General features: G+C 28.9%; 1 protein-coding gene across 1 annotated transcript; it reads right to left on the bottom strand.

The window, feature by feature from the left end:
• Positions 1–15080: 15080 nt before the first annotated feature.
• On the bottom strand, positions 15081–54286 carry scrt (scratch). Its single transcript, XM_088187687.1, has 2 exons — positions 54027–54286; positions 15081–17360 (listed from the first exon to the last, which is right to left on the bottom strand). Exons 1-2 carry the CDS (start codon positions 54214–54216, stop codon positions 16231–16233), a joined length of 1320 nt encoding a protein of 439 aa, XP_088043813.1. The 5' UTR covers positions 54217–54286; the 3' UTR covers positions 15081–16230.
• Between the last annotated feature and the right edge of the window lie 17803 nt (positions 54287–72089).

Consider the following 72089-nt stretch of genomic DNA (forward strand, 5'->3'; position numbering starts at 1 on the left):
CATTTTATTTTACTTGTTTCATCAAGATATAATGTAGGTTTAAAAATAGTTTTAATCCCATTATTAATTTAATTTTCACAATATTGAAACGCGTGCAGCGGATTGAAAATCTCTGGTCTATTGTGATCAGATATTAGCCACATTATACCAATGGTATTTCTAGCTTGTTCATATAATATTACATTAATTCACTTGTGAGTAGCAAATATTATGTAATGTGTTACAAATATTATTTTGTATCAGAAATATATAAACCTCATAGTATGTACGTTATCAGCTAGAACCGTGGGGCGTTAGAATATAGACCAAGCAGTAAGACTCGTAAATGGAATAGTCATAAAAACTGGGGGCGAGCTGCTTTTATGACAGGATTGATTTTTCGCTCTGCACAAGTGTATAAGCCCTGGCATCCAGCCACCAAAGCCATAAATATCAATGGATTTTATGTCCGATTCCCCCCCCCCCACCACGGACGCCAGCGGATTTTGTCCTCGTCTCTGTTTTAATTGTCTCGCTGTTGTAGCTCCACGACAATTTATCTTTTAGTCATTGAATTTCAAAAACGCTCTACAACACTTACTATGTTTAAGAGTTACTATGTTGTTTACCAGACGAATTCTGGAGGACTCCAATACATGGCATGACTAAAATAATATACATTTATTATTAATCTATTAATTTTTAGGAAATACCGTTTATTTTAACAGTGGGGCAAGTTGATAATTAATGGTTTGCATTTGAACTAATTTAAAAATTTTAGTAAGCAATAATAAACTTATTTATATTGTTTACGGTCTTTTTTCATAAAAATTTCATATGCAATAATTCGCGTTATTTAAACAAAATACATGTTTTTAATATATTTTATAAAAATATTGATTGATTGTTTTCAATAGTTTAATTGTTGTACGAAAAAATAGAATAATTTATTTCTATACTTTACTATTCTAAAATTTTGCTTCTTCGTAACTATGGAAACTAACTAACATAGCACGCTATTCAATTTTTATTAAAATTATTTCATTATGCTTGGACTTTCAAAATTAACAAAAAAATAATATCATTGACCAAAATAAATTATTAGTAAAAAAATTACACTGTTATTAATAGATTGATTAAAAACATAAATTCTAAGATAATTTTTAATAAAAAATTAGCTCTAGCTCTTTAGCTTAACAAAATGGACTTGCCCCACTTTCAAAATCAACGGCTCATATGTAAATCATATCACTAAAATATATACAATACATTAGTTATTATTCAATTAATATTATTTTAATATATTTAATTGTCTCACCTAATAATAAACATGAATCCAGTGCACCCACACACAACACAAAATTTTCAAACACCTCTTTTACTTTGAAAGCGTAAAATATACAGATGTTGTGGATTTACAATAGTTTACGCTACAGTAACCGCTCTAACCTGGCCTGTAAATGCCAATTGTTTCATAAAGATGAAAGGCATCTCTCCTGCTTGTCTCCAACTTTCAATGAGAATTTGCCCTCGAACACTGCGTTACTACGTCTAGTCCGCACTCCACTATTGGTGCAAAACTTTGTGGAGTTTGAACAAGCTGGGTGCATTCTAGTTGTGGTGTACAAACTGTTATGAAAGGTAAAGTAGCAAACGATGGCTCAGTGGGAAGAAGCTTTAGTGGCTATGAAACATCTCTGGAATCAAGACAAAGAGCTATTCACGAGGTTAATAATATAATTAAATTAATTATTACATTAGTTTCAATATGTAATATAATTGGTCTAATTTTTTAAACATTTTTATTATTTAATAGTTTCAACCATTTTCCAGCTAACATAAAAAACTTCATTTTAAATTTCATGTATCGCTTCATTTTAAATTTCATTGAAATTGGAACAATATTTACTATTTACATAAAATAAAAAAATTGTAAATTTAAATTGAAATAAAAAGTAATATATATCAGTAGCTAATTATATTTCTAACATTAAAACACTGATGTAACATGTATCTACTTATCCCTGTTTCATACCATTTGTCCATCTGAAACAAGGTGCTACACATTTTTAGGTTTATATTTTGATACATTTAATATATTGTCCAAATATTGGTGAAATACTAAAATTATAGGCACGCATTATTATTTTTAAATAATTATTGAAAGATTTGTAATCAATACCGCGTGTATCTATCAGTTATTTGTTAATTTGTCGAATCACACTAGACTTTTTATGCGTTTGTGAGTAGGTATATTTTTTGTTAATGTCTAGATTAAAAGCATAAGAGCAATATAAGTACACTTCCAAATTTTTCGTTTGCCTTAATCGTTCGCATGCGAAAATGTTAGGGTAACTATAAAGAGGGTAAGGGAGCAACAGTTTTTATTACGTTCTATACCTCAACAAGCACCTATATTTGTGTTTTTTATATATAAAAAAGATAGCTAAACATTGTAGCGTAGCTACCCACTCTAACACACAACGATGCAATAGCAATTTATTTATTGTGATGATACACCAACACATGCAGATGCTGTGGAAAGAGCTTAGTGCGAAACGTCAGTTAACGAAAAACCTAGACTTTTCCTAGAGGGTATTATGGTATAGGAACGCTTATGGTAAATAGGAAAATGTATATAAAGCAATAACTGGTACAATTTATGTATGCGAATATACATTGTAAATACAAATTCAAGTTAACAGAGAAGATTTAAAAAAATACATTCATGAAACACAACGTAATTTTCTTCGAAACATATCTGTATTACGTCGAGCACAGTATTTATTATTTTCTTTGCTAATAATTAATTTTCTTAGAAAACGATAAATCACAAAGAAAAAAGCCCTATAAAAATGCTAAATTCATGCGCTAGATCAGTGGTGTGAAAACTATTTTAATTTCCGACCCATTGTTGTGTTTCAAATTTTGTCGCAAACCATGGATGGACTTTTTTAATTTGTGGTACTTGCGCTGATGATTTTGGCTTGTTAATAATCTGAATAAAACACATTATTGGGTATAAATTGCAAAAAACTCAGTTTGAATCTGTATTGTGAATCGCATATCTGGAACCACTTGTAATTTATATTTTTTTTCAATTGCAACTTGCTTTGAAAAACCGGTTTCACATAAGTAGATTGATCCAAACATCAAAATAATAATTGCCTATATCTGCACATCATTATTCGTTTCTAATCGATAACTATACTTTATAACAAGTCGGATACTTTGCCACTTTAAAGATAAATTAACTGTTTTTTTTCATGAAATATTTTCAAACCTTTGTAACAAAAATCTCATATTTTTATTACTCAGTCTTAAAATGTTTGTACTTATTAAGCTTTTCTTAAATGTTTCCCAAAACAGTTTTCAATAATGAACAAACTTGCTAATATATTATTTTTATTTTTGCAGACGGAGAGGGCCGATTCTGGAAAAAATCATTGCAAGAATATATTTATAAAAAAATGAAAAATCGACCTCAAATAATGATCTGAAGCTACAGCTGTTTGAAATGTATGTACTGATGTATTTCTAGTATAAGTTCCTTTATTTCTTGTATATATATATATAAGTTACTTCCTTTTTATGCATAAAATAAATAAAAGGAACAGAACATTGCCTTCAAAAGCACCCGCTTTCTAGGTAATACTTTTACAATAAACAATATTATTTAAAGGAACAGATTGTAGTTTTTTGACGCGGCTCCGTTTGTGTTAAAATTTTTTTGCAAATTATTATTGACTTTATTGCTTTTTGAACGTTAAAAAAATATTAAACATGAGAGGAAATGATTGTAAAATAGTAGCAGTAAATTCAGATATTCGATCTGAATTTTCAGATTGAATACCTAAGAAAGAAGCAGAGATAACAAAAAATCAACAACAGCACCAGCTGCTTAATATAAATTCATTGTTTTTATAAATTGAATTATCTAATCAATTTCTCAACTAGATTTAATGCAGAAAAATAAATAAATAATTCAACAAAACTAATTATATATTATGTGATATTATGGTAATTCGACAAGAAACATAATCTCTTGATAATATAATTATTTATAAATTATCACTGTATTTTTTTCAATGTTTAATTTATGGCATCTATATTACTTAATGAAGAATTAGCGATTATATGTAATTTCATATTTTTTCCTTAATAAATATTAAAATTTCTATGGCTACACGTTAAGCCTTCTTAGAAATATTTGTATATTTTATAAAAAATACATTTAGATTATGATTCTTTAAAGGGGAAAATAATCAGATTAATTTACGTTTACATGGAATATTTGTATGTATACTTTTCAAGTGTTGCTTTAATTTAATAGGTTTCATTTGCTAATTTATCCAAACAAATAACACACAAAGGTGTTCTTCACAATAATAACGCAAAATGTAATTTATTTCGATATTTTCTCATTTTTTTAATAATTAATTTCCCTGAGCATTATTTGAGGTAAAAACAATGCCAATTAATTCATTATTGTTTTTACTTCATTATTTTTGTATTTTGTATTTTGTGACCCTGTGCATAAGCTTTTAACTATTAATCCATGCTAAATGTATTTAAGCTAAAACAAAATTATAAAATTTATATTGTAAATAACAATTTTGATAATTATGAAAAATAATATGAAAATCCATGCAAAATATTTTTTAAGAAAAAATTCTGCTTTTTAATAAATTATTTAATGTCTAAAAAATATTATAATTGACAAATTTATCTGTTAAATTTATTTATTTATTATTGTTAAAAACAATATATCCATCAGGCGCGTACGGTGAGATATATTCCCTTTCGCTCGCTCACGTGCTCAGTGACGAGATTGAGTGAGAAATAAGAGCATGCGTTAAATGCATTCCGCACGCCTACTCTCGTGAATGTATTTAACAAATAAAATGTTCGGTCTTAAAATAAAAAGAAAATGGAATTTTTTTCGGTATTACCAGTATTGCAATCTCTACTTCTATTTCATCTATCTAATTCACTAGACCATGATCCTTCTTATACTTATTTATTTTGATTGATGCAATACACAAGACATCAAAAAAATTTAAATCAAAAGTTGAGTGACATTGGAATGGACAAGATCTCACTTACCTGCAATTATCTTATTTTCTTGCAGTTTTTGATGATCATCGGCAACTTTTTAAAATAATTAATTAAAATTGTCTTAATACTTAGAGTCGCACTGAGGTATAGATGTTCTGAACAGTATTATGTGAATCAGGATTTATGATAGGATTTAATTTATGGATTTAAACGCATAGTTTTATTTATACACTATTTATTACCAAAATAAATTACAGGACTTACCATGCATAATATTTGTATATAATTCTGCTTAATATAATTAATTGAAACAGCATTATATTAAATTTAATTCTTACCGATTTTTGTATTTGTAGTCTTCTTTTGCGTATGATTCTATATATTATTAAACTTTATTAGTAAAACAGTTATTATTCAAAATAATATTACGCTCGCATGATGAGTCAAACATAAATAAATAGCAAATTTACATAAATAAATCTGACTTCATCTTGAATCTAGATAAGCAATAATAGTGAAGCAGAAAATAGGTTAAAGTTAACCGAGGCAGTATGGAATTATCTTTGATTTGTGTTGTATTAATATATTTTTTAGCTCCATAAATTTCACCCCATGTATATAAAAGCCCTATAATTTACAATACCGGAAATAGACCACATAATTTTGGTTCGGGTAATTTTCCAACGCGTTTCTTTGGACTATAGATTTGTCTCTTATAGACTAGGTGATTTTAATAGGTTACCTAATAAAACATTGCCATTTGTAATTTGTACTTCTTAAAGCATTATTAAATTTGTAAAGCAAGGTGTAATATAATATATATTGAAAAAAATTGTCTTATAATAATAAAATAATATATTTATATTAATATTATTTTCATAGTTTATTTATATTTTTCGATTACTGCAATATAACTACATATAAAAATTATTTAACACGACGCAAGTTTTTTTATATGTATATTATTATAATATAACTCCCAAATTTTCTATAATAAAAATCAATTTTAAGACTTTCAGGTATGTGTATGTAATATTTAATGTTAGTATATATTTTTTATTGATCGTATTTATATATATTAAGACTCCAAAGTCAGCCACAATTTGATTTTGTTTATTTTAAAAATAAGATCATAAACCTAACATCTGCGACGGTTTTATGACCCTTTCCAAGTCTTTCAATGTCACGTCTCGTAAAAAAAACATATCAATTCTCAAAAATTGATTCTTTCTGACAATAATTGCATATCTCATATAATATAAAATTTATTAAAGGCTAAGATTATTTTAGCAGTGTGGTTTATTTAACGGTAAATATAAATCAACTTATTGTATGAATCGTATTAAATAAAAAATTGTTATATTTATGATTTTAATTTTTTTATTTTGAATAGTAGAATTTTTGTGATGATCTTAATTGCATATTTAAAATACTTGCATCACACTTAGATCCTGCTGCTTAAGCATATTTTAGAACTGGTTTATGTTTTTTAGAATATAAATCGAATTCAACAATAAAGAACCACAATAAAATAGCTTCAAATAAGAGACTAATCGATTAAAGATCGCAACTTATAATTTAAAAACATGTTAATAAAACAGTATGGATCTTAAAAATGTAAATCTGAAATACAGCATCGAAATAATTTTAAGATTTCAATCAAAATCTGGGATTCTGTCTGTCATGTACATGTATTTTACGCATAGTTTGTGTTTGTGGCGCATTTTTTCACATTTGGTGATATAGTTTTTTTGTTATCGCCAGAACAAATGTACTTAAAAATGGAATATGGAGTAGTGAATTGGTGTTAATGTTGTAATATGCTTTTTTATATGATTATATGTTTAAAAAAAGTGTTTATAAATTATACAGATGTTTCTAGAAGAGCAATGAAAACATAGAATATGACAAGAGAGAAGTGTGTTCTAACACATATATCGTTAACACTTGATGAATGTGTCAAAAATTATTTTGTAATAGACATTTAAATGACAATTATATTTTAGACATGAAACTAGTAGCCGCTATTTTTTCTTCAAAACTGATTTTAACAAATAATCATAAATTATATTAAAAAAAAGTATGTCAAGTTTGATCAAAAAACATTTTTACCCCTACTTTTTACATCTAATATACTGGTTAAATTCACTATAAATTCTCATATAAAGTAATATTGTTTATAATTATAGGTTTTGCATCACAATAACACACCACTTACACGTCAACTAGATATGACTATTTGTGTTTGTTTCTTGTTGCTGCGGATAAAGAGAATATTTAGGTTTCAACGTTTTGCAATTAAAATAAAAGAGATTTCTCGCTGTTTTATTTTAGTAAAAAAATAAATATAAAATTTACAATTAATACTTACCATCAGGTTGTGAGATTAATTTTGCTTATTATGAAACAGTTTTACTGTATTTTTGTGCTAAAATTGAAAAAAATCGAGCTTTCTCTGCTGCTCAGTGTTGCCATATAGTGAATTTAGGGTCCAGGTGAAAAGCAATAAAATCGTGCTACCGCAGTAAAATGGCTTAATTATTAAGCGTTCATATTAAGCTTTTTTATAACAATCGATTTGAACCAGATTCGGACCCCAGAAATTTATTCCGTCTCCTTACTCCCTTTTGGCAGGTCTGGTCCTACCCCTTTTTTCATAGAATTAAAATTATAAGTAAGCAACGCTCGAATTTTACACGATGTTAACGCATGGGCTTTATTACTAATCAGTGATGTTTTGGCCAAAAACGACATCGTTGTGATGCCGCAGTATATAAAAAATACAGAGGACATTTAAAGGGCAATTATTTACTAGATGAGCTAATAATTAAATAGAGTTTTACTGATATAATTATATATTTAACTCTTTCACCGCTACTGGTATTCTAGCAAACTTATTCTAGTCACTTATTAATGCAATATTTATTTTAAAATATTATAATTTATTAAATTAAATTGATTTTCTAAGAATTTTATTTCAATTGATTGGCCAAGTGCGTATAGAAGATCTTTCCTTGGTGAAAAGGTTAACCCTTTAGATGCCAGTAACTTTTTAGTAAGCCACTGTTATTTATCTTAACGCGTCAGTATTTTTTACTAAAAATAAATATAAAATACTTTACTGATAAATGAAGTTAGTACAATAGTCATTAATATTAATTTTTAAAAATGTAAATAATTTGTAATAACTTATTTTAAAAAATAATTTGCTTAAAAAAAATAACGAGTCGCTGGTGTTTTAGTGGTTAATGGTATCCTTATGAAAAATTGGATTGGGAGTGTGGCGTTTTTGATGTAGATAAAAATTGATTTTATTTTACAAACATTGCAAATAAAAAAAAATGTTGATAAATTTTTTATTTTTTATTTATTTAGACAATTCCATATTATTTTTCCAAAATCCGCAGTGAATTAAAATCATGATTCTAAAAGCGATACACATTACTCGCATTTTATCATTTTTATTCATTCTACGCATATTATTTTTTTATTATTCAATCTGCAATCTACATCTACATTACAACCGCACAAACACGGCAGGTGTTTTCAAATATTTTTTGAAACGTGGCTCTTAAACAATCAAACGAAATCATTGCCATTTGAGGACCAGCGCAAGAGCTTTCAATGCATATTAATAATACAATACTATATTTTAAATAAAATTATCTATCTACATATTAAAACCCAGAAAATGCACTCGTATTTAATGTATAAAGCGTTGCGCCCCCAATGGTCAATGTGTTTTTTATTTTAAATTTAATCTATTTTATTTTCTGATAAGCCAGCACTCGTTAATATTTTGCCGACACCTGCTGTGCTTTTTCGCAAACTTTTTAATAAAAATGCCAAATTTTATATGCAAGCTATATTATAATCGCAACAGCAAATATACATGTAAATAATAAATAAATAACATATCAAAAACAATAATAAAAAACAACATACAACGCACATTGTTTTTTTTTATAATTTTTTGAAATTACAATCATTCTTATTATTTTTTTAAATAAATGTGCAGTTTCTGGTCTTAAATCCAATTATCAACAAAAAAAGCTCAGCGCTGGCACTTCACAAAAAAATACATGAAATAAATACATATTTATTAATAATAATAATAATGCTAATAATGAGTAAGATATTGACGACAGCTATTACATTAAATTACATCAATGGTATTTTTTTATTCTTTGGGAAACATTTATTTCTTATTAGGAATCATAACCATTTAAGAAATTGATTACATATTATGAATTACGTAACAGAAATGTGTTTTAATTTAATTTAAAAATAAATAAATAAGGGTAACTCGCGATGTACAAAAAATCACCATAAAAGCGTAAGTATCATTAAATGTAATAATAATTTAACACAAACGTTCTTATAATTAATAATAATATCCACATGTATGTATTTATATAATATTCATATTGTTACTACTTAAATGCTAAGACACATAACATATCATGAAAATCGTCACATTTTGTTATATATTATTAATTAATGTATATATTATATAATATATAATTGTATTATATATGTGTATGTATGTATTTATCCAATAAATTTATTATATACTTGGTTCGAATATACGTTGACGTCTGTAAATATTTTTTAAATATCATATGTATATAATAATTACATTTCTTTTCTAATTACATTTATAAAAATATCGCACAGAAATTAATAAAATTAAAATCAAAATGAAAAACACGTCTTTTACAATTTCCGTCACTATATTAATAATATTATTATATGCACTGTACAATCATCGTTTAATATGTTTGATACAATTATGAAGTAGGAAATGTTAAATTTTCTGTTATTTAATATATTTACAATACAGTAAAATTTTTAAAACAAAATTTAAGTCGTATATGTTTATTGTTACATTGTATACAAATAATTGATCGAAAATTGACTGTTTTTTTTTTATATATTCCTTTTAAAATTAGATTAAAAAATTTAAAAAATTCAAACCTTCTGGGTCTACTTTATCACGCTGCTTTTCCTACAGGCGAATAAATAACATTTCATTCCTTTTCCATCAACTTGGCTACATTATTTATTTTAATATGCCTAATTTTTTTGTTTCTTTATATATCATTTTTATATTCATATATATTTGCCAAAAATTATTGCGCTTCTAAATTGTTTTTTTCTTAAATTTGACTGACAATAATTACAATGCCCAAAAATTATTGCTCATTTTTTAATTTAATCTTCCTAAAAGTTGATATTTATTCCTAAATTTCGAATCAACAATTTTTGCCTACGCATCTATTCATAAATATTTTTTATTCATATTTTTCTAACTCTTTCCGCCAACTTCGACCTAAGCATTTATGTTTTTTTATAATCGTTTCAGTCAACTTCTAATTGCTAAATTTCGAAATTTATACTCTCTAATACTCATGCATGCGTTATTAAATAAATATAATAATAAACAAAAGGATCATTTAATTTATTACATCAGTGAGTCAAATAGATGTTCTTTAAAATAAACATGTGTTCGACGTGTTGCATACAACATGAAGGCTTAGTAGTAGCTTGAAATATTTGCTGCAATGGATAAAACTGAAAGTGAATAATACATACTACTGTATCTAAAATACGAGTGAAATATTATTAAATGTAACAACTTCCTAAAAAAATTTGCTACAAAGATCCTGGTTATCCAATGCGATTGATTAATACGTGTTACGATTTAAGAACTAATAGATATATTTTTAATTTGACTCATCCTAGTAATTCAATTTGGTTATAAATTAAATGTGAAAATAGCAGACTTCTCGTAAATAATCTTTAAATAATAATGTTAAGGAAGAAAGCCTTGAAGATGATGATAGATTAACTATTTAAAATAACTGTTACTATCTTAAAAATCTTGGTTTGGTACAGCGTGAACTGATTGACAAGCAAAAAATCAGTAATTTTTTACGCAACATAAACCATACATTTATTGATAAAAATAAGTATTATTACAACAGTTCTGCAAAATTAAAAATATAGCGAAATCAAAAAATCACAGATGAAATGATTGCAATTAATTTTTTGAAACCACTACAACTGTGATGCAATCAAAAAGGTTAAATTATTTGTCCAAGGGTTATGTATTAAAATATTGCTTCATCCATCATATTCGCAAAACATTTCGCCAACAGTTCTAGTTTAAGTATTCTGATAACTTCAAATGATTATTTCAAATACTAAAGGTGATTATTAACTAAAAAATATGTATTTAAATTTGAAGAAGCCGCAGTTGTATTCCAAGCAATCTATTATTGAAAAAAAAAACTGCTATTTTCAAAAAATGTAAAAATGTATATAAACAAAGCAATTGGTTAAAAGCAACTTGCGTTAATATCTAATATGGTTTGTATGTACATAAATATAAATAATTGGCATTCCAATTTAAATTGTAAACTACTCTAAACTGATTTCAAAACTTTTTTTTATTCAGTTAAATTCAACTCTTACCTATTATATATGTAAATATGTCATTTTTAGGGTTAAATTTAAATACGTGGTTAAATATATTATATCAGTATTATTTTCTAATTACGTGGCCATGACCGCGAGGCTATGGCCAACATGTCCGGCCATGACCAACGTTACCTACAATTATTATTGCTTTCGAATACCCGGCATTCTCCCGCAGTCGCTACTTTCCTAAATAACGCTCTGGATGTTGCACTAAAAGTGCGGTCAAAATTAAGGGAATCATTTTTTTTTAATTTTGGGAACTCATCGGGTAGCATATTCATAATAACATTCACCCATTTTAAATACGATTTTTTGATCAATATGTAACATATACAGATAATTTTGAAAATTTTGGTTCACTACTCCGAATATAATTTTTATAAAAATTTAGACAAATATATATATATTTTATATAATATATATTTAATTGCTTTTCAAAATCACATATTTTCGTTCGCCAAACCAGTCGCGTCGCGTTTGCGCTTTTTTCAATTTAATTGACTGTTTTCAATTTTTTTTTAAATATTTTGAAAAAAATGCGCTTAGCTATGTTTTTCTGCGGAACAATGCACCGAACGATCAAATTCGACTTTTTATCATCACATGTGTAATTAATTTTTTTATGTTTTTAACAATTTAGAAAACATGCTTTTTACCTACCACCACATATTCATGCTTTCAAACATGTACAATATGGTACAATAATAATACGCTAACTCTTATCGAAAATATCCGAATAAGGCTTAATTAAATTTCAAAATATTGCTTATTTTTGACATTTTTTCCGAAAATTCTTAATCATATTCCCGTCGCATTATTTTTTCGCCGTCGTTTATTTAGTTTTTCACGACCCAGTTACTGCCTCATAATGTTATTTACAAATAATAAATTATTGAAATGAAATAAATGTAAAATCTCATCTGTTCGATTATTACATTACACTATTACTATTATATGGTACATTTAATATTCCATTTTTAAAAATATGTCTATGTACATTTTGGATTAAAAAAAAATAAGAAATAAATTCATTAGATTTTAATGATTTTTTGAATTTTAATAATACTTTGAGCTGGTCAAAAAATATTTTGGCATACTTTGATTTTTCCAAATATATCAAAAAAAAATGACATAGAAATATATTTATATTTTTTGACCAACTCATTTTGAAATATTAGACAAGCCGAGATATAAATTATAATGTAAGAATAATTGAATTTTGGTCAGGTGATTCAATTATTATTTTCAAAAATCATAAATGAACCTAATTGTGCATTTTTTGTGACAATCAACAAATTTATTGTACCAATAAAAGAATTTTAAAAATCCATAAATAAAAAAAAATCGTTTCTTTACATTATATAGTGTATGCGTGTGTATATTAAATATATTATAAATACACACATATACATTTACACATAATACTGAGATTAAATTTAGTAATTAGAATTTATATTACGTATATAAAATATGTTTTTCTACGTCTAAACTAATAATACTTTTTTTAATATATGTTTACTAATAATTGAAAACTACGATTTATTTTTTTAATAAAAATTACTAACAACACGTATATATTATATATATTTCTTATGTACGTCGATACACATTTTAAATATGTTTTAAACATGAATATATATCAATATACATATATACGTGTATTTTTAAAAATAATTAAATGGGACGTTTTTCATTTTTTTCAATTTACATTTAACACTAAACAATTCAATTTTTGAATACCAAAAATATCATATACACTAATAAAAAAACTAAAACAATATTCCTACACTTTTGAGATCATCGTGAAAAGCTGTTTAAGTTTTTCAATGTACAATTAATAATTAATTCCTGACTAGGTACCACTCATCTTCGAAATAAAATAAAAATCAAATAAAAATCATAAATTAAAAAAAAAACCATCACACAACACTCAAAAACAAATTTGGGTTATCCAAAAATATCCTATTTACATATCATTTTTTTTTTTTGGAATGTGAAAAAGTATGAAGAATTTACTAAACAGGTAAATTAAATTAGGATTTATAAAAATAATTTGGTACTTGTTAAATGCTGTAAAGTTAGAGGACTCGATCTGAAATTGTAGTTAAATAATTTATACTAACATGCTTTAAAACAATATTACATACAAAAATAAAATTGCATGGGTCTAGTTAATGTCACAGTTAAGCTATGTTAAATTTGAATCTAAAATTAGATATTATAAATCTGATAATTTTTATAAGAATGTACATATATTGGAATCATATAATAATATAAATAAAAAGTTTATCACTAATTATATTAACGCTTTATATGATATATTTAACGAATCATTTTATTTATTGTAACAAAAAAATAGTTTGAAAATATCAGAATTTATTAGGCCGTGTAGCGAAATATTTTGTGAATATTTATGATTTAATGAAATTAATATTTTTTGCGTTCATCGCTAAAATTAATGTTTTTTTTTATATATCTAAAGATAGCTCGGATTTCGATGTTGATGTTTAATTCCAGTTTGAATCCTCTTGGTTAACAAGTACCGGTAGCTTTTTACTTGCAGATGATTTTACAACTACCCTTAACTTAACGGACTCAATACTCGGGTCAGACGGATGAGAATAATAATGAAGGACTTACCTAAAGGATCAGCAGGACCTCATGACCCTGGCGTTCACAAATTGGACGTTGGGATTTGAGCTAAAGCTCTGGGCGTTAATAGGACAACTCGGCAACTATTACAAAAATGTTTGGTCGCCGTATTTTTTTATCTACAAGATCATAAGATACACTCGAATCGCACACATACCAAAAAAACTCATAAAACTCTTCTGTCCATAAAACTCACGCATAGTTCTCTACTTACTGCACTAATCAAAAGATGCACGCTTTCTTAATAAACAAAAATCAATAAATACCCAACAGCTCCAAATTTAAGTCCCTAAGAGCTTATGGAACAGTCACGTTAATATATATATGTATGTGTGTATATATCCTTTTTTGGAACGCGACGATAAATATTTTATATGTTTACTTATATTTTGTAAAATTTGACTACAAAAGATAATGTTCAGACTCATCCATAAATATACAATATTTTTTTTAATTTAAATTTTTTTTCAATAATATGCATATTTACTAAAAAGTCTCCTTACATCTATTCAATAAAATTTGACTAGTTTTCGTCCTGACTAGACAAAATCAGTTTACTACTATTTCTTATATTTTACAAACTGTTTCAATGGGAAACATTTCAAACATGTAATATAGTATATGTAGAGCTACCGCATAGTTAAAAATATTTTATGATATAATAAATATGGGGCGTGATTGTAAAAATATTAGATCTTACAAATAGAACGCCGTCTAGCTTAAAGAGCTCGACGCGCGGTACATCTACAATATTTAGCAACTTCCCAGTAGCATATAAGCTACTGAATAGTTGCTAAATTTTCTAAAAACATTTTTGAGCATACTCAAAAATGTACAGACAACGACTTCTGATTTTTAATTACAGTTTAGAGCTAATCAGTAATCGTAAAATACGAACGCCATGTTAAGGAAAGTTCAACGCGCAATACTTTAAGATCAAACTTTCCGGAATAGATAATTACAGAAAGTTTATCGCGTGAGATTTCTAAAACGTTCCGAGAAAGCAGGTATTGGTAGATAGGGTCAGCCAACAACAACTTGCAATTAATTTTTGCAATCACGCCTTTTTCACATCTTTAAAATTATGTCATGCGGTAAGTCTATTTTATATGTACGTATGGTTATGTTTAAAATATGTATGTATATTTATTATACAATTTTATTTATGAAGAATTCGTTGTGTGTGAACCGTTGCACAAAGTTCGTTGTAGAACTGTTGTTGTAAGAAGAAATTAAATGTCTTTATTTGTAATAGAAAGACAAACCGATAAGTAATATTTAAGACTAGATACAATAGGAAAAAGGGACTAGATGCGAGCGGTTATTAAATTTAAATATATATTATATTATATATTTTTACCGTTTTTTTTCTCTTCTGCCGATCAAGTGCAATCATCCTAAGTTTACTAAAGAACTATAGACAATAGGTGCATATTAAGTATACATAATAATAATGAGTAGAATAGTGAAAATAATCGTAATAGTAATTATAATAGTGAAATTGAAAGTTTTTGTTTGAAACTGACTTGTTTTTATGTTTTACTAAATTTATACCTTATTTGTTATAAGGCGGTAAATTAAAATACATATACAGCGATCGAATGAAAGTGTTAAAGTTGTTATAATTATCAGATTAATATTCCTTCCGCAAAGGACCACTGTATATCGTAACTCGTTCAAAGCACCCTAGAAACAATAATGTCTAGGTTTAAGTCTAGATGCTATTAAAAAATCCGAGTTACTTCGCAAACCAACGCTACACGAAAGTGGATAAGTCAGCGAGGCGCGACCGTCACGTCACTCCTCCTATAATCTCTCAAAGTATATTAACCATTATAACTATGCCTATTCATAACAGGCTTTAATACTAAACCCCTCAACGAGAGTTGGACGTTTTTCAATTTACTTTTTTAGTCTAAAATATCATGTTTTTTTCTTGTTTCAAATCAAATTAAAAATGAACAAAGTCCAGTTTAAGATGGAATAAGTATAGCAAGACTGGAAATTAGACCGCTTTAATCGGTATGGCCGCATTGAATTTTTTTAGAAGAGAATATTTTAGGCAGCGACATAGGGCGTCGGCGGTTGCTGGTCAAGGTCAGGTTCTCCGTCTTTGAGGCACGCGGACTCCAAGTGCTTGTTGAGATAGCTCTTGAGCGCGAAGGACTTGTGGCATCTGGAGCACTCGAAGTTCTTGTCGTGCGAGTGTGTCTGCATGTGTGCCCTGAGATTAGATCTATCCGCGAATGCTTTTCCGCAATGAGCGCATCCATAAGGCTTCTCTCCGGTGTGAGATCTGAGATGCCCTTGGAGCAGCCACGGTCTGGAGAATAATTTCCCGCAAACTCCGCAAACGTGAGACAGTTTATGAGTCAATACGTGCATGGCCAAAGCAGGCATGGACACGTAAGCCTTGCCGCAGGTCATGCACTTCTTCGCAGCCAAAGAATCTAGACTCCTATGTGTCTGCTTATGTCTCGAGAGATTGCTCGAAGTAGCATATCTCTTACCGCATTCGCTACAAGTATACTTGGTCTTACTGTCCACTTCAGGAACAACTTTTTCGACCACGCCAGTAGTAGCGATGACGCTCCCGTTTTTTCTCTTAGATCTACCGTCGCTCACAAAGAACGCTTCATAAGTGTAAGCGACTGTTTTATTGGAGCGGTATTCTTGACTAGGAGACTTAGGATCGTCGTATTTATCCCACTCTTGTGGGCTATGGACTTCCTCTTCGATCACTAGAGGTGTTTCCAATACTGGTGGTGGCGGTGGCGGCGGCGGCGGCGGCGGTGGCGGAAGCGGTAGCGGCAAGAAAGCGGTACTTTGACTCAAGTCTAGTATTGCGTGAGCAGCGTGCAGGTCCTCTTCGGCAGGCGTTCTGTATTCAACTACTCTATTTGGTCTGTCGTCTAGGGAGTAAGGACGGTATATGTCCTTTTTCTTCGGCGGCAGGGACAAGGCTGCTCCCGTGCTGGTGAAGCACATGGCTAATGATTTCCTAGTGGGCGGCGGTGGTGGAGGCGGATTAAAAGGCCGGGTGTCGGTCGTCTCCGATGGTGGTTGTAAAGTGGCATAGGTGGGCTGGCCAACTGGGGACAGATTCGTCACTGATGTCTCGTGGTTGTCGTGATCAGACCTAGGCAGGTAAGCCGTGAAGTGCATGGACGATATCTCCCCACCATATCCTGCGAACAGAAAAAAAAACATAACGTTATTTAATATTTTATTTTCGAAAATGCTTCATTAATCATTACTGCAAATAAAAGTATACAAATATTTAATTTTTAATAGCCGTTAATTTGACATACGTGCGTATCGAATATCTTTACACGTCACTCTAAAAGCAAGGGAACGTAACTGGAGGCGACGGAGGCAGCACCCCGGGGTCTTAATACAATCAGATATCCGAAAGGAGAAGACGAGAGGAGAAGGAGAAGGGCTCGGTTGTCGACGGCAAGTGTTTGCCAACTGGACCCTCGGGGAAAGGGGGAGAGCCACCACTTGGCCACCCAAAGATACCTCACTCCTAAGACATCCCGCGCGTAAACACGCTCCACATAAACAGCGTTTACAAACACGGTGGGTGAAAAACGGGGGGTGAGATAGAATTCCTCGACCTTAGTGGATCCTGTGTACACTCAGGCTTTTGTATGTCTGTGTAGAGCAAGCAGAACCCAAGTGGCGAGGTTGACCCGCGGATATTGTCGAAGCGTTCAAAAATATTTACACGTTGATTAACTACAAGGATCGTAGAGTGTTCTGAGGACTAAAGTTATTTTACTTTCTATATTTATTCGACTTCAAAGGCTTTACGCAGACAGACAACATCTCTCAAAAAGCGCTTTCATTTTATAACACTCTTTTAGTGACAATCCACTGACTTTTTACACTACTATATTATATCACATTAATGTATATTTGCAAAATAAAATAAAAAAGTTGTTTGTATTAACAACTAAATCGTTTGATTGGCAAAGCACTGCTTGTGAACCTAAATCTAATATTTTTATTATATGTTAAAATATTTACCATAAAATTTTGTAGAACATAGCAAAACTGTATGAGTATACTATTATGGATTTGCATTTAAATATTATAATTTTTTGCTAAATAAAATGTAAAGTAATATTTTTATTTTAAGCACATCTTGATTCTTATTTAATAAAATTCTTTAAAATTTGCTAAAATTAATGTTAAATATAGTACCACGGCCTTTGTGCGCCATACAAAGGCGCCGTAACATAAGCGCGCTATCATAATCGCGCAGCGTCATATACGCGCCTAACATTTTCACGCCGACATAATCGCGTACAAATGTTTGGCGTACAAACAATTATTTACGTGTTAAATACTTTAATAATTATTACATTAAAATACAGTTATTACATTAAACTCTTTCACCGCGGATGACTTATATAAAAGTCATCAAGAAAATCGCCAGTATTCTAAGAGTTCCATAAACCTTTGAGCCTAAAAATATGACTATTTAGTATAAATTAAGACTGTAAATCACTTTTATTAAACCATAATATTTTTTTAAATATGACATGAATATGTGCTCCCCACATATTAACAAATTTCGAAATGGCGGTGAAAGAGTTAAATAAAAAAATGAATTTTCTAAAAATAAATTTATATTTAAAAACTTAAATCCGAAATATTCATTAGATTTAAGATGAATATTCCGACGTAATCAGACGTAGATAGTGTTTTTGTTGTTTGTAACGAATAGGTAAAACATGGGAACTAATAAAAAAATTACAATACTCAAAAATGTCTTATTTAAAAAAGTTATATCACCCAATGTTTGATCGTTAATCAAATAAAATTGTATATTACTTCATAAAACGACATTATAGAATTGTCCTTTTTCATAATCTTTTCAAGAAAAACAGACAAATTTATTTTAGAGAAAATAATGATACAAAATGATTCATTTCATCAATTCACATTAATTTTGGTATAATATAAAAACAGTCATATTTGTTTAAAAATCAGACGTAGCGTTTTTTTTGTAACGAATTGGTACAATATGTAAAATAATAAAAAAATTAAAAAATGTTATTATAAAATCGCAAATGTTTCTATAAACTAATTAAAAACGTATAAATTAATATTAAAATAATATTTTTAAACGACAGTATGTATACTCTATTATATATTAATTTTTATACAAATTCTGTTTTAATTTTATTAATTCGCCCAAATGATTCAGCGCGATTATGACGGCGCGCTTATGTCGAAGAGTTTTTGTCCGGCTCGCAAAGACAAGACACCGTTTATTATATATTAAATATTTTTGACAAATATTAAATTTTATATTTACAACATTGATGCAGAGTAATGTCTAAAAATATTTTAAGTTACACTATGTCTATTTTACTATTAAATAAAAATACAAACGTATAAAATTAGTCACAAAATATTTTAAAAATCATTAAATATTTAAGTTTATTTACATGTAAATATATATATGTAGGTATAACATATTGTAGATACACACGCAATTTGATTTAATTTGGTTTAATTGAAAATCGTGACTGGATTTTCACTCACAACCTTTTTGTTTGAAAAACTTTAGTTCTATAGCTACCGTAACACATCCCACTAACCAATAGCTGAATATGCTTTCAATCATATCCCTTATCTCCACTTTTCTTACTTTCGGACGTAACGTTATTGAATTATTATATCTTGTAACATCAGTTGGGCCGAAAAAGAGAGAGGAAGAGAGAGATAGAGAGAGAGTGATTAATCGAGATGCGGATGCTGATCTTGCAGGAAAATATGAAATCGCCTTATTATCTGAATTGCTCATCGAAATGGAACTAATCTGGTTATCGGCTGAGAGAGCGAGAGGAAGAGAGAAAAAGAGAAACGTCAAAACTGTCAAAAGGTCCCCTCTGTCAAAACTATTCAGTTATTAATCATCGGCGTTCGATAAAATTCATCCGCTTCGAATGGATAATTTTTTAGTTAAAAATAATCTAAGATCTCGAAATTATTTTAAAATAATGTATTACACACTCGTGCTGAAAAAATCGTATCTTTTTATAAGCTTTTTATTATAATTATATTTTAGCGTCTGAAAAATAATTATTATGTTAAGTTTTTTTTTATAAATAAACTATATGGGTTAAGTTATTGAATATAATAAATCACGGTTGTTTTGTTGTGTGTTTCTCAATTCGAATGCAAACATTTGCGAAGCGGTGCTAATGATCGAATTAGAGCTGTAGAGATCTAAGGCAAATAATTCGCGTCGCTTAAGCGAAATGTTAGCTCGGCGAGTTTAAATGTGACTACAATTAAGAATCTGATTGCTCAAGGGAGTTGTTAGCGCGGCTTGTAGTGCCGAGTAGAAGAAGAAACAGAAGTAGAAAAGAAACAGAAAATACGCTAAATTCTCCCATGCAAATGCAAATGCAATACAAAAGACTAGATCGCATAGAAGCGAACCTAAAATTGAATTGCTTTCTATGTATATTTGCATCTATTGTTCGTATTGCTTTATCTAATACATTTTAGAGCTGGTTATGTTATATTTAGTTATTTATAAAATTATATTTAATTCCTAATTATATGATTAAGCAATTTGACAAAAAATCTATGGCTTTTATTTAACAAGAAATATTATATAATTATATTAATTTTGATTTATAATAATATATCTGCATATGATTAAATTTTTCTGGCAAACCACAAACTTTTAGTCTCATTGAGTGAAAAAGAAATGATCAAGCACAACTCAACAAAAACCATAAAAAAAGCTTATTTTTTAAAAGCCTTTCAAGTAAACACGTGCATAAGGTTGCACGGGACATCATTCAAATTAGATTGACAGTCGCTATTAGAACATAATTTTTTCAAAGCTGAGCGAAGAAAGCTTTTCTTTGATTTATAAATAAGTAACGAAAAGCAGCAGGAAATTACTTAGTCGGTAGCGCATTCAAAGTCGTTTTTCAAGGCAGCTGTCGTTAAGTTTTAACCGCTTTTAACGCCACTCTTCCTGCTGCTGCACGCGATCGTTAATTGGAAAACATTTGTAGCGAGGCGCAAAATCGGCTCTCACAAAATAGATGGAATTTTCGCAATCGACTATCTATTTCATGGTTCATCTCCCAGCTTAGTGCTTGCTACATTTTCAGCCAGCTAATCTGAATTCTTAAACCTTCAAAAACTTTCTTTCCACACATCTTGCCACCACATTATTTATAAAACACATATACATTTATTATTTTATATATAGTTAAAACGATGACTACGGCATCACAACGATGTAGTTTTTGACCAAAAAATCATGAGATGCTGCGTTATCATTACATGAAATCCAAAAATTGATTGCCTACAAATCTAATTATTTTCTTTGATTTGTCAACTATTAGGTAATACCTATATTTATATTTACTATTTACGTGCTAAGCAGCTTGCCATATTCGCGGTCATTGCGGTTCTTTTAAAAACCTTTGTATCATTCATAAACACCAAAATCCTTATTTAACATTCACTGCACTTGACTTCATTGTTACCGCAAAATTAAATACAAAATATTTTTTAAATAAATAATTTGCTTGGCGTGACAAAATGCGTCATCGATACTTGACTGTCAAACAAACGCTTCCTTTAGACATGAAATAATTGCATTCAAAGTCGTTCAATCCGAATCTAAATCAATACGTCTCAGATGACAAGCTTCAATGAAGTCTAGGCGAAGCGTTTCAATGAAGTCAAGACGAGTGTGCCACGACAGATAGTGGGGCTGTCAACGTTTACAAGATATATGCTTTGTTCGTCTGGGACTTATGGGACTTGTCCGTGTCCCAGCATTATTTCCCCGATCTCTCTCTCTCTCTCTCTCTCCATTGGTGAAATTTCCGCCGCAGTACACCGTCGGATATTTTTCTACTCGATGGAATTACAAATCTAGCAGTGCACTCTTCGTGGGAGGTCAGGGGAGCTCCGTGACCCTCGGGGAGAGGACCGGGCACGTCACCGAAGCCCGAGACACTTTTATCGCTTCTAAATTTAAAATATATAGTATATGCCAATTGATGTAAGCTATGACTTTTCCTTCACTAAGGTAAGCAATCATTTTTAAGCTGAAATAAAATGACAATAACTCTCATATCAATCAAATATTCTATCACCTGATGAGCTATATATATATATATATATATATGAAAATTAATGGATAAAATATATATTTGCAATGATATGATATATTATCAACTTGTTAGTGAATTCTAATGTTAAGATTACTAGGCCCCAATGGGAGTTTGCTTATACTTATTATTATACAGTGACCATAAATATGGCTACTTTAAATGCTTTCATTTCATAGACATGAAAAATTCTAAATCGAAAATAAAATATCATAGCTGAATTTTATAATGGATTTTACAAATTATTTGTTCTGCATTATTATTTTTTTAAAACTAGGAAAAGCATTTTTTATTTTAATAAATAACGAAACAATATATAAAAGTTAATTGGTTGTTAACAGAAAAGATAAGATTGCACAATAAATAATATTTGGAAAAAATGTATATATTTATTATAATATATAAATTATAACTATGAGTTATTTAGAGAATCGCTTTACTAAACATATTTAGATAAAAATCTGACGCATTTGAATTTAATTATTTTTTCTCTAGCTACTTAACCTTGCAAGTTAAAAAAGTATGCCTCATTAACCTAACAGTTAAATTTAAATAAAAACATACAATATTTTTTTATTAATCACCATAAAAGTGCCTAATCTCACGGCATTATCGCTAATGAATAAATCTCACGACTTTATTCGATTGCCTCCCTAGGGCGTGCACCAGTGGCGTACCAATATTTATTATTCATTGACTTTCACCCGAATTATTTTTAATAATTTACCTATTGAATTTCTACCATTATGACTTTACAGGTTACCTCAATGCGTCACTGTAGTTAAAAATAGTACGTAGTATAAAAATTTAAGATATTAAAATAAAATGATACATTAAATAATTATTGCACAATACCGGCGTATTAAGGAGCTGGATGGCGATAGACACAGACAAGTCGAAGCCCAATAGTTTAATTAAGTGACATGCAATATTCTGCAGAGGCTTAGCTAATTGCACCCAACACTCTTAAAAGAGAGGTACTATGATTAAAGAACGGATATTAACCAAATATCCTTATATACAAATACCTCAAAGATCATTTCTGAACTTTTTTTCGATATTTCGTAACTCAAAAATTCCAAATTATAGATTTTAGAATGCTGCAAACTGAAGTGTACTAGGGTCACATATAACGCGTTCCTCATAACAAAATCGAGCAAAAAATTTACGTGTAGAGAGAATCTTCACTTGCTCTTAAAAATAATTTAGAGATCTTTTGGTAATGTTTCATTAGTAATAATCACTAACAGTTTTTAATAATTTATCAGCTAAAGGTAACAATACTGCGATTGGACCATTACAGTTATTAATATACAAGCCAAAAATCGCATTTTTAATACCTTAAGTACATTTCCAACACTTTAAGCAAATGTATTTCAAGTACAGTTTTTGTGGATTCATTATGATTTATTTAAAGAATCTTGTCAATTGAATCCCTTCGATTGATTGAGTATTGCTTGTTTCAAGTAATTACTTTTCTGCGCTACAATATTGTAGCAGAGCTTCATATAAAAATTTAATTTCTTAAGAGTGTTAAAATAGCGAGTTATAATTTTATCAGTGTAAATATTATATTTTTCTGTTAATCGAAAATATCCCAATACTTTATTAGCATTCTATCCCCACGTAGCAAATTAAATGCATAAGTCAAGAGATAAATGTATTCCTATATAACCAGAAATGAAAATATGTGTGGGGGAGAATTTATTTATCAGACAAACCTCTCGGTCATACATATTTATAAAGAATGCTGGCGACGAAAGCTTTCCCGGGAATCACTGAACTGTCGCGATACGTATATGATACTTGTGTTGCAAATAGTAAAAATGGCATTGAAACTTTATTTATAACTCTATTTAAATATGTATTTTTTCCCACATAATAAATTTGATTATAGTGATTAAAATAAATTATTAAAACAGAAAAGTAGGGAATGTCTATTCGAGAAAATGTATGCGACACAATATAATAAAGTACGATTACAGCATCGGAATGAATGTCTGCGTAGACAAAGATCCTCTACGTTTAATTAAAACACATCTCTAGGCTATGGGCTTGGGAAAAAATGTCTAGCTGGCACTTATCTATTATCGCGAATGAAAGTGGCTCAGTTTAACGGAATGACGTACGCCGAAGATTGATGAGGATCCGAACGACGACATTACAACGGATTTATTCGTATCACGTACCCCATCTATCTGAGCGGTAACTACTACACACACACGCGCACACTGAAGAGTAGCTAAAAACGTTTAGGTGACATTAGTCTTTTTATTAAATTAAAATCAGAATTAGATCAATGTGTGTTTATCCCGCTGCTATTACGATTTCGCAGTGCTTCGGCGTCGAATATATTTTTTAATTCAACATAGGCATGAATATTATGAATTTTGCGAAATAATCAGCGTTGCCCCAATGCGTTACAACGTGATAAACATAATTAATACAAGCTAATTTAACAGATATTAAATCAGTGACGTATAATGTATTATTATTAAAACAAATTTAATGCCATATTATATTACCCGAACCGGCCGGCGGTTTTATCTTTGCTTTGGTGATCTAAGAAACCGTTCCAATAATTGAAAATTATGCATAAAAATCGAAAGAATTCAAAATGATTTAGGGCTATTTTTTATCGATAATCCAATTTCTTTTATATTGTTTTTGTAAAATTGCAACAGCTCTTATTAATAATTCTCCCATGATTATTATTTCCAGCCAAAGGGGTTTGTAAATGTTTGTTAAAATAATTGTAAAATAACAATTCTAAGCTAATAAAGTGAAATTATTAAATATTATTAAATATTTTAAAAATCCAGATTTTTCACCAATCTAAAAAATAATGACTTCTTTAGTCATTCTTCAAAAAATTAAATATGTAAAATGGGGGGGAAATATTGGCAGCTGATTTAATGGTTTGACGAATTCTAAGACTTCATTAAATCGTTATAAACCAGTGAAGAAATTTATTATTGGCACAACAATTAAGGGTAAAAAATCCTTTCAACCTTACAGAGAGTAGTATAAGAAAACTTACGTCTTACGGATTAATGGAAAAAGTATTAAAATTGTTGAATCGAAGGGCAAGAGAACAAATAATTTGCAGTGCCTATTTGAAGCCTTGTTGTCGATTGAATCAACATCTACACAAAACGAGAGCAATTTTTAAAGAAATCAGAATGCCTACTCAGGCACAAAATAAATTTAAAAAACAGGTCCTTCAGATTTATATCACTTGAATATATATACAAATTTTATATTTATTGATCCTATTTTTCAGATAACTTTTAAATATATAAATGTTTAAAACACACATATATAATTCGATGCAACTCAAGTTAGGTTTTCACATATACAACTGACACAAATAGTCTAGTTTGAAGATTTTTTAAGAAAACATTATATTGTCTTCAGAAAAGAGAAAAAGTGTCTAGAAAAAACGAATCTCTTATTAAAATAATATACAAATATTGAATTACATCTAGGAAGAGTCAGTTATTTTACACTATATATATATATAGCATAATTAAAACCACAAAAAATCTCTATCGGTATTTATAAAAATATATAATCATATTGACGATATACATACAAATATCTCAAACTGTAATTAATTCATCAATTATAATAATATATTAAAACCGTAATTGATCCATGGTTAAAGAGTATAAATATGAACAATATTTCAGTACAGTAAATAGCTAAGAAAAAAGCTTAAATTACTGCATTTTTATTTTAATGCTTTATTGCCTGTTTTGTTCCAAAAGCAAAAAATCCTATATAAAGTGATTTTATTGTTAATTTTAAATTACTTTGAAAATGCATCATCTTAACATTTAATGCATATTATATCAGATATATTTTTAAGATATTTCATGTCTGTGGCTGATAAAGATTATTCAACAAAAAATATTCAATATTGAATTACTTAAATCATATATCTCTATCGCCAGAAATAATTAATTACCAAAAGATAAATAAATTGCTATTATTACATGCATATGGAAATAAAAAATGATTTTAAATATATTTAAATAACCATGATATTAAGAAATTATTCAGTGAAGAAGATATGCCTAATTGAGTACCAATTACTATGGTTTATAATCTGTAAATTAAAATCAAATCAGTGATTCTTAAGAACAAGATTTATTTACTGCTAGAAGGGTGAGCAAAGTAATTGAATTGGCTAAAACATTAAAAAATACGGTAATAAATCGACTCCAATATTAAAGAAGAAATATTTGTATGCAATATGAATAAATTCATGAAGAAATGATTTTTTATAAATAATAACCAAGAGTGCTCCTTTTTTAATATATCTAGTAATAACGATTAATAAATATTATGTAAGAAAGAATTCCCGCACGTTGCAAAAAAGCTTCTTTAAATTAATTTAAATTAAATAGATGTTTGCTAAAATCAATATTATATATGTAATAATAAAAATATAATTTTTAAAGAACGGTATAGTGTAGTCCGTAACGTTTCAGACTAGTAACTTTGAAGTTGCGGGCTCGAGCCCCGGCAGCGGCACTCGAATTTTAATTTATAAAAATGTGATAATATTAAAAAAACGGCCTACAGCTGTAGTGACATCTATTGATTATAAAAATAATAATTTATAATTATTAATATAGATGTCACTGAATACCAGACTTACAGTCTGGTAGTTAATACTTGTAGGTATTCATTATGTCATTATGACTTACTCGATTGGTACAGATTTGCACGTTGTAACGCATTGGGCTTACACATGTCAGGTTACAACGGAAGATTTATTAATAATAAATAAATAAATCACACCTTAATCACATAAACCTGTTTATAAAAAATAAAATATTTTAAACAAACAGATTTACAATTTTCTACATACTACTTTTACATAAGTGAAAAAAAATAGTGAATATTATAGGAATATATTTTATTAGAATAAATTTTCAATTGGTACTCTAGCCTCTAGTATAAAAATTTAGGAGGCATTTAGAAGCTATCCTATATTTATTTTCAAAAATATTTTTTCAAGCAATGTCATAAAAAAATAAAAGTGAAAAAAAATGGTACAAGAAGAGTCTGTCAGAAAATCGTAACTGACGAAAAATAATGAGTAAAATAGAAATATATTTTGGAGGCATCCAGAAGTGGTTGATCAAAGGCAATGATTTTTTAGACTTGCTTATCAAAGACGATGATTTTTTAGAATGCTCACAAAAAATGTTGGCACTCGTATTTTTTGTACCCAGTCGTCCTATTGATTTGTATTAGTACTCGTGAACAATATAATAAAAGATCATATATTTTTAGAAGTATCTGAATTATTGTTCAAATGCTTCTTATTCTTTAAGACACGACGCGTACGATAAGATGAAGAGAAGTGTAAGTGAGAAGAAGTTGCCGTGCGGAACGCATGCTACGCACGCCCTTATCTCTCACTCACTCTCGTCATTTAACACGCGAGCGAGCGAGCGAAAAGGAATCTAGCTCACCGTACGCGCCTAAAAAATAAATAAGCCGAATTTTGACCAATAGGAGAGCGCAAAAAAGTTTGAAAATACTTTAATCAGTCTTTTTATATTAGCGCCTGATAATTAGTCATAAATATCGGCAATTTAAGTCAAAATTTGATTTGCATGTTTTTTATATTCCAAAACCGAAAATGAAGACGACAATAGTTTTTTTTTATTTTTATTCAAAAATGTTCAGACTCTTGAATCAATCCAAATTTAACAATATATCACAGCATAAACTTAGCAATAAAGCATTAAGTTCTACTTTGAATGTATGGACAATATTTTTTCGATCGTTTTTATTAGCAATTAATAAAAAAAGAATAGCAATACCGATTGACTATTTTTTTAATACCGGTATTATTCCAATCCTTACTCACTCATTAGAAGACAGCAGCGAAATTTCCGAATAAAATTATATATGTATTTCATATAATGTATGTATGTTTATGAATATATTGTATACATATGTATGTATGTATAGGCATTTAATTTAATAATACCCCCACAGTGACTCTATGTTTTTTTATATAGACAGCGAATCCGCATTTGTACGAATGCTTTTAAACACTTTCAGATCATCACATTATAATATATATTCTGAGCTTTCAATTGAAAGGAATAGATCACGAAATAATTGCGCATCATAGCTAAAAGTGAATCTATTACCACATTTATAATATCAATGATGCTATAGTATTGAACGATTTGCTCAATAGTCAGTATCGTAAATTTCGCGCGTTGAACTTCCCTGAACTACAATACTTGAAATAGAAGCAATTTATATATTACATTTTAGCTATATTGCATCCATCTCTCATTTCAACTCTGACTTATTGTTGTACTGTTTTGTATGCTCAGACTTCTAGTAAACTTGAGGTCTTGTAAATGTCATGTTAGACATAAACTAGCTTATTAGCAAACTCTGAATAGTCTTCGACGTGCGAATAGGAAGAAGTTCGGGTTTATTCAGCGAGTTGAAAATTGAAAAGTGATTAATCTGCTTTAAATGAAAAGGCACTAATGCAACGCGTGCAAGCTCATACTGTATACATGTCTGTCTGCCTGTATACAATAAACAAAGTATCGCACCCAAGGGACGTTGCATTCGTTGCTCAGCTGAAAGGACTCCCCCTACAGTAGCTGATGTACGCTCTCCTTGATTCAACCATACATGTAATGAAAGTGAAACGAGTGGTGGTAGCAACAAGTGTGTGTGTGTGTGTTGCGTGTTGCGTGCGTGTATGGCTGTCTGGTGCGCGAAATAAAAATGAAGCGGTTACGAGCGAGGGGTAATGGAAATGGACGCTCGTGTTGGGATTTGAGCATTATGGACACGCTTTTTGATGACGCTCTCGGATTAGTTGCTAATGTCGACGTTCAAGTAACACGTGTTTTATGTGAAACGTACTAAATCCAATATGATGTTATTGATTTTGCAATAAATTTAAAACATATAAACGAAATACGCTGTATCAATATCGCATTAGATTTTCATTCTCGAAAATTTACCTTTAAACTCTGTATACAGAATTAAACCAATTTGCCTCAAAACCACTACTTCATAAGCCTAAAAAGCATTACTTCCGCAAATTTGATTTGGTAATCAAAATTAGCATTGGCGCTTTGTCACACGTTGATACAATAATTATATAGAAAGTTCGGTCAAAGTTAACTTCTAGGCCTCTCTCTTAATAAAGACGCATTATCCTCGCAGGATACATATACACATAGGTGTAATATATATACGTGTATATAAATGTATCTGTATACACACAACTTGGGCTAAATTGAATTAATTGAAAAACAAATTAGAACCGTGGGTCCTCTTCCGTGCAAGTAACTTTGCTGTTAGACTAGTGAATGTATTTTAATGATGGAAGTTATAACTACACTAGTGTATCGTCTCTTAAATAATCAACGCAGTTAACTTAAAAAGATAATAATTAAAATATATTTTAATTAACATTAAATCTATTCTTTTTTTATGAAAAAAAAAATATTTTTAAATCGAAGGATTGACAGGAATAATCAGGAAGTCCTTGATTTATTTCAAATACATATGCTGTTCAAGTATTGAATTTTAAGAAAAATTAATTTGACAGTAATATGCATAGTTAAATATTTTTTAATATATATTATTTTTAAAACCACTGATTTAATTGATTGAAATATTCGACATAAACTTTTGCTTAAAACTATACATTTTAATAAAATTAAATTAGTGTTACAAAAATAAATATAAGCTTTTATTAAATGCCTCAATATGTTTTAAATGAAATGGTTTATTTTTATTAATTTATAAACCAAAAATTAAATTTATAAATATTTTAATACATCAATGATTTAAAGTGTAAAATTTCTAGCTCCATATTAATATGCATTCGATTAAAGGTACATTTTCACTTAAAAGTGCAGTTAAAAATTTACGCTTTAAGCCATCGATATGTTAAATCATACTAATATTTAAATAATAGTAATTAAGTAAAAATTTAATTATATGCTACTTTCAAATGATCCAAAATAAATAAATATGAAAACATACAAATCTAATTTTTAAAGAAACACTGATTAGATTCTCAATATTTTTTAATCAAAAAAAAATGTTACTTAACAAAACAATGTAAATACAAATCTAATGTCTAATTGTTAAGGTTTGAGAAGCACTGTTTTAAAAATATATTAAGCGTGTCATTAAGGTACATTTGATTAAAAATATAATTATTTTAATAATAAAATGTATTTAATAAATAATTCCAGACTACTTTTAAACGCGCAATGATTATGTAACATTTTAAAAAAAAACACTAATTTTTTCATATATCAATGATTTAAATATATTAACTACATTATTTTCTATAAAATGATATTTTTTATTTAACCTAAATAATATATTTTAAGATTTATCAAATAAATTATAGACTACTTTTAAATGCCCTTAAGTGATTTATAAATCAATTATTTTAAATTTGAAGACATAATTTTCCCTGAAAAATAACACTGAATATTTTTTCATATATTATATCAGTGATTTTAATAAATTAACTACACTTTTTTTAATAATATAATTTTTTTATTTAAATTTAATAATCTATATTTGGTTTATTAATAAATGCTATTAAAGATTTATTAACAAATTCTTTTCATTTTTAAAACAATATTTTGTTATTATATAAATTTAACTGAAATTCATATTTTAATGAAACTTAAAATCTTTAGTTGTATTTTAATAAAAATTAAACAGATTTTAATCAACGGTACATAATAGTTTTATTGCGATCGTAGTACCAATTTTTTTTTAAGGAATATGTTTTTACCAATATTTTCTAGTGTCAATTTTAAGGCAAAATTGTATCAAAAATAAACGTTTAATTATTTACGCAACATCAAAGTTTGATTTAGATCGCAATTACGTTATTTTTAAAACACTGTTTTTACCAATATTTGACAGCTTAATACCTCTTTATACTAACTTGAATGGCTTAAAAAAAATAGTTTAATTGTAATCAATAGTTTTTCACGTTGAAAACACGCTTAAATTAACACTTCATTAAAGTTTGATTTAGATCGTAATAAATTTTTTTTAATTATTATGTTGTTATCAATATTTGATTGTCACATTGAAGGCAAATCCAATACCTCTTTATATTATACTAACTTAGAACCTGAAAATAGTCATTTATTTCGAAATAAAAAATTTTCATGGCAAAAAACAGATTTTAATTATCGGTACATTCAAATTTGATTTTGATCAATATTTTCTAGTGTCATATTTAAGGCAAATCCAATACCTATCTATAGTAACTTTAAACCTAGAAATGGTTTTAAAATTTTAATTTAATTCAAATGAAAAGTTTTTCACGTCAAACACAGATTTTAATTTTCGCTACATTAAAGTTTGTTTTAGATCTAATTAACATTTTTTTTATCGCTAGTATTACTTTTATGCAAATCCAATACTTTTCGGTACAAACCTAAAAGAGGTTCAAAATTTTTATTTTTATTTAAATCAAACGCTTTTTAAGTTTAGAACAGATTATAATTAACGCTACATCAAAGTTTGATGAAAATCGTAGTAACATTTATTTTAATAAATATGTTATTACCAATATTTGATAGTGCCACATTTTAGGCAAATATAATACTATTTATTATAAATTAATTACAGACAAAACTCTACTATATTCCAATCACATTTCCAGTTTCAGTATATTTTTTTTGCAATGATGATACGAACCATATAACTAAAAAAAATCTGAGATTTTTCGTTTATTAGAATAATTTAATATAAAAAATTAAATCAAAGTTAGATTTATTTTAAAATATCCATATTATGAATCTGTTGCTTCATAAACGTTGCGTTCGGTCAGATTTGGCATACTTTCGGTCCTCCCCCATAAGTTTTTCGCTAGTTGGCTCTTTTTCGTCCCAAGGGACCATCTATGTGTATAACGCTAAGGGTATATGTGTATGTGTGCTTAGGGGTGACTCATAGTGGAAATGACGACCCGTTGGTTTAATTGAATTCGGGACAAAACAACCAGGGACCGAAACGCCCATTTGGCAAAAACCAGCCGATTTTAATTAAGAATTATGTGGATGTTATCATACAAACTATTTTGAAAGCAAAGTCGGATTTGTCTTGCTTCGTAAATTTCAGATTGTGTTATTAAATATAAACATAGAATCTTTGTTGCAAAAAAATATTAATCAGATTCATTCTATCTGGCAAATAGTGCAAATTTATGGAATCGTTAGTTATCAAAATTGATAATAATAATAATATGAATTTTCGAATATATTTTTAATTGGTGCACTTTATTACTTTACCTTTGCGTGTACATATATGTGATTTTATTATTACGTTTCCGAAATGACTTTCAACTTTTATAATAGCCAATAAAATACTTAATTGAAGTAGTTTTATTTTTATGTTACTTATATGCAAAATTTCAATAATGGTGTATATATTAAGCTATTTACATTCAAGCACGCTTTTTTATATAGAATAATAATAAAAAATGCACGCATATAAACACAAGAAACTTCTTCGTTATACTCCATTCCCTATTATCCTTTATTGTGTAAGTTATAAGCTCATTTCATTCTGCCTTAGATATAGCATTATTTAGATAACTCGTTCGAATTGATCACTATTCCAACCAGCTCGCGATGATCAATATCTTATCGTGGGAATAAGGGTTGGTTGCGGGTTGCACCCTCATACATTTCGATGCTCGAGGCGTGAGACACGTCTCGCAGCCGCAGCGCGAGAGAGAAGAGGAGAGAGATACGCTTGAGATATGTGTAAATAATACCGAGTCCTCATTCATTCCGAGCGCTCGGGTGTGGGACGTCCCGGGACGGGATGCGGGACTCTTCGACCTCTGTGTGCTTATTCATAACGCGCGTGTATGTGAGACAAGAGCGGATTTATATAGACTTTAAAATATATATGTGTGTGTGCACACTACGAGGTAAGCATTTGCCTTTCTGATTATTTGCTCTTTTCTGCTGCTGTGAATTTGTTGTTTAGCTTTTGATTGCTCAAATGCCTCATCAGTTATCGTTGATGTTGTTTTTTGGCGAACGAGCCGCGTAATAAAGGTGGAATGTGCCGAGAATGCGTTAAAACGGCGCGCGTACACATTTATTTTCTAAATAACTCTGACAAATAACACAGTAGATCATTAGCTATTACATATATATAATAAGTAAGTATCACAAAACAATAATTAGCTATTAAAGTTTAATATATAAACTTATTTTTTCATTTTTATGCAAATTATCCATTCAAAAGAAATGTCTCATAAAAATCGAATGCTTATGAAAATTCAAAATATTATTTCAGATTTTTAATTAAATGCTTTACATTAAATTTAATAATAACAATTTTTATGTATTTAATCATTTTTAAATTCATTAAAACCGAAGCTATAAATTATTAAGAATAGTCTTTTCCTAAGAACTTATATTTTAATTGCCGCATGGATATAACCTGCGTACGCTACAGCTTCCACTTTTAAATTAAAAAACACGCACACTAAACCAGATACTTTGATATTATATATTATTTTTTATTTAATTTGTGCAAAATTAGTTAAAATATTTACATTTATAGCAAAATGCATTGATTCAATTATCGTGCAAGTTAACTTTTAAAAAAATATTTGAGATTTTTTTGTTAAAAATATACGAAATACAGTCAAAAAACTATATTTGGTTTTTATTGATAACATTCTCGAAAATGTTATCAATAAAAACCAAAAAAGGTACCTCTTCTAATTACATCATTTACAATTGACGAACTAGATATTAATGATAAAATAAAGTATCTTATGTAGCGTACGCTGCCCTATGCGTGACAATGGGGTAAATATATACAATTAAAACTGTGTAAGTCAATCAGACATGGCACATACCTACAATGCAGTATTAAAATCTGAGATTCTATGAAGTCAATATTATTAATTATAAGCTATGTTGTGCATTACAATTTATAATTAATAAATGACACTTTACAGCTATGACAAACTTTGAATAGTTGCGCATTTTTATAAATAAAAATATAGGTATGCTGCCGTGGCTCGAACCTGCGGCCTCTGGGTTACTAATCAAGACGATTTTGGGATCTAGATTAAATTCAATCTAAATTCTTTCATCACTTTCCAATGGTCAAGTTTTTGTGCAATATAAAAAAGCTGGATTTCAATCCAAGATTGTAATTTTAGTAGACTTCGTAAGGTTTGTTCTAAGTTAACTAAAAAAATGACGGACGTCGATTGCTCGGATGATTTAACTCGGTTATTCTCGAGTTGTTTGAGCGATCGTTAAATCAAGAACACTTTTGATGAGCAGCCAGCAGATTTATCTGTCTTTTAAAATATAACCAATACAGAAGAGCAAACATCTGATATTTTAACTGTATTAATATATAAGTGGTAGTAGCATCAGTTTTAAAATCAGATTGATTTTTGCAGTTTTCTGATTAATATTATATTTTTTTAAATCGATTATTATTTTATTTATTAAGTTTTTAATTCAACTTAAAATAATATATGAAATGGATACAATATATAAATTAATATTAAAAATAAATTTAAGCATTTGAATGTGTATATGTGTGAGCATTCGTGACCATGACCCAAACATTGCGGTTAAAACGTTGGTGTGCCAAATCGCGGCCGGGCTTATGTGTGCGCATTATTATCTATACGCTATACGCTTAGCATTATACAATTAATGGTACATGATGTATGTGTGTAACGTTGGCAAACTTAGGTATTCCAGGACAAACACAATGAATCAGTAGATCGTGAACTTGCATACACAAGAGCGATGAATTGTTTAATCTATCAATATGCGCGAAACTTTGATTAGCAGAAATCCCGAAGCAAACAAGAATTTTGCAGTGTTTGTTACACTCGCATAATAAGCCTATGGCGTAATCGCACCTGCGAGAATAAGTGCGATTTAAAACGAAAATCCCACACGGTTTAATTAGCAGCGAGCGAAATAAACAACAATGCTGATTACATCTCGCCGGGTGAATTGGGGGTAGAGAACGGAATTACGTTTATCCTGACCGGCATTATGGCACCGACGCATTTGCCCTCGGGAGATTATATCGGGGGAGAGAAGAAACAGCAATGAACGTACTGGCATTAAGTTGCCACATTCGAGGGCCAAATCGAAATTGAATCGTCGGCGATACGATCCGGGACGGACCAATTATTGCGAGGGATTAAAAAATGGTATAAAATACATGTACAGGTTGAGTCATATAAAATCCGATTTAGTATGAAAGTATATGTATAATAGTTTTCCTAATAAAACTCTTTGATATATTGCTTCTTCCAAAACACTGCCAAAAGTTTTTTAAAGCGAGATGTTATTTTTATTTCTGTATCTGTATATTTTCTATGATGATTTACTTTTTATATGTCAGTATCAGTATATAAGAAACATTTTTTCACACAGAAGTGAGTCAGTTTCAATATTTGCCAACCAGTCCAGAGGAGCATGCTTAAAGATACTACAAGACAAATCTTTTTTTGCATATGTTTGTATATGTAATCTAATCAAAATAGGACACACAAATCGGTTTCCATATCTATGCGACGTTAATACACCTTCGATGTATGTATACATTCGGTACAGAGGATATTCTCTGCCAGATACAAACAGGCGTTTAATAGGAATCTGCAGTAGTGCTAAATAAACAAATCGCGGGTCGTAACAACCGCCGATGCATACGTGGGTTAATTTGGAGTCGAGCGGGTTAATCGAATCTTTACTCGGACCCTGTGCACCAGAGAATCCCTGCGACCCACGTACGAACTAATTGAAAATGCAAATTTCAACATTGTTTGATTTGAGGCGTAAACGCTGCGGTCGACAGTGTGCACGTGCGTTTGAAACATCTGCTGCAAGGGCCAATTTCGCAAATGTAATTGATTTACTCGAAATATCATTTAACTTGTAGCAAATTCAAAATGAATTGTAACATAATTCTTTTGATTAAGTTTATTATCGCATGCTCCACATGTAGGTTTATGTATGAAGAGACACTATCGTCGTTGTTCGACGACGAAAAATAATATTTATTTTTTTATGTATTAAAAACGTTTTACAATTTAAAATGCTTATACTGTAAGCATTATTAAACAACAAACAATAAAACAGTGGTAATAAAAAAAATGTAAGAGAATCATAGACATAATTTTCAGTTACTAACGAGCAACCGAAGTTGTTCGTTGAATCAGAATCGCACACAATAATTTGAAGACTTGCACAAAAGTTAAACATTAGTATTAAGCCACTTAAAACATCTTTAAAATCAAAATATTTTGACAAATAGGTACCGCAGGAATTGAATGAAATAAAAAAATCGCTAATATAAAGTTTATCTTGCGCTTATTTTAAGCAAAAAAACGATCCATTTCTTAATTGTAATATAAACTGTAATAAAAACTAAATCTTACAATTTTGAACCAAATTAAATACCTTAAAAGTTAAAAATGCCGAACAAATGAATAAAATATAAGTCGCCGCTACAAAGTTTTTTCTACGGATAAAAACGATCCATTTCTCAATCGTATTGTAAGGTGCAATAAAAAAAAGACCAAAATATTAAATTTAACAGTTTAAAACCACCTCAATCAACTATAAAACTTTTAAATTCTGACAAATGGGTACCGCAAGAATTGAATTAGATAAAAATCGCTATTATGAAGTTTACTATGCGCTTATTTGACGCAAAAAAAAAGCAATAAAAACAAAATTATTTAATTCTGAAACACTTGAAATAACTTGAAATGGGTACCGCAAGAATTAAATAAAATAAAAACACGGATATTTCACGGATAAAATGATCCATTTCTCAATCGTATTGTAAGATGCAATAGAAGATTCAAAAAATTAACCTTACAGTTTAGAACCACTTAATTAAACTATGAAAATTAGAGTCTGACAAATAGGTACCGCTGGAATTGAATAAGGAGAAAAATATATCGCTAATATTAAGTTTGTCATGCGCTTATTTTACGCAAAAAAATAAAACCCACTTCATTGTAATATAAAGAGCAATAAAAACTTAGTCTAATAATTCTAAAGCACGTGAAATTACTTGTGAAATTTTAAATGCTTGACAAATGGGTACTGCAAGAATTTTTTGTGCTTATTCTATGGATAAAAACAATCCATTTCTTAATCGTATTGTGAGGTTTAATAAAAACTAGACAAAAATAATAAATCTTACAATTTAGAACCACTAATATCAACTACGAAAATTTAAAAAATCTGACATATCGCTAATAAAAAGTTTTTTATGCGCTTATTTTACGCAAAAAATTCGATCTATTTCATTATTGTAATATAAAGATAAAAAAATCTCATCTTTTGAACCACTTGAAATAATTTAAGAAATTTAAAATTTTTGCCATATGGGTACCGCAAGAATTGAATAAGAAGAAAAATTTGCCAATACAAATTTTGTCCTTATGTTATTTGACGGGGAAAAAACGATATATTTTTTGGTATTATAATCCGCAATAAAAAAATAATCAAAGCCAATAATCTTTTTATTTATAATCACTTAAAACAACTAAGAAGATGTAAATCGCTTGATAAATATACCGAAAAAATAGAATGAAGAGCAAAAAATCGCTATTATGATGTTTGTTATTCGCTTATTTCGCGTAAAAAATCAATCAATTTTTCAATTGTACTATACAATGCCATCAAAATTAAATCTATCAACTCTGACCCACTTGAAATAACTTAACAAATTTTAAATGCTTGACAAATGGGTACCGCAAGAACTGAATAAAAAATAAATAGTCGACGTTACAAATTTTGTTATGCGCTTATTTTAATAAAAAAAAACAATCCGCCTATAAATCATTTTTCATCATGTGATAAAAAATTTAATTATTTACGAAGTGGTACCCTAAATTTAGCGATTCTAAAATTATGACAGAAAAAATGTATTGGCTGTTTGTTTGTCCTGATGAAACTATTAAAACTAAAAATATCGTAGATGCATCAATATATGTTACTCTGTTCCTAGCAATGATCTATCAAAAAAGTTGTAATAAATCTATCTATTTAGCAAAAAGCAATCTGCATAACGGTTAAACAAAAACTGAAATTACACGAAAAGAAATTATGTTGTATGTTTGGTGGTCTGCGCATTATATAATCAACTAATAATTTATAAATCCTGACTAAACCATTACAGAAAAGAGTTATTATCAAAAAATATCACATTTAACTTAGAAAAGCAATAAAAAATCGGACGCTTTTTACGCAATTTTTATGATATAGAGTGAAATTTCATTATAGCGAAGCTCACGGACCGAATAAAAGTTTTGTTACACTCAAAATTCGTTATATTGAATGCAAGGAAGATAATATATTTTTTTTTATTTTTAATTATCATATTACTACAGCATCAAAACACCCTCTCACAAGATTGATAGATCGTTTTTTGTCTATTTTTAATGATACGTATGAGTAATAAGTAGCACAAATAAATGTATAAGTTTGTAATTTTACATGACATTTATTTTTTGTGCAACTATTCAACTACATGTGAGTAATTAAGTGGTATAGCTTTACACAGTACAACATCGCCGGGCGATTCCCAGAAGGGGATCACAAGTAGTGCAAATTGCACCAGATTTGCACCGATGAATTTAGACAGGTAACAATGGTGAAATTAACAGGGCAGTGTACGGTGTTCGTATGCCTTAACCGCTTGATGGATGAATCGCTCGTTAAATGTTTCAATAGATTAATTACCCGGCGGTGACATTGACCAAAATTAACTATGTAATTTGTTATCCTGTGAAAGTTTGATTACATTTAGAAACTGTATTTTAAACTATCATATTAATTTGTATTAATCATTTAATAGAGCACTTTATCTAATAGAAAAAATACTTTTCATGAACAATTTTTTGATAAATGTGCATGTAAAGCGAATAAGAACAGTAAAGACTCGCACGAGGCAATGTAATTTATTGAAATATCATTGATCTTAATAAAATCTAAATATTAAATAAAAGACCACTAACTGGGTATCTTCCCCTCCCCCCCCCACCACCTGAAAAATCTAAAATGTCGCCCCTGATTCTTAATCATAAATTGTTTGGTTATCCCTCAAAAATAATTAAAAAAACTTTGCCACAAATTATATTCAACTACAATAGTTAGTTAGATCTAACTTGTGTTTTTTATCAAAAATCTTATGAAACATTTTTTACTATATAATATTTAATTTGCACAAATATTAAAGGGCAGTGGCTTACAATCATTATCTTTTTTATAACGAAGATGCTTGAATGACCAACTAAACGATCAAAAGTATTTGAATGACCAACAAATTTTTGCGATTTTGTATTACTTGAACCGGCCGGCGGTTTTATCTTTACTGTGGTGATCTAAAAACCCGCTATCAATAAGAATAAATTACGCATAGGAATCGGCAGAATGTAAACGATTTGGGGTATTTTTACTATCAATAATCCGAAAAGGTTTTTTTCATATTGTTTTTGTAGAGTAGCAACAGCTGCTATAGACAATTGTCTCACGATTATTTTTGACAGCCGAAACGGCCCTAATTTTTTTATTAAAACAGTTGTAAAATATCAACTTTGAGCTAAGCTCGAAATTTCAACTGGCAATTTAAAAGAAATTATACAATCGAAGAAACCAGATAATAATGTCATTATTTAAATATTTGAAAAATTTAGAATCTGTCACAAGTCAAAAAAAGTATGACTTCTTTCGTTATTCTTTAAAAGCAGAAATATATAAAATGCGGGGAAGAAATATTTGCAGATTATTTAATGGCTCGATGAATTTTGAGGACCCTCGCGACTTCATTTAATCATTATAATCTATTGTAGAAATTTTAAATTAATTATTGGCGCAACAATTAGTGAAAGAAATTTATTTTAGCCTTACAGAGAATAGTAGGAAAAGAACCAACATCTTACGGATTAATGGAGAAAGAATTCAAAACATTTGAATCTACAGGTAAGAGAACAAATAATTTACAGTGCCTTGTTGTCCATTAAACACACATTAACACATAATGATTGGAATTTTCCAGAGCCGAATTTTTTTAACAAAAAAAAGAACGAAAATATTTTATTACACTTAAGATGGCATGTGTTTTATAAATGATTATTTTAAGAATAATATGAAATAATGTATCTGCAATACATTACTGTATTACATACATTTTTTTCATTCATCAAAATTTCTCGGAAAATTAAAACAGGTATTTAAAATGCTTTACCCTCTCAATTATTTTTTAAAATAAAATTATATTCCCTATATGACGATCTTTGAATATCGTCAATTGTTTCAGTAAATATTTCCATGTCATCAGCATAACGAATATTATTATTTTAACATATAAATTAAAAATTGTAAGAGAAAATATACATCTCTCTCTGACACCTTTTTTGAGATTTAATTATCTCAAAATCGTAATAATAAATAAAACACATTCATCAGCAAAAAAACGCTTTAAAAATTCATTGTAATTCCATTACCATCCTGTGTGTACATACACATATCTGTGTGTATGTGTGTCTTCGCCGCCAATTCCAAACTAATAATAATATAATCGTCGCCGGTTTCCGTGTTAGCATGCCGTTTCACGTGAAATATCGTCACGCTCGCTCTGGGTCACCCCGTAATTACGGCCGTTGCTTAATTTCTTCGATCGTAACGTAGACAATTCCAACAAAAGGGCTCTACGTTATAGTTATAGAGAGAGAGAGAGAGAGAGAAAGCGAGAGAAGGGTAGGGAATAGGCCTGTTGAAAAAAGTTTTTCAGCAGCCGCTCCGTGGTCACCAGTACTCAAAACTCCTACCCTTTTTCCACTAAATGTATAAATGATAAAATTGCTATTAAACGTGAACTTAATATATAATATATCAAGAATATATTTTAGATAACAAGCATTAATCTAAAAAAAATGCTTATAGATATGAATTTTCATCCAACGTTAACTGCTGGTGGTGGTATTTAGCTTTGTTATCTCACTAATTTTGCCATCGGTTATACAGTTTCAGTCGCTATTGTTATGCATTCAAAGCTATTTTGTTATTTAAGTTAGCCGCTTTGCAGGCGTTGAATCGTCCATGCGTGATAAACGTCCGGCACACCAGAGGCATCGTATTTATATAGTTTTTCGACTTATATAGCAAGCAGTTAAGTAGATAAGCCCCCATCTCGCCCACAAACTTGTATCCACGGTATCTTTGCTATTTTTTAGCACGGAGCGATTTCAATTACTTGAAAAGCAACCATGCCGACCACAGCGCCGTGGAGTACTCCGACACATTCGAAAGCGATTTAGCACACGTCTGACTGCTAAGTCGGATTAGCGGTTGCGAATTGCTCCAGATGCACAAACTGATTTATCTCGCTCGGTTATTGTGTAACGTCTAGCTGCTTGTGCTCCCCCCGCTTCTGCTAACTCGTAACTCCAACTCATCCCTCTCTCGGCGCTGTTTGACATTTTGAATTATACGCGAAACGGATCGAGATCGAAGCATACACCCCATTTTCGGCGCAATATGAGCGTGTATCCCAGATGTGGGGTTGGGGCTGGGTACAGGTGCTGTAGCGGTAATTACCGCTCGCCCGCTTGCGCACAGTTTCAATAAAAGAGGGTTCTATTGAATTTCACTAAATCAGTCGAGGCATAGAGGTCATATTTTTATCTATACATATATTAAGAACTATCTGTCTCACTTGGTTTTGCTTTATATAATTCGTTCAAAGCAGTGTTTCTCAGCGTTTTTTGCCCATGCCCCACCAAAGCATCTCGAAAATCTTATAATGAATCTTTTTAATTCAAACAAATTCTATCTTTCTTGATCCGGTATTTTATCTCTAGCGTGTTGTCATAATCTTCGTCAAGAGTGCATCTTAAAAATATATAATTTCTAGTGATATTTGGCTAGTCGAATTAAAATTTTGCGCAATATTTTTCGTCTTTTGCTTAGTCGTTTCCTTCTTCTAGTTCTTGGTCTTCAGTACTGTCTATCAAAGAAACTAAGCGCTCAGATATTTAGTGCAGTTTTAATAAATTAAAAACAGGGCGTTCTTCTGGGTCTGATTTCATTCCTGATTTCATTTTGAAGGGTTGCGAAGTCAGTCTCGCTGCTCCTCTAAAACTTATTTTTGAACTAATTCTTAAGATATAATTATTTTATGATCTATGAAAATACACAAAAGTCACCCCTATTCATAAAAAAGTTACAAATTGTTTATAAAGAACTATAGACTAGTCGCTCCTGCTAAATTGTTTGAAATAATTATGCATATATGTCTTCATCACTTTAGGCAAATTATGTTGGATCAACAGCATGGGTTTCGTCCCACCCGTTCCACTGTTACTAATCTTCTGTCTTTCACCAAAACGGTGACAAAATCTCTCGATGCGGGATTCAAGTAGACGTCGTATATACAGATTTTGAGAAGGCCTTTGAAAAGCTTTGTCATGGGTTATTATTAAAATAATTTTCAAACCTCGGTTGCTCGGATGATTTAACTCGGTTATTCTCAAGTTATTTGAGCGATCGTTGACAGTTTGTAACCTATGGCGGCCTATTGTGAAAAAATATTTCACCCCTTCAGGGGTGCTTCAAGGGTATAACCTGAGCCCTCTGCTTTTTATGTTATTTAATAATGACAATGCAAGTTTTCTTCTGTACGCAGATGATTTAAAATTGTATAAATACATTCGATCTGTTGTGGACTTCTCTCTACAGGGTGACTTAGACTCTATGAAGATGGGCTTCCGCTAATTGTCTGTCCTTTAGTGTCGGAAAGTGCCATAATGTGTCATTTTCTCGATCCCGTTTTTTCATTTCTTTAAATGACTGCAGGGTAATTTATTTATTTAACAATCCAGCAATTTTTAAGTAATTCCAGTTGTTGGTTCCAGAACGAGATTCACGATCGCATCCTCTTTTGATGTCCGTTGGAGCTAGGACGTGGCCTAGGCCGTGGCTATCCGATCCTTAATACGGTGACATTGCACATTGTTTAATGTCAGCAACGAGGAGCTGGTCCAGTTCATATTATTTCATTTTTATATTTCATGATTTTTTTTGTTTGCTTCATTCTATGTATTATTTCATATTTAAAACCAATTTTATTTTATTATTTGCCTTAAATTATTAAACACTGATTATAAACATTAAGCGAAAAAACTGATGCTACGACCTTTCTTATCTAGTAATAAAGATTTATTGGATCAATTGCTGAAAAAAATTAACGATTACACAATTACATTTTATGGTGAATTATAAATACATAAATTTAATAATAAATGGAATAGATTAACAATTAAGTCTACTTCTACAGAAATATGTATTATAAAATGTAGATGTAAGCTATTGTACATGCATTATTTTTAAGCACAAAAACATGCATATACGGCATATTGAAACATGCGTAAAATTAAAAATAAACAATTCTACATATTTGTTACATATTATATTACTGCTTAAATTGGGTTATACTAAAAATAAAATTATTATTTATTTAAAAAAAGAGATACAGACGCGTGAAGAGAATAACTGGTGACTTACTAAAATGTCGCTGGCGTTTAAAGAGTTAATTATTGACTTGCCAAAATGCTATTGCAGACTTTCTAACAGACCAGCACCATAGCTCTTGTCTTTTACCAACCACCCCCATTAAAGACTCCACCTCATTTGAGGCATCCTCCAGAGAGGACCTAGATGACAGACTCTCGAGTTGCCTCCACGGAGTGAGGCCCTACCTAAAGGGTCAGCCAAGAATACGAGTTTTTAAATTCCTCGGACTGCATCGATTATTTTATATCTATATGAACACTTGTTACAGAGTACCCGAAGACAGATTCCAGGTGTCGGATGCGTAATTTAATATTAATTATATCCTAGCAAGTGTTGTAAGTGCAGCGAAATGGCGGTGGCTTAAATATGTACAAGAGATATTCGAATTTATATATGTAGATAGGTATGCGAACGAAGAAGGTACGGGAATAACAAGGGGCCGGACGTTACAAGGGTAACGGGCGAGTAATGGGCCGGCACTCGGGATTATAATTTTGTGCTAAAGCGAGCCCGAACCGACTAAATGCGGGGACCGAACCTTGTTAACTTACAAATAGCTTTTGTACACCCGACGTTGGCGCAGAGCTCAGAGAATATCGGACTGGATGATATGATTATTACGCACACCTACACAAGCAACGACAATAGTTTGCGAAATTCGCAGTGGATGGCGCGATAAATTGCGGAAAAGTCGCGCTGAGGCGTCAAAGTGACAACTAGAACAACCCAAATCGGTCCAATGTAAAACAATAGACTTCCATGGTTGATGAACCACTGTGGTTATGTTATTAAAAAACAGATTATTAAAAGTGTCGATAATCAAAATCTCATGTTAGACTGTCCCTATCTACTATATGATAAGTTACTATTTATTTTTAAAATTTAAATAATTAACTTTAAAAGTGAAATAAATTAGCATTCTGCGGTCTAAAAATATTATTTAAATGCATACTAATTCAAACCAAAACTAATTTAGTATTAATGAATAAAAACCACCTAACTTAAATATGTTTATACTCGTAATATAAATTAAATAAATAATATAATTAAATATTTTCTTGAATATATTAAATTTAAATTTACATTTCAACTAGCAGAAAAAATATCATTAAGCAAAATAAATCAAATCTATGATGAAAGATATTAAGATTCAAGGTTTAAAATTACTAAAAACAAGATTTTTTAGATCGCAGTCTCTCGCTAGACAACTATTATTGTTATGTTATTTTTTTATAGCTAACTGTCCCTATCTTATAACTCATTTAATTATAATTTATTTGTCATCATACTTTTATTTATAATACATTTAAGAAATAAATGTATTTCTGCATTTATTTTAATGATCATTATTTCAGTTTTTTGCTTTGGAACACGCTCTGCGTATAACTGAAAATATTATAAAAAACTTTCTATTAATGTTTTTTAATATACATATGTATGTAAGTCAGTAAAAAGACACTTATTTCTTGAGAATATTTTTAAAACTAATATGAAAATATCGGTATTTTGTTCAATGACAATTTTAATTTAAGATTTTAAGGCATAATAATTATTATTGTAAGCGAACGCATGATTAATCCTAATCAATTAAACAAAACTTTTATATTATAAAAACTCCTCGGAGTACAATTGTGCGTCCAAGGCAAAAAGCTTGCCGAACAACATATTATATATTTTTATGTTTATTTTAAAATTTATATTTATATTACAATTTACTGAATTCGTGCATTATATTTTTAAATTTTGAGACCTCCCAGAATACGTTTGTACGTGCTTCAAAGCAAAAAACTCGTAAAATTATTTTGATGTTCATTTTAGTAATTAATTTTTATCCATACTAACATTTTCATTTATTGTTCTATTTGTAGTCTAATTAAGTTCAATGACAAGGTAAAACATACTGCAATAAAGACCACGATTCGGTCTGTCTAAAGAGCAATAATTTTCGATTCTCAGATCGCAAATCGAACTGTCGTCGCATAATCTACGAATGCGACCCTAGCAGTCGTTAGCAGGAGAACGGTCCCGCGGGCATCTATCGGTCGATCCAGGGTGGGACTGAGGGGGGGGCAAGTCGGCTCGCGGCCAAAGCCCAAAGTGGCGCCAGACAGTCCGGCACTGTTCACCGTTCAAATATATTATTTATGCTATGTGTGCACTTGTTCCATTACTCATAATTCAATTCCCCGACAATCTGAGATTTCCAAGATTTTTATTTTATTTTATCAAAAAAAATATATTTTTAACCAAATTTTAACATGTCAATATAGTAAAGACATACAAGTAACCCAAAAACGTGTCGATGTGACTTAAACTATTCATATCCCAGTAATAAATTAAATATTTGTCTAAAATATCATTGCCAAAAGTTAGTTGCATTACATCGAAATATATATCACACTTAGTGATTATACAAGGCACACAATGCCTTTATTAAGTTAATTTCTAATAATCATAAAATAAGATAAAAATTTAAACGAGCTAAGTTGTAATATTACTAGTAACTTAAACTTAAAATAAATGTCATCATATAAACGTAACATTTAGTTACGTAAACATATGTTTTGATGATAATCGAAAGCTGGTATTTTTTTAAGCAAAAACCCACTTGTAAAATCTGTTTAAATGCAGATTATAAACACGAAAAATTCTTATTTTCTACTGTATTAAAATCTATCAGATCTTATACTTGTCAAAATAAACATAAATTTATTATGCTTTATAATGCATATGTATGTTACATCCAAGGGTCCATATAAACCAAACATTCAATCGCGTCTCTAGAATGAGGTGTCTATTGAACAAATGAAATGAGTTCGAGTCATAATAATTTTCACTTCGCTGATGGAATTGCCGTGGTATTTTAAATGGCAAAACCTCTCTACTGATTGGTTTCAGAACATCATGAATATTTTTATTTATGTGTAATAATTTCCACGACGCTCTAATTTAATTTGAACTGCTAATCCTTCGAGAATTCCGGCAGAAGTGCAGTGGCATCTGCATATCATAAATTATTATCAAACTGATTGTCGGCAATGTCTATGTTTGCAAAATTTAATTTACTTTAAAATGATACTAGCACGTTTTTAATAATAACATTTTAAATCTGGCTTATGAATTAATTTTAAAATAATCAAATAATGCATTGCATTAAAACTAAAATGTATTAAAACTGCCTATTTTTTTATGATAACATTAAAAATATAAATGATCTTGAGTTACTTACTAAAATGCTAAATCACAACTTAAATTTAATTTATTGTTAAGCAAAAAAAATATTTCAATAATCAATTTTAAATAAAAAGTTAATCACTTAAAATAAACTTGAAATTTTTAAATTCTTGACAAATTGGGCACCGCAAGAACAAAATGAAAAAGAAAAACTCAGAGTTAAAACTTTTTCTGCGCTAATTCGATAGATAAACCGATCCATTTTTAATTGTATTGTAATGTACGATAATATTGAAGCAGTTTATAACTATCTAAAACAACCAAAAAAATTAAAAAGACAAAAAAAATGGGTACCGCACGAATTTAATAAAAAAAATCACAGTTAAATCTGCGCTTATTTTACGTAAAATATCTTAATTCTTTTATAAGATGCAAAAAAGTATATATAACAGTTTCGAATAAAAATCTTAATAAATGAGTACCGCACGAATTTAATAAAAATTTAGTAAAATCGCGGAAATACAAATGTTGCTCTGCACTTATTTTACGAAAAAGTGCAATAAATTAACGATTTCCTAACCTCTTGAAAAAAATTCTAAAATTTAAAATGTTTGACAAATAGGTACCACAAAAAAATTAAACTCTTACTTTTTAATAAAATGATCTACTTTTTTATTGTATTGTAACGGGCGATAAAACTTATACTAAAATTAATAATGAAGCAAGTAAGAACTATCTTAAACAACCAGAAAAATACAAATGACAGAAAAAAGGGTACCGCACGAATTTAATAAAAGAAAAAAATCACCGTTAAATCTGCCATTGTATTACGTAAAAAAATATGCATTTCTCGATTTTATTATAAGGTGCAAAAAATTAAATCAAGCAGTTTAAAATCACTCAAAATATTAATAAAATAAAAGGCTTAACAAATGAATACCGCACGAATTTAATAAAAATAAGTAAAATCGTTTTTGCGCTTATATTACGAAAAACTGCATTGACGTCCCAATTTAAAGTTCAATCAATCTAAAAGTTCTGAACTACTCAAAACAACTTGTAAACTTTGAAATGTTCAACAATTAGGTACCATAAAAAAACTCTTATTTTTTAAATAAAATGATATATATTTTAATTGTAATGTAACGTGCGATAAAACTTATAATAAAATAAAAAATTAAAAAGTTTAGAAGTATCTCAAACAACCATAAAAATTAATAAGACTAAAAAAATGGGTACCGCACGAATCTAATAAAAAGCAAAAACAAAAACTTCCCTTATTTTACAGCTAAAAAATATCAATATATGTAAATCTGTTCCTAGCAATGGTCAATCGAAAGGTCTAGTTATTATGTACGACAAGGCTTGAATTTAGTTATATATATATATTTTATTATCATATTGTATTTGTTCCGCGTTGATTTTAAGAAAAATATTAATCATTTTGTCCAAAATTAATAATGGAACACTTAAAACAACTAGAAAATATAAAATACTTTGCAAATGAGTACCGCAAGATGTTGATGAAAAGTAAAAAAATCGCTACTTTAAATTTTTTATGCACATTTTTATGCGATAAAATATATATTGTAACGTGCAATAAGATTTAGATTATTTATAACAGTAAGAAGTGATTATCTCAAATAAACAAAATTGTATCCCCAAATTTTGCGATTTTAAAATTACCCAAAAAAATTAGATCGGCGTTTAGTATGATTTTGTATGATGATATGACAAAATGTAGTATTTTTAATTCTGATGAAACTATTACAGATCAAAAATATTTTCAATGCACCAATAAATGTGACATCTGTTCCTAGCAATGGTCAATCTACCTAATTATCTTGTACAATAAGGTTCGAATTAAATTTACAATTCTTACTAGATATCTATTATTACAGAGTATTAGTTAGTCAAGTTACTTAATAACTTCTTACAGGGTAGGTATTTTAAGTTAATTTCCAGATAAAGATAAAAAAGATAATTTTTTTAAATAAATTAATATCCTCAAAAACAAGAATAAAAAATATGATTAAGCTTCGAGCATAACATTTATGAAAGCCGTTACCCCTACCACCGAAACTATCATTAAGTGCATTGCATCACTGCATTGCACCAAGGCGTTCATGGTGTGCATTTTCGTGCGTTGTACATCCACTCACACCCCACGGATGGAACATCCCCTGCCGCGTTTTTGGACCACTGCCAATTTTACAAAGCTTCTATGTACATACAAACAGAGCACGTACACATCCACAAAACTTCCTGTTCCACACATATACACTCAAACTAGGTTAAATCTAATATTTTATTTATTTATTTTTCTAAATTATAAAAATAATAGAAAATGCTTATGTTGTTTATTTGAGCAACGCGCGGGCAACAAGTTGCTTGTTGCTCGGAATTGTTCAACAGTTACATCATAATCAACCGGTTGATTGATCAACTGTTGCAAAATGGCAGCAACAGTTCTCTATGGCGGCGGCGGCAACAAGCTAAAAACTTTGCGAGTCGATATTTTTACTCAAGAAATTGTTCTGAGATAATTTCTGGGTTTCATGCGAAACGGTCGTTTCAAATGCTCTGAATAACATACATAAGTCATAGATATTTTATATATTATTTGCAATTATCATATTTTGCTAAAAATGTATTTCAAATGATGCAAAGTTTTTTTCCCTACAGCTATTCTATTAAAACATGTACTACATTTTGCCATTATCAGTTTTTTCTATTGCTAATAACAAACGCATTATATGTGAATTACTTTCATAAATGTACAATAAAATGGATTTTCAACATAAAAATAAAATACAAGTATTTTCTCAAAGACGTAGATCGAATCTTACCTTTGTAGCAAATCTTGCCGTGCAGTGTATTGAAAAAATACATGTACCTTACCATATATTTTATTTTTATCTGAAAGCGTATTTTAATTGCAAAATCGGCAAAGGTGTTACGCGACAATACAGTAAAAGTATCGAGCGGCTTTCGTTTTATATGTCATACAACATATATTCTAACAATTAATAGCTCTTATATTTAGCAACTAAATGTGTTACTAAGTAACCATATATACATATAATAATTTCCGATAATCGCTTTATTAAAATCAGCCTTTGTGCACAATAGAGAGATTAATTCGAAATGCGAGTGTTTGAAATTCGTTATACTCCTGTTTCAAATCTTAAACGCTCTACAATCGGTAGGTTATAAATGTCAATCATCTGATTTTACCTGAGTAATGTAATTATTAATATAAAGCATATTATTTCGGTTTACATGTTTCGCTGATTTAATATTAGAAAATAGTACAAATTAAATTTTTATGTTGTATGCATTGATGCAAGCAATATATATATATTGAAAATATTCTAGATACTAATCAGTGTTTCATATTGAAGATTATTAAATGAATAAATTAAAATATATTTGAATGGCAATCAAATATCGATACCATTATACGCTATGGATTGACGAATTTATTAAAACCGCAGAAATATCAAGGACTTGAAATAAAGGTCAAATTTTTGAGCGGAGAGATTCTACTGCGGAAAGAGAATAATTGTATTTTCAATTGTCTGTGTTTTTTTACCATTTTTACCATGAGGTAAAGTAATAAGTTTGTACATAAGTAATATTCATAATCTTGTTTTATCAAAAAACTATATGCTAAACATTAAAAGTAATATCAATTCTAATAAAATTTATATCATTTATTTTAGCTCAAAAAATATATCTCTAATACAATTCTAATACTTTTATATAATAGTATATTTTTTAATTAGCATTTCATATCGATTTTTTATTACATACCATTAGTGCGCAATTTTTGAATCCTTTTTTATCTTAAGAAACCGTAAAGATGAGCTTTTTTGTGTATGTTTTAAAATGGATTCGCAACATTAAAGATACATAATAAATCTATTAAAGACTGAATTATATAAAAGGCTTAGGTTTGTATGTACATATTTAATTATTCAAAAATATTGAAAAATATATTTATCGTGTATTAGTAGTTTTAAAATATAAACATACAAAATTGCAAAATAAATGTTTGATTACAGCTATCATGCAGAAGAATATTATCTAATTAATCGTAACAAAAGTTATGTTTATCAATAGCTTAAAATAATTATCAAACTTTATCTGACATAATAAGAGAAAATTAACAATTTTTTGATCCAAAATGTTTTTATTTTGTCAATAGTAAAAAATTGCCAACTTAACGATTAATATCTGTTTATTTTCGATTTTTTTTTTTTAATTATTGCGCAATTTCTGTATATTTTAAATATAAATAAATCATAAAGATTAGCTTTTTTTGTATGTTTTTTAAAATGGATTCGGAAAATTTAATATACATAATAAATATATATGTTTTATATATGCTTATGTTTTTATATATATATATAAATATTTTTATTAAACTATATCGGAAAATTGTGTATTTTTTAAGTAGTTAAAAAATAAATGCTTGACTGCAGCTAAAATAATTTCGATTTTATCAAATATATTTTTAAATTTATATCATGCAGGGATATATTTATTTAATTAGCATTAATAATATTTATGTTAAGCAAATTGTTGTCGGACTTTTATTTTGGCAATAAAAATCGAATTGCATCTTCACGTTTAATATTTGAATATTTTTTAATTATTTTTTTTAAAATATATATATACTAATATTGCTCTATTTATATTTTAATAAATCGTGAAGCTGAGCTTTTTATATATTTTTAAAAATGAATTTGTAACATTAATTATTTACAATCAAAAATGACTTATTTATTTTTTTATAGAGAAAAAATATAGATTTTTCTTATATAAAAGGCTTAGGTTTGTATCTTTATTATTTATGACAAGGGTTTGTTAATCAATCAATAATGTAAGAAATGATTTTAGTTATGTATTTTTCAAGTAGTTACCAAAAAATAAGTTATCAAAATTGCACAATAAATGTTTGACTGCAGATAAAATAATTTCGATTTAAAATTTATATCATGCAAGAGAATGATTATTTAATTAGCAATGATAATATTTGTGTTAAGCAAATTGTTTGAAACTATTGTCAGACTGTATCTGTCAATATTATAAAAAAAAATACAGTTTTCTGATTGAAAATATTTTAATTTTGTCAATTGCTAATAGGAACAAAATCGAATTGCAACTTTACGTTTATTAATTGTTTTTTTTAATATATACGAAAAATACGCAATTTCTAGATTTATTCATATTTTAATAAATCATAAGGATGACCTTTTCCACATATTTTTAATATGGATTTGCAACATTAAATATACATATAAAAAAATTATATTGAAAACGTGGACGGATATTTTTTCTATTTTAGGAATGTTTTTACTGAGAAAAATATACATTTTACGTACAAATAAATTTTATAAAAATGTGACTTTTGTATTTTTTTTAAGATGAATTTGCAACAATAAATATACATATTGAAGACGAAGACGGTTATTTTTTCTATTTTAAGAATATTTTTACTGAAAAGAAATATACATATATTACATATAACTAAATTTTAATTACATCAAAGACTTAGATTTGTATGTATATATTTATTTGATCAATAATATTAGAAAAAAACTTAATTGTGTATTTTTCGAGTACTTTAAAAAAATAAACATACAAAATTGCATAATAAATGTTTGGCTGTATAATATACATAAATATTTTAAAGTTTACATCATGCAGGAGAATTTTTATTTAATTAGAATAAACAATATTTTTGTTAAGCAAATAGCTTAAAACAATCTGTAAAAATTATAAAACCGATAGAATTTTCCGATTGATAATGCTTATATTTTACGTTTTATTTATTTTTTTATACATACAATTATTGCACAATTTTTGGATCTTTTTATATTTCAAGAAATCATTAAGATGAGCTTTTTATGTATTTTTTAAGATGGATTAGCAGCATTAAAAATACATGTTTTTACTGAGAAGTAATATTGTATATACATATATTAGGTACAACTAAATTTTATTTATATAAAAAGCTTAGTTTTGTATGTTTATATTTATTCAATCAATATATTGGAAAAGAGCCTAATTGTGTATTTTACAATTAGCTTAAAAAAATAAACATACCAAATTGCATAATAAATGCTGTAGCTAAAATAATTGCGATTTTATTGAAAATATTTTAAAATTTATATCATGCAGAAGAATAATTATTCAATTCAAAATTAACAATATTTATGTTAAGTAAATAGCTTAAAACAATTATCGGAAATTTGTAAAAATTATTTTTAAAAATGCAATTTTTATATTGATAATGCTTATACTTTACGTTTTATATTTAATTTTTTTAATATTTTTTTAAATATATACAATCATTGCAAAATCTCTGGATCTTTTTATATTTTAAGAAATCATTAAAATAAGTTTTTTGTATATTTTTAAGATTGATTCGCAACATAATCAAAAATTATGTTAAAGACATTGACAATTTTTTTCCTATTACAAGAATAATTTTAGTGAGAAAAAACATATTCATATATTTCTTACAACTAAAGTTAAATTAGTATATAAAAGTTTAATGTTTGTATGAATATATTTAATTAATGGAAAACATCTTAATTTTATATTTTTTTAGATAATTTCATACAAATAATAAGACAAAATACAATATTTCATGCAGAACTATTTATATGTTAATTTCACAAAATAAATATATAAGACATCCAAAAAAAATATTCTAAGAACGTTTGTAAAAAAAGAATAATATATAGCGGGTGAAAGTGAACGTAATCATATAAAAGAGCCGAGTTTGTATGCATGCGCGGCGTGACGCGTGACGTCACGGCCATGTGGTCTGTGTTTTGCACTACAAAGTTGTACTCACCGTTGTAGAGCAGACTCGGCGGTGGATCTGCCGCTGCAGGCGAAGCGGGTCCCCACCTGGCTCTGCCGGAGCCCGATTCTCCGGCGACTTCCCCGGCGCCTACCACGTCCACTTCCTCCTCTTCTTCGTCGCCCGCCCGCTCCGGCCACGGGTAGGCCTTCCACTTCTTGGCCATCAGGCATCGCGGCATGGTGCTGTTCAGAGCATCGGGAAACTTTGGCTCTGTGCAGTTGCGAAAGTTTCGAGCGGAAGGGACAGACAGAGACAGACAGACAGACAGACAGAGACAGAGAGATACTGAAGAAATGATAAAGCGCAACCGAGCGGGCACGTCCCCTATGCGGCTTTGAGCACCCTCGCCCCCGGCGGCCGCTTTTATAGAGCTCGCAAGGGGCGGGTGCGCGCGCATCAGTGGTGCCGCCCCCTTTTCCCCCTCCGCGCATCGATTGATCCCGCTCCAATTGTTGCATTCCTTAAATAAATTGTTTTCCTTTTGCCGACTTTTACTTTGATTCCCGCGCGGTGCCGTTTCGGCGCTGCGCCCCTGCCCCGCGCCTCACTGACGTCACGAACCCCTACCAACTTTCGCAATTAGCGTACGCTTTGGTAAACAAAGTTTTGCCGCAAATCTCAAGGCATATCTTTTCGCAGAGTAGATGCAGTCGCGCGCGCTTTCCAAAACTTCAAAAGCGTGACTTGTTTTCACTATTTCACTTCGCACGCTTTTATGCCACTTAAAACATATTTATTAACTTAACAATTAACACTTAGAACTGAAACATTTTTCTTTTCACTAAAAAAAACAGTTGAAGACAAAAAAATATATTTTTAAATAAATCATCATTTGTTTGCTTAAAAAATACACTTTTTTCTTTACTATGGAAAGAATTAATATTATAAAAAAATATTGAATCTGAAAAAATTTTAAATCTAATATATTAAAAGCATATTAAAAATTAAAAAATAACTAATTAAATAATTAATAAATCTAATTATATTAAGCAGCCCCCTTATGTTTTCTGAATAGTTCTCCTTTTAATTATACAGTATCATACATAAAAAATGCATCACTTTTTTAAATCGTAAAAAATAAGATATTTCCGTCATCGTTTGCTGGAATTCTCAGACTTTTTTATGTTAATTTAGATGTAAGTCCCATTGTTTTCTAGTAGTTACCTTGTCAGTCAACTGGCAGCTTTCGTAGAGAAAATATTTTTTAAATTATAATGCCGAATCGCTCGCATTTAAGTGAAAATCAATAACTTGGGTTATCGGCAATGGGGCTATAACTAATCTACGGTTCGAAGACTTGAAAAAAAACATCGGAACAGGTTAGTGTGTATATAAAAATCACCTCATCTGGTACAGATCAGCTGATACGTCGAATCTGCTTACGCGATTGGAGATACAAAAACAAACAAGTAAGTCTGGACACAACTCATAAACGATTTTTGGCCTTATACATAATTGACCCAAAAATTGCGACAGACATGTAATATGCCAATCGGCAAATGGAATATGCCAATAAGAGCAAAATTAATTTATTCGTATCAGATGAACCGCTTACTTTCGTCGTCGAAAAAGTGAAAAATACCATAATTATTGTATCCAGCCATCTCGAAAATGCTAAATCCAGGAAGCAAAATGATCTGGGGATGCTTTTCGTATTTCGGAGTGGGAAATATACATTTTATCAACGGAACGGTAAAGACGGCAGATTACAAAATCATCCTGAATTTTTTTAATCACTTTGATGAAAGAGCACTTAAGCTCAAATTTGACTGAATCTTCATAAATGATTCTGCACCCTGTCTTTGGGCAAAAATAGTCAGTTCATTTTTTTAATGAATTTTATCAATGTCTGAAAATTAAAATAAAATATTTTATATTATAAGATTCAGATTTTTCATATAATTTTTTGGCGAATTTACTTCGTCCTGAGGCGTTACAATTTATGCTTGTCTCTAAATAAAAAGTGTTTAGATGTCTGTTTTTTTAATTGCCTATTTGACAGCTGATTTGTGCTCAATTTGTTTTTTTCGTACAAATTGTACAAATTTATTTCGAAAATCATGGTGCAGTTTGCGAAACTTACCGTGCGCTACGTCCATTTTACGGACGACATAAACGTCCATCAGAGCAAGTAATTCGAATCACTATGGATTGTTTATGCACCGCGCATACTCTAATTGATAATACGCATCCGCAGAGACGTCGTACATTACGCACCGTAGAAGTTGTTTCTGCTGTAGAGCGTAGTATTGAGGAGGACTCAAATGAGTCGATTTTTATTTAGTGTGTCCATCCACTTTAAGGATGTTTTTGCGAAAAAATCTTGATTTTTTGATTGTCTTATACAAATTAACACATCCGTACATAGTTTCCCTAGCGGTACTATATCACAAGTAAAAAAAGTATTGAACCTACGCCTTACAGTTATATATACATAAATCTTTTGTCAACACTACAATGCATATGACACAAAAATAAACAAGTTTTCAAATAGTAGAATATAGAATACGGCACTGCTTATTAAGTAACCAAATGGCGAAATGAACTGAACGTGCATCAAAGTAAAATAAATTAATGTTTTATATATTTCAAACAGTGACGGCATGTGAAATTAAACTGAAATTGTGACAATAATTGAATTCTCTTTGAAACACTGTCTGAACAAAACCACGAAACAACGAAACGCATGCGGAATTAATTACTATTATGTCACAGGACTTTGAGCGTAGATTTCAATATTTTATAAAACGGCAATTGCATTTTAGTATATTCGCTAAAACATTCTCAGTTAACATATACACGTTACAAATAAACTTGCAAATGGAATAAGTAGAGTTGAAATTGGAACTGCAAATTAAATATTGTAATTATTCATTCAAGTGTCTAAATTAGACTGCAGAAAAATACAATGCACTCTACGAACATGACCTCTTTTGTGACCAATTATTTTCTTGTATGAAGCATACAAAAAGGAAAATTAACAACAACTTGAACATCTCAAAGATACTTCATATACTATTAAGCCAAATGTTTATAAAGTTTAGTGAATTATATAATTATAAACCGTATTTTATTATAGCCATTTGTAATATGTTTTACAATACTCATAGTATTTTTTTTACTCAGCGATGCAGTTTAGATGTCTTATAATGAAAACCATCCTTAGTTATTTTATAATTATATTAATTATAAAAAATATTACATATTACTAATAACAAATCTATTCATAATAATTCTTTCGTTGTAACATTACAGATTAAATTAAAGCGTTACAACATAGTCAAAACATCAACAACTATTTTATCAAATATAAACTGTTATTACAGTTTACCTAGCTAAATTTAATTCAATTAATTCATCGTGATTTTTATTCGTGAGATTAGGTAAATCTAATCACTTATTCCGATCTTCCAGAGCCGATAAAAATTGAAAAAACACAAGAGTCCATATGGGATTTAAGCCTTGGTCTTTCAGGTATTAGTCATTGATTTATACCAGGACTGCCCAACTAGTCGATCTCGGCATGATTTTAAGTAAATCTTTGGTTTATTCTTAAAAAAAATATTTCGACAAATTTAACTTTAAAACATCTAAAACACAATCGAAGTATTCGTTAGTTTTTATTGACTTTATTTTTAATACAACATGTTTTTTATTTGTTAATAAATTTAAATATATTGTTATTTATTTTATAATGTTTAATCTACAACATTTTCAGCTTCTTAAAATTATTATCTTAGTCTAGATTATTAGGCTAATTATTAATAGAGAAAAATTTGCTGATCTGATATTCTTTGATTTAAAAAAAAATTAAAAATAGTAAACAATTTTTACATCAGTTTCGGTGAATTGCCGAAACAGATTTTAAATACAATTTTAACTTATAAATTCATAATAGTAACAAAATTTACTAGTTATAACATCTCGCCATAAAATTTTTATTGCTTTATGCCAGCTAGATGATAATTATCCAATTTTGTATCATGCTACTGCATTATTCACTAACAAGTATATTCAATAACGTAATGGTACGCGAACTATCTTTAAAATGGTCTATTAAATACGAGACAGTGCCTATTCAGATTAGAAAATTAGGATAATGATTGTCGCATAATAATGTTTCTTGGCTCAACAGAAATCGAGCTCATATGAGGTTATTATGAATATAAGAAAGCATAAAAGTTTCCTCTCTGATCCAATAGTTACACACAATTAAAAAAAGTGTTAATTAAATCACTTTTAGCAAACTTGAGCTCAAAACTCAATGATTAAAATTATAATAAATTTATTTTTTAATATTTATTGCAAATATAATATTATTATTCATTTATAAATTAATTTATATAATACAAAGTAGTGGATTTTTTTATTATTTGTTCAAATACGAAAATCGCCAAAAGTTGTCATGTCAAAGTTTAGCTACAAATGATATTTGCGGATAGCAGCCATGAAAAATAGAGTAGTTTTTTATCACTATTTTTTTATATTTTAAATCTCTCGGTTTCCTGTAAAGCCTGAAAGTGAGCTGACGTAATAGTTATTTGTAAACCGGATACGAAGCCCACCCTTTTAGCTATACAATATCCAGCTTGATGAATTTTGATTAAGCTTCTCTCATCGCTACCTATCAACTGCATCGAGTTATGAAACTTACCCTCAGTTGAAGCTTTTAATCGCATTTTGCATTGTACTATATAAATTAATTAAATTAATTAAATAACTCTCCGAGTAAATATGGTTAAATTAATTAAATAGTTTTTAATTTGTATACTCATATATCAAATTCCGTAATTTTATCTGCTAACATATACTAATAAATAAAAGCAAAAAATAGTAACAAACGCCTTAGTAAATTACAAAATGAAATTAAAATATTGATTAATAAGCATAATATGCAAATTTAAGAACATTAAATTACGTTCCAAAGACAGTTCACTATGAAACATGGCAAAAAATTAAAAATTCTTAATCTCAGAATTTTATTTATAATTTTGAATTGTTTAATTACTATTTCTTTCATTACCTTTACATGTTAATTAGTGTATTTTCTTACTCCGACGCAATGGTTATAAAAGTCCTGTAAAAAATAAGCTAAGCTAATTACACTTTTAGTTAGTCGTAATTGATTATGGCAAAAAAAATTAGCACTATTCCTTCCTCAGGCTGATAATGTGTATTAAATCAGAAACACAGCGCCTAAATCAACAGCTTGCTTACATCAAGATGTCAAGAAACTTTACTTAAGCTTATCAATTTGTATACACAAGGGTTCGCATGAACTTGAACCAAGCGGAGCTGCTGATCATCAATAGACAATATCAAAAATCAGCCGCTTCCCTCTTCACCTCAACATTGATACATATTAACGTGCACAATCTAGAGTTTAAGCTGCTTTTCAGACGACTGAGAGCAATTTAGAGGAGCTGCTGATCATCAACAGACAATATCAAGAGAGCAGCCGCTTCTCTCTTTACGTCAACACACATCTTGACGTGCTGAAACTAGAATTCAACCTGCTTTTCAAACAACTAGAACCATTTTTTGCAAACTTTAACATATATATACAACTTGACATGAACGCGACTATTTCTTTTGCACAAATATCAACTATAAAAAAGTGACTTTTTGTATCAAAAATAAAAAAAAATTTGACATATGACATTTGAGCAGAAATGAATATTTAGTACACACATCGCAAAAGTTTGCAAATATTCATTGAAGATGCTCTTAACTTTCAAAATGAATTGCTGATTCACATTATGTACGATACGTAAGTTCGTAGCGTTTTAAATATAGCTTAATTGTAATAAATGACAGCAGAGCAGAATACTCATTGTTGTTATAAGGAATTCAAAAAAGTCTCTACAATAAAGAGTAACCAATATTTGTAGCGTAGTACCTACTTAACTTATGTATTTAATGAATAACTTTTTGAGTGGTGGTGTTGAAAATCTAAATAGTCTCAAGAACGCTTTGCCATACACACGGATGTTTTTGGCGATAACTACAAGGAGCTGGGATATTTTACTATAATTATTTGATGCAACATATTATCGATACTTGTAATAATAGTATGTTTATTAAAGTACGGGAATGTGAGCCTATGTTTTAGTACGAGCTGATCTGTAGCTATGTATGTATCGATAATTGCATATTAATAGAGAGTATGATATTAATTTAAGGATAGAAAAACAAAGAAGGATAACACATTGTTTTGGACTTGCTCGAGTTAAAGACGACGCAGCTGGAAAGTATGCGGAAGTCGCGATATGATCCTGACTATACTCGAGATGATGATCCCAACGATAGAGATCGAAACGTCAACAAGAAAAATGAGAGAAAGAAGACGTAACACGCGAACCTTCCTATCTACATATTTTTAAATATATGCTTATGTGTGTATGTTTTTACGAACACAAATAGATTATTTAAGTGTCAATATAAAGGAATTGAGAAATTTGCAATAATTTCAGATTTAATAAATAAAATTTCGTGTGAAAAAATAAAATTTAAATAAATAATTAAAAAGTTAAGCAATTTCACAGTAATTATTCGCTTGAATGTTTGTATAACTTTTACAAGTTTCGGAGTTCGGTTAAATCCGCGGTTAAACACAGAGCTCAATGAAACTGCTTTGGTTGAAATTTAACTGTAGCGTTCACGGTCCGCCATTTCGTGAGGATCAAAATGTATTATGTCCCAAATTCATTAAATTCACGTTAAAACAAACAAACAAAATGTTTATTCGTAAATTAAAAACGGTTGTATTAAATCCGCTATTGAGCAACAAAACTGGTTTGTTTAAAAGAATAAACTGTTTTTAAAGTAGATTAACTTTTTTCTATATCCGTCTGAATTTAAATTAAATAAAACTTAAATGTATTCGCCATGAATATAAAATTCTATTGTACTAGAAATTATGTATTAAAAAAAACAATAACATTTTACCGACGGAAATAAAAACAAGTATTGTATATTAAGACGCCGTTATTGTGGCAAAGTGAGAACAAAACGAAACTTTTAATTAAAAAATCACCGGCAGCGTTCTATTATATATTATTATTATTGTATTTTTATAATTGAAAGTATTTCTCCCCAAAGATGGCAAATTTTTTGATTAACTATTGAGAAAAAGTCTATCAAATGTCTCCGCGGAGTTTTGATTTAATTATTGAAGACTTTCAATCGCAGCTCGAAAGAAACAGATAAATACATAATTAATTCCTATATTATTTAAAAATTAATTCAAGTGTATAAGAACATTGTTACTTAATAAATTAATGTCTATGTATAAGCTATAGCTTACGATTTAATTGGACTTTAATTAATTTAAAATATTAATTAAATTTTGATCGAATTTATTTCAGAATCGCCCTATCGTTCACAACGGGCTATCAAATAAATGTACGAATCCGTTTTAATATCCTGGCTTTAACAAGTGAAGCCTGTCATGTCAACGCTTCTGCGGTCGGTCTCTATTTTAGTACAGTGGTCAGGTATTTTATTTTATTTTTTAAATACCTGTTTCATGTCGCCACTTCCTAGAAGGGTGTGTAAATTAGACTTAAACTGTTCCGGTAGCACCCACTTCCTGTCAATGAGTTTATAACAACGTTAAAATAATTTCATATTTTTATTATATAATACCTATTTGTAAAGTGTAATAAAAAAAACATTAACATAATTAAATTCAAGTAGTACAATGTATGGTTTGGTTTTTTTACAATCGTGACGTATTAGTATTAATTTAATTAAAATAAATAAATTTAAAATTTTTGGATTATAAATAATAATAAACATAATTACTTATACAATAAATGATAATATTGTCTTATATATATTATATAATACATTTCTTTACAATATATATTGTATCGATAAATATATTACAAACCGCAATGTTCCCAATTAGCACTCCTGTGGTACACATTGCTATTCTTAAAATATTTTTTAAAACATCTTAAGCTTAATTTACTCTATTTCTCTCAAAATCATATATTTATCTATGATTTTAATGACTTTCTTAACCCTTTAATTGCCGAAATCTAATATATCAGCTTTTGTTACTTTAACAAAAATTATTGAAGAAAGAATAAAATACATATTAATTACATTCTGAACAAACATTTATTTTTATTTTGTAACTCTATTTAGAAAGTAATGATATAAAAATTTTGTCAGTAAAACCAACATACAAATATAGTATTGGCTGATAAAAATAAATGCTATTTTTACATTCGTTGGCAACTCTGACTTTTCCGTTAATTAATATGACTGAGCTAATATGTTTGCGAGTTTATTATAACAAAGTTTTATATGCATTTAAAACTACAAATATGTATGCAGAAATACAGTTCATATCATTGTTTGTTTGCGAATAAAGTAATTAAAAGTTTAAATCCACAAAGCGATTGCGAAACGTTGATTTAATTTAAACGGAAATTGTGCATACGTCATATATTTTAATCAAACTATTATTATTTTTAACTACATCCCTTTGCAAGTTCAGAAAATAATGAGTTCAGTTAAATCTGTGTTGTAAAATATTTTTACAAAAATGTATTATTTTCACTAATTTGCATCGTTATACTTCATTTCTTCAATTTTTAAATGCAAAAATTGAAGAAATGAAGTAGACGCGGCTTTATATGAATTAATTATTTATTAATTTTTTATTGAGTATTTTACTCACAGAAGTTATTTTAAACATTGTATGATTTTTTAAATTATGTTTTGTCAAATAATTGTGTCTTTAACCGGTATTTATTTAGCTAAAATAGCAAATTGTTAATACGCCTAACAAATATAATCAAAACATAAATATAAATATAACATAAATACAGAAAAACTTTATTATAAGGTGTTTCTTCATTCCATTAACACTTTACCGACCGGCAGTTTCACTACCAGACTTACGCTAAATACCGGCACTTTTTCGCAAAACTTCGCGAATTTTACCTTTTTTATTTAAATTTATGTATCTTTTGATACGGTCCGAATATTTCGTTGAATTTTTCTAGACATGCTATAAATGTATCAATGCATCAATTCAAGTTATTATTAGATGGTTCTCAACATGTGGTTCGCCGGAAATAAAAAATAATTATTACTTTTCCTCATTATTAGATTTTTAAAATGATTATCTTGATTTTAAAATTATAAAAACGAATAACCTAGAAATTTTAATAAAAATAATTTAAATTGAGTTAACCAGCGGTTCTCAAACTTTTTTAAATTTGTAAAAACTTTTTTCAAGCAAACTTTTCTTTTGTATTGTGACATTTTTACTAATACGAGTTTACTGATATATAATTCATTTGCAATAAAATATTCACTAACCGTTGTAATTCACTCCATCGTAAAGTTAAATTTTCCAGGCACATACACAGATAATTTACATTGTCTTTCACGTGTAAATCACTTTTCACAATAACTAGTTATATAATGAAAGTTTAAAGTGTCTCGATTTTTTACCGTTTTTCTCAATTGCAACAATATTACCTCATATCGTTTATATTTGGTTTCAAATATTCGTAATTTTGCATTTTTCAGATATTCTGGTAAAACCCGATTCTTCCTTATGGTACCACAGATTCTATTTTTTTTTTCATATATATTTTTTTTGCTATTTCAACACTGTTATAAAAATCGTCCATATAAAGATGATGCCATTTGTATTTATTGTCTGATGTTAGATGTGATATTGAATCTTGTAACGAAATTCCAGGTCCTGAATATATTTTAAATCTCGATATGTATCCTGACACTAATTCACATACCATTCTTATCACTATACCGTATTTTGTGAGCTTACTGGGGTTGTATACGTGAAAATTTAATCTTCCACACCATGGGATCATACCCTCATCCAGAGATATGTTTTGGCTTGGTTTGTACATATTTTTTAATCTTTCGGAGAAATAGTCAATTATTTTTTGTACTTTGAACAGTAATCCTACATTATCAGGAACATTTTCATTATTGGAAAAACGCAGGTAACGTAATATTTGATAAAACCTATTTGTACTCATGGTTTTTGTAAATATCAAGGTTCCTATTAATGGATTTATTGTCTAATACAGGTGTAATGAGCCTTTTTTTACCAGGCCCATTAGCAATATCAACTCAAACCAATTTTTTAATTCTGGTACCGTTACATCCACCAATTTTTTAGATTTTATTTGCAGTTTGTATCTGTTGATGTGTTGATTATGGTGTCTATTCGTTTTTTCTGCAATAACGGGAAACAAGTCATCTTCAATAAAGTTTTGTGTCTTGTAAAGTGTCTTCTAAATATTTTTCTTGTTCATCTTCCTCATTGCTCATGAGCATCATAGCATGTGGACGACTTCTTTCATGAACAGAGGAGTCTGAATCACTATCACTATAATTTTCATTGTCACTTGGAATATCTATATATATTTAATACTATATTAAATAACATAAACTGTAATTATTTTCACGTAGATTCTACACTCGTATCTAACTAAAAAACTTTGTTTTATAAACAGTTCGTAATATTTTTCGAATATTCACTCGAGCACACGAAAACCAGATGCACTTCACACGGTAGTATAACTTAAACTTAATTCTTATCCATAAGTTTTTATGTGTATCGTGCTAATAATTCAAAAATAATAACTCGAAAAAATTCCCACTTTCTAAAATAATGTGTCACTGAGATTCGGTTTTTCCAGTAAGCCAGTATCATCTGACGGGAGATAATATTTACTAACAAAAAATATGTTGGAATTTCCTTATAACAGGATAGAAAAAAATACAATAGAATCTTACTAATCTGACAATCTTGAGATTCTCAGTAATCCAATACTATCTAATGGTTAATGATATGATAATTTTTTAGTGTCTTGTACTTTTTATAAATGTACATCGTATTTTTTAATTTTATGTAATTTGACTTTATTTCTAAATAAACCCATTTACCCAATAAATTATTTTTAAATATACATATTTATATGTTTGTGTATAAAATATCATATTTTTTCTTTTTTTACACCGTCCGAAAAAAAAGTGTGCTGGATAAAAGTTTGTAGAAATTTGAAAAAGTTTGAGAACCGCTGATTAACTCAATTTAAATTATTATTTTTAAATTCCTAGATTACAGTAAGTTCTCGACTTACGCGGTTAATTCGTTCCAGAAAAATTCGCGTAAGTCGAAAATCGCGTAAGTAGAGGAATACTCATCCGATATGTATTAAATATTAATACATTCCCTCAATCATCCGAACAATACTTAAAAGAACTAAATGCCGTCTTTTTGTATGTATACATTAGGTTCAAATGAAAATAAAAGCATTATAAAAATTTATTCTATGTGTAAAATGTCTACATACATTATAATCTTAACTTTTTTTTAAAAATAAAATTAGAAACATAAAAATAATATTTATACATACATATTCATTAAAATATCATGTCATAATGTCTATACTATTCCATTTAAATATCTTTAGGTGTTGGATTTCTTTTATCTAATAAGAAACCGTACTTTTCCAGTGAAGATTGTACACTAGATCTTTTTTTCTCATAATAGATATTTTATAACAGGAAATAACGTCCTGAACTGCTTTATTGGCTTTCTCAAACCGATAAATGTCGGGATCTTGTACTTTTAAACCAGCCATTCCTTGGTCTATCAAATTGAGGTATTCTTTCATTTTTCGTACTCAAATTCTTTTGTTTCTTTGACTTCCTCCTCTGAATCACCGCCGTTGTTTCTATATTCTTCAAGTTCTATTAAATGTTCATTGTTTAATTCCACTCTATGATTTTCTAACAATTCAATGAAATCATTTTCATTTAGATTTAAATTTAATTGGTTTGTCATTTCAACAAGATCATTAATTATGTTATCTTCCTGCATGGGGTCTTCAACAACTTCAAAAAATTGAGGAGTAAGCTTCTTCCAAACGTTTTTCATGGTAGACTTTACAATTTCATTCCAGGCAACACCAATATTTTTAACAGCTTCATAAATATTGTGTTCTTTCAAAAACTGTGTCAGTGATATACTGTTTGCCCTTCAGTTACCTTTATGGCATTTCTAAAAATTGTCCTTAAGTAATATTTTTTAAAGCTTTGTATTAGACCTTGATCCATAGGTTGTATAATATTATAGAGGTCGTATTTGGGGGCAAAAATGCTATTTTGATATGTTCGTGATCACACGGTGGATGTCCCGGTGCATTATCAACCAGGAACAAAAATTTACGCGCAAATCTATATCAACATCGATATTATAACAAATTTTAAATTTTCGAAATTTTTAACCGCGTAACTACGAATCCGCGTAAGTAGAAACCGCGTAACTCGAGAACCTACTGTACTTGCTTTTATAATTTTAAAATCATCAATCAATTTTAAAATCTAATAATAAGGAAATGTAATAATTAATTTATATTTCCGGCGAACCACATGTTGAGAACCACTTAATAATAGCTTTAATTGATGCATTGTTACATTTATAACATCTCTGGAAAAATTTGTTAAAATATTCGGACCACATCAAAAGATACATAAGTTTGTCTGGTAGTGAAACTGCCTGATGAAAGAAATATAAAATATATTTATAAAACCTTCGCATTTGTCTAAATATAATTAAAAAAAAAAAAAAAAATGAAAATTCATACATTTATTTAGTCATCTCTTAAAAAAAAGCAAATAAAACACTAAACATATATTTTTAATTTGACATGGAAACGAAAACATACACAGGACGCAAATTGGCGTCTGCGGTGTTTAACTTTCGGCACACTCAGGACGCCAATTGGCGTGAGCGGTAAGTGAAGTGTTAAGAAAGCCAGCTACACTTTATTTTTGCAGATTGCCCTAGGAATATATTTAAGGGCAGAATAGCGTAGTTCGTAACGTCTCAGACTAGTAACTCTGAGGTTGCTGATTCGAGTCCCAGAAGCAATACTCGAATTTTTATTTATAAAAAATGCGTTATTATTTTTAAAAAAACAGTGACATCTATTGGTTATAAATTATACTACACATAAGAATTTATAATTATTATTATATATTTCACTGATCAGTCTGGTGGTTATTACTTACTTATATGTATTCGTTATATCTGATTGACTTACTCAGATGCTACAGATATTCCAAATTCACAATTGCTGGAATCAACCACATATCTATCGAACGCGCACGTGCCAAAACTTAAAAGTAACGAATAAATTAAATAAAGTATTGTCTTAAGTAACCATTATGTTTCAAATCTTTCAAACTAACCTAACCACTAAATAACAATAAAAATATGCAATGTAGTGTAACTTTCAATCTAATATAGTGCACAGCCTTACACTGGTTCAAATTAATAATTTTAACAAACAAATAGTAAAACGTAAAATTTTAACAAATAAATACTAAAATAATAAATAAAACAGTTGAAGGTCCGGTATTCCAACATTCGTTAGCTGCGGTACCTCACGATAGTGAGGGTCTGACAGCTCAGTAATACGTAATTGGGTATTACGATTTCATGCATAATGCAGTATCGAGAAACTAACTATAGTGCAAATTTTGTATTGTAATATATTCTGGAAGCAAATAACTGAACGGCCTAATGCGATTTGGTATCCTGGGAATTATTGACTCATTAAAACTTGAATAGAATTAATCTAAAATCAGAATCTGATAGCATAATTTAATTTATATTTTTAAGTATATAACGAGAACATATATTTGACTTAAATGCATTTGAATTGAAAAATTAATTAGTTATGCTACTTTTACATTGCGCCCTTTGGTGAATTTTATTTGGTAAAAAATATGACTGCATATTTAAAAAAAAAGGTTTATTGAATGTTTTGTTAAAAAAGAAAAAAGCTATATGATGAAAAAAGTGCATCTGGTTATTTACATTTTTAATGTATTTTAATCTCCAAATACTACTTCGATAGTCCAATCATTAAATCAAAGCATCATCTTAATTATTTTATGAATAAAATGACAAACTAAGAAATTAAATATCGTAACTTTCGTTTCATGATTTTTAATAGATAGTAATGATAAATAGTTGCTTAATAATATTTTTAAGCATTTATTCAACTTAAAATTTAATATATAAGATTTCAATACATCAAAAAAAAAACACCAGATATTTTAGCGAATTGCATGCAATATAAATAATGATATTATCTTACACGTGCCGTTGAATATTCATGTAGCTAATTTAATACATTCACATGACCTAAAATTACACTGTTTCGCCACGTGTTTTACACTAATTATAATATAACTCACGTAATTTTAAGTAAGTGGGTCTACCACGACTTTTGATTATAATCTTACATTACTCATTCATCGACCCTCTGGATTCTTCTTACGCTCTGCGCCCTTTAAGAAACCTTCAAACATCTCACAAGGGTTTCGCTGCTCTTTTACCGTCGGGGGAGTTGATTAGTCCTGCGCGATATACTCATACACATATAATATATAATAGTATAAACATAAGCATATAAAAGGGCACGCAACAAATGCCCTTTGTTGCACCAAGCACATCTGCCCTATTCCTTTTAACGAGCACGCGCCTGTTGCTCGTACAGGAGTCGAAGCTGTACCAGTTGCACATTTCCCGAAACCAATTGTTGACTAAAATGGGGTGCATAATAAGAATGCTAGTTTTTACGCACAAGAATAAAAAAAGTATGGGCTTCTGATTAAACATGTGCAAATACGAAGGGTCCATGTATATTTGGACAGATGAGACTAGTAGACATTTCGGCTAAGGAATTGTAAATATGTACATGCATACATATGTATGAAAAATATGTTATAAAATCATAGAGCATTATACTAATAATATCACACTGACAATCGTTTACCTTTCAATATCGGAAATTACCAAATCTTATCGTTTTCCAGATCTTGATTGCCAGTGAAGTTTACTTATATCAATCTATATATAGATATTACATTCGAAAGAAAGTAGAAATTCAATCTACGGCCAAACCTTCCAAGATGCTCCCATTTGTTATATTCAAGGCTAAAATCACTGACAAGTATAATCTATTATTTCAGATTAAAATCAATACGTGTCACTATACACGACCTAGTACGATTATATTTATAATTAAAATTATATATCTTTAATAATCAATAATTCAGATTTTCAAGACACAACCAATTATTTGTAACATAATATAATATATAAAAATATTACTACGTTAAAAATTACACCATGTTTTAAAAATAGAGAGCAATCCTTACTGTTATTATTACGGACTTTTGATATGAGAGTATTGGTTAAAGTATATTCAAACCTAATTTTGGTCAATAGGAGAGCGCAAAAACAATTATTATTTCTCAGAAGGCAAAAATTCACGTCAAAAGCAATAAAATCGTGTCGACGCCGTCGCAGTGGAAACGCTCGGTAACGAGCGTTTCCACTGCGATGGCGACGGCACGATTTTATTGCTTTTGACGTGGATTTTTGACTTCTGAGAAATAATAATTGTTTTTTGCGCTCTCCTATTGGTCAAAATTCGGTTTATATGTTCCTCATTAAAATTGTAATTTTATTTTAAAAGTCGTGTTATTCCGACTATGACGGCGACGGCATGATTTTATTGCTTTTGGCGTGGATTTTTGACGTCTGAGAAATAATAATTGTTTTTTGCGCTCTCCTATTGGTCAAAATTCGGTTTATATGTTCCTCATTAAAATTATAATTTTATTTTTAAAATCGTGTTGTTCTGACTACGACGGCGACGGCACGATTTTATTGCTTTTGGCGTGAATTTTTGACTTCTAAAAAAGTATAATTGTTTTTTGTGCTCTCCTAATAATCAAAATTTGATTTATATGTTCCTCATTTAATTTGTAATATTATTTGAAAAGTCGTGTTGTAAACGCCAGATTACCGAGCGTTCCTACTACGACAGCAACAACACAACTTTGCTGCTTTTGACGTGGATTTTTGACTTCTAAAAATAAAAAAATAAAATTTGCGCCCTCCTATTGGTCAAAATTCGGTTTAGATATCCTTCTTATTAGATTATTATTTATTCGCTGCATTGACAGTTAGATTGTAATAGGAATAATAAATATATATACATTTATTTAACACGTTACGTATTAGCTATTTTTAGCAAAATTTAATTATTTTTATTTTATAACAAAAATATTAATTTAAATAAGCTAATTCGAAAATAAATGCATTTGTTGTTTCTTTAGCAACAAACAAAGAAAAAAATAACAAAACACAAGAAAGAATCAAAGACGAAGCAGTCCCTAAAAGAAGCTAAGTAATGTGTTAAATAAATTCATTAAAAAAATTCACAATAACATAAAAAAACACGTTAATTTAAAAATTAATATAATAGATAGCCACCTTTAAATAAAAAAATCTAAATGATCCTTGAAAATCGTTAAGCAAAATAATTCGTGTTCTTTTGTGTGCATATCAATATTTTCACCTACGGAACATAGATATTTATTAAAATTGTTTTACAAATATGATACTTTGTTGTACCATTGGGAAAAAACATAGGATAATTATCCTTAATAGATGTATTGTCACTAATTTATTAATGTTTGACACTAATCACAGTGATTTGTTATTGAGTTAACAAATCTGTGTTTTTGCTAAGCCCACGTTTTAATATATATGATAAAAGTACACAACAAAATATATTCGGTACTATAATCCATAATTCAGGATAAAGTATCTACTTTTGCAGTCAAAATTTTTGATGCCCTTCTTTGAATTTTATTTTAAATTCCTCATTTTATTCCACTTATTCAATTTTTCTTTGTACTCCGAAAATGTTCCAAAAACCAATCGGTAATATAATTTTTAAAGAATATTATAAAGTCATTATGGAGAGCCTTTAATAACTGATAATATTTAATCAAATCTTTGTCATAATTTTATATTTTTAATTAATTTACAAACTTCTGGAATTCTTCTCAACATATTTTATTTTGTACCACAAACGCAAAAAAATACTTTCCTTGGTAAAATCAAATGCAGCTCATTGATTGAAACATAAAAAAATAATTAATTAAATTTGCTTAGAAAATCTGTGCTTAAAATTAAATTGGTTCGTAAAGTATCTTTGTTTTTTACATAGAAACTTTAGCAAAGTCAAAGAGTTTTGATAACCAATGAACTATTGTATGAAGCAGCAAACTTTTAATACACAGTTGTCCAAGTCATTCAATAAATTTGTTCTGATTTTTTATTGCATTATTGACGCAATACATATAACGACCTATGTAAGCTTTCACTCAGATATGTGTTGAGGATAAATGAAACATATTAGTCACCGCTTACTTTATATATCATATAAAATAAAACCCATATAACTTGGTATTATCGTTTGAAACTGTCAAGATATTGCTCAGAGGGATGTGTCTCTTTTTAAAATATCTGTATGATCAATAATATATCAGTTTGTAAATTTTTAATAAACAAACTATACAATAATTCCTAGATTTGCTTCTTTTATAAATCGTACTTATGTTCTAAGATGTCTCAAGCCATTTCATAAATTTTTTGTTGCACTGTTTTGATGTTCTTGTTAATATCATACGTTAGTTGTGTAGAATAGTGCGTATTACCTCTCTTATAGCTGGCAAAATTAGATATTCGCTAATATCAGTAACGAAATATTGTGAAAAATACACAATTGTGTCATGTAATAATATTTTATGGCAAAAACACATCGGTAAAGTATTGTTTTAAGTGACTGAATAAAACAATAGTTTTAATATTATATGCAAAAAATACATATTGCGATTTATTAACAAGTAAGGAAAGATGAGGAACAGATCAATATATCAATTATATTATTATTGCAAAAAATTTAATTTTATATGCTAAATTTAGAGGTTGACCTTTATCCGACCTTTGCTTAAATATATAAATATATACAGAATCAGTAATTTAAAAATACCATTTTATTTGGGCAAATAAGCACGTTTTTATTTACAGTTATACATAATACTATTATATTTGTAGAAAGTATAAAATATATTTTTGTATTTATTTTGTGTTATTTTAAAGAACAACAGTAACTT

The sequence above is a fragment of the Plectrocnemia conspersa genome, unplaced genomic scaffold (genome assembly GCF_051122295.1).
Source record: "Plectrocnemia conspersa isolate PC_06_02 unplaced genomic scaffold, ASM5112229v1 ptg000006l, whole genome shotgun sequence".
Lineage (NCBI taxonomy): Eukaryota > Metazoa > Arthropoda > Insecta > Trichoptera > Polycentropodidae > Plectrocnemia > Plectrocnemia conspersa.

What these genes read in the sequence shown, in the direction of transcription:
- scrt (XM_088187687.1), bottom strand. Translation starts at nt 54,216, where the DNA reads ATGCCGCGATGCCTGATGGCCAAGAAGTGGAAGGCCTACCCGTGGCCG. An exon ending in GCCGAGTCTGCTCTACAACG is followed by an intron (nt 17,361 to 54,026) that starts GTGAGTACAACT and finishes TTCTGTTCGCAG; the next exon opens with GATATGGTGGGGAGATATCG.